Source organism: Pinus tabuliformis, chromosome 5_2, assembly GCF_031772625.1.
Source record: "Pinus tabuliformis cultivar Carrire ecotype Pingquan chromosome 5_2, CPIR1, whole genome shotgun sequence".
Lineage (NCBI taxonomy): Eukaryota > Viridiplantae > Streptophyta > Pinopsida > Pinales > Pinaceae > Pinus > Pinus tabuliformis.
The window spans coordinates 339,040,978-339,113,066 of NC_142306.1; the positions used below are offsets into that span (position 1 = coordinate 339,040,978).

A 72,089-nucleotide genomic window follows, 5' to 3' on the forward strand; every position below is an offset into this window, starting at 1 on the left:
CATCACCTAATGGATGGTAGTATCCTTGAGAGAGACTCAACATGTTCACCACAACATCTACATCTTCCTTGCTATGTATATCAAAATCTTGGCTACGAGGAATATCATTGAGAAGAGAAACATTATTTAGTCTCCAAATTCTAATTTTCCTAAATCCAATGTTGATATTTGAAAATGTAAAAATCCTTTTAAAAGATCTATTAGTAAGCTCTATTAATTCAATCCTTTTTACCTATATGCTTGGGTTCTTTTTTATCCATGATGTTCTCCTAGAAATGAAGTAACACTTAAAAGGCACAAACATGCATACATCAACAAGTTGTGACCTATGATTAGTGAGTGGGAAAAATAAACAAGTCACTTCCCATCTTTTTTTCGTTCTCCATAGTTTATTAAGCTATGCATCTACCATGGCCATAAAAAATGAACAAGTATCTCTTTTTAGGTGAGACACAACTAGGTATAGCTACAAGAAAATTACAAGTGTAATTCATGAGTAGTAAATGATATAGTTTTTTAATATAGGCTTTCTTGAACAAATAAAATCTAGGTTATCCACTCACTACTCTTAGGAGAAAAATTTGGCACATTCGTACTAAATCTCCTAGAAATTGACCACATGCCAAAATTTCTTCCATTATAAGCCAATATTCCCACAATTCCATGTATGTTCAAGAGTATACTAATGTTTCTGATACACATTAGATAGAGTGTTATAGAACTTAGTCACAATTGCAAGACATAGATTCAAAGAGGTGTCTCTATCTAGGATATTTTGTTTCTATAACATGAGATATGGATGTCTTTTCTTGAATCTCACATACCAAGATTTCACAATAAATCCATCTCTAAATAGATTCAGCATATACCAACTAATTTTAGAAACATTGGCCTTTAGTTGTATTTGACTTCAACCCATGGATTATTTAATACATCACCTTATGCTAAGAAACCACTTATGCCTCATCTTTTTTAGTGAACACTTAATAGGACCTTTCCTCTTTATATGAGTGGGGCCATTTATCTAATAATGTAGTGATATTGGTGCAATTCCGTATTTTATCATAGTTACTTTTACCGAATATCCATTCAAATCAAAATCGTCAATTTCCTAAAACATATCATCTTTTGTCCCACCTTTGATAGTACTAGTCTTATTGGTTGAAATTACATCTTGCATTGTAGTTATTGGTGTAGTAGCTCATTCATGCTTTGGATCATTATGCTCTTCAACCTTTCTATTCAAATTATCTTCAGTATTAACCTAGTTTATATTGTCATTTGATATTGTTTGTTGTAGCTAGGCACCCTTGGTCACCTTCTTTCTTTTCCTCCATGTAGGAATGATTATATTCCTTCTTCCATGAGTATAGAAACCAATATAAGAACATAAACATACAAACAATTAAAATAGTGGAAACCTAACCATAAAGACACGCAATATTAAAAAACAAGAAAAAATATATTGTAATAGAAAAAATATTGTGTTAAACAAACATATAATAAATAAAGTGTTGGTTCCTAAATTGAAATATACAAATGATAGATACAATGTTAATACTTGAACTAAATATACTCTATAAGGGAGTCATGATAATGATATGTTGAGTGATTTGGAATGTGAAACGAAAATATGGTGCATCAAGGATGATATGTGTTAATTTATAGTATTATACTTTGAATTTGATTAGTAAACAATTATTGACATAAAATACAAACTTATTTTTGAATGTGTGTTTAGGATTGATTTAATTGTTATCCAGTTTTCTATGAATTCCTCTCACTCATCCTTGTGCTTCTCAAGTGTTTAATAATCTTATGGAATTAATTTGATGAATTTATAAGATTGGTTATTAGTCATTGCATTATAGATCGCATTCATATGCATAAGTTCTGTATCACTCTTTTAGGTGAGACTAATCATAAATGTTTGAATTGATGTGCAGGAAAAGATGATGCCTGAGCTACCCTTTTGCCTCTTATTTGGAAAAATATTCTTCATATGTCATTCACTCTATTTGGTGTGATAGATCTCATATACTTATAGATTGAAAAATCTAAGATAGGTTAAATTTTTATTGTTTCTTTATGTTATAGTAGTATAGGATGCAACAAGGACATCATATTTTATATGAATGATTTATAAGGCATGTATTTTGGAGCTGGAAAAGTCATCTTCTGGACAATGGTGGATCATGGGTCTAGTCAAATTATGGGTAGTTTTTGGACTTGTTTTAGACATTTTGTAATTTATATTTAATATTTTACTTTTAGAAATAGTTAACATCTATCGGTATTTTGATGTGACCTCTTCTATGATCACTATTGGTCCCCTACACCACTATTGGTGCCTCTCCCCTAATCGGTCTGTTAGCAAATAATATTTGCTTGAATCTTTTTCTTGATGGTGAAAGGAAAATCTATGCTTAGTGGGTGGAATATGAACATGGGACACCTCGTGTTGTGCAAAGACAAAAGGAAATCATTGAATGATGAGAACATAAGTTAATGAGATAGTTAGAAAAAAAACTTGTTTAGAGAATATGCCTCATATAAATAAGAAGCTCTTGCTTGATGAATGGAGTAGTAGAATGATTTACAAAACATCGAGTGTCAAATCATGGGCTAAGTAAGAAGCCTAGAAATAACAAAGTTGTTGCTTAGAGGATGTGCTTGATGATGAACTTAAGGGGCATGTCTGGTGCATTGAGATCAAGAATTAGACAACAATAATGTGTAGATATTAATACCATGAAGAATAAGATGAGACTACATGCTCAGTATGGATGTGACAAGTTTTCACAATAGAAAATCAAGTAATTTTGTGAACACTCTAGGCATGATCGAAGACAATTTAACCAGTGACTGAGTGAGCATTGAATTTGAATGCCTACATAATGACATACTGCACGGGAATTCACCAACCATTGAGCATATGAGGAATAGAACCAATGAGTGTTGATATGATTGCCACTTAGTATGAGAAAATTATATAGTGAAGTTCAAGGATGGATTTTTTCACTGGCATTGCTTTTCACTTCCATCAAATATTGGTAAGTTGAGGGTTGACCCTTAGGTTATGTAATCATGTAGTAGGACCAAAAACATTGATCAAGAAGGATAGATGAATTCCATAAGATCATATTATTGAATTTTATTTTGATGTTCAATGGAGATATATGAAATTATAAGATTTGCATGGGTAGTTTACAAGACTTCTTTCAATAACCATGAAGGCTATATTTAGAATCCTAAAAAACATTGGAGTGAATCGTGAGTGAGTGGAGAACGCCAATGATCAAATCAAACTAGATTAAACTAACATTGATCATCTTTGATGTTGTCAAGATGATCAAATTGTAGAAGGTAGTTGGGCATCAATGCCCAAAGCTTATTATAGTGTTAATTGATCAAGCTAATGGGAACTGCTAATCAATTTTGACTATGTCAAATGTATGGTGATTCCATTGGCTAATTAAGGAGGAAATATATATATCTGGAGGGTTGGACATCATAGGAATGACACTCGAAGGAGCTAAAGATGTTTGGAGGGTTGGAAAATAAAGAAATAATACGTGTACATTATTTTTGTTGAGGTAATTGGAGAAGTGAAGCGCGCGACATTGCCTCAAAATCCAAGGTTTCATTATGTGCATGAAGCTTTGATTGTTAATATTGTTTAAAGCAATGATAAAAGCATATTAAAGGATTGAGGTTGAGAGTCAAGACCATGAAGATAATTTTTCCTACATGTCACAACAAAACCAGGGTATTCTAATTTATATATAAAAGAAAACAAATGAATTCTAGAATTGTGACGTAGCAACATTTGATCATTTCCTGCTTTGACATTGTTGATCCATCTTAATGTGACATGGTATTGTGATATACATGGTCAGGATTTTTTTTCTTTCCAAATATGATAAATTCAACCATATTTCATCTGTTAATTAATAGTAAAAATGACTATCACTTGTTTTCCTTTGAAAATATGAATTGATCCATATTGTTATTAAAGAAAAACCAACTGACCTAAAATATTTAATTGGTGGTTTACAAAGAGTATATTTCAACTCCTGCTATATGCATTTCCATCTTGAAGTGATAATCCATTTTCTTATATATAAAAAATTGAACTCTTAAACCATTAAAAATAATTTAATTTTTAGTCATAATCAACTAGCATAATTATGAGAAATGATAAAACCTTAAATTTTCTATAAGAAATATCTTTTTCAAATTCTTTATTGGAAATTTAGTGAAGAAGGAATATTAATTTTACTCCAAAATCTAAATAATATACAAGAAAGCCAACCATTAAAATTACTGTCAATAAAATTATATATACTTCTTATTAAGATTTAATTTAATAATACTCTTATCACAATCTTACATCTTATCACCTCCAAAGATCCTGAGAAAAAACACAACATATATTTTTAAAAATTAACGCGTCCCCCCCCCCACACATATATATAATATGAGTGAAAAATTCACCTCTCGTTGCCTGTTTCTCGAAAACAACAATAGCGTGCCCGCTCATAGAATTGTTTCCCAAGTTTCCCAAATTATTGCCCGGCCATCCCATCTCTACCGTAAATATAATTATGTTAGGCCAGCTAAATAAAACGAGTTTACATAATGGAATATTTTAAATATTTAATGAATATAAGAAAAGTTAAATGATTGACATGTGAATAAAATTTTCAAAATATTTAAGAATTTAAAATCAATACTTATTATAATTTTATTATTATCTTATAATAAGGTTGTATTTTAATGTCATGATAAAGTTATAAAACTAGTTATATGAATATTTGTTTAATTATTTGTTTATTAATTTTTTTAATATAATCAAACATGTTTTTGGTAAATAAATATTATTTATATATATAAAATATGGATAGTGAAGAGAATTATAACAAATTAATAATTATTCATTTAATATTGAATAATAATGATTTTTTATATAATGTTTATATTATAGTACACATGTTATGTTATTAGAGTATAGATTGATATAATGAGAGTTGTACAAATTGTATACTTGCTATTTTTACATATTTTTGTCAAATTTATATTTTTTAAATTATTTTTTGTAAATTAAAAAATAAAATCCATAAAAATTGTCTATTCAATACTTTACACCAATGAAAAAATGGAATTTTTGAATTTGATTACAAATTATTTGTGTCTATGGTACATAGTAATTAATATGTAATGTTATTTTTAAAATTATTTATATTTATTGTACATAATATTAGTAATATAATACATATTAATTAATAATAAAATACATAAAAATTCATTCTTGTTATTATTACACAATAACAAAGGAGACATTTTAACCAATCATATTTAAGATAAATAAAAATAAATTTTATTTAAAAATAATAAATTTAATTTTATAATATAAAATTTTAAAATTTTTTAGTAAAAAAAATTAATAACAGATTATTGAAAAACTGAATACATTATATCTGCCGGCCACAAATATAATCATTCTACAATAGATTTCCATTCGTCCATTTCTCTACTGAGAAAATCTTGATTATCTTAGCTGAATTATTTAATTCCATTTCTCCACTTCTCTCGGCTAACAATTATGTAATTCCAGGCGATACCATGGGTATTCATTGCTTTGCCTTTGCCCCAATCGACTCTAGTCTATTTATCATGGGACTATTTAGCAACATCATATTGGGGTTAGGTGTTGATTATATATATATATATATATATATATATATATATATATATATATATATTAATATTATAATAATAAAATATTAATTTAATTTTAAAAATAAAAATAAATGAAATGGTGGTGGTGGTGGTGGTTAACGTCTATTGAAACTAAATTGGTCTATTGGACTTATAATTTTCTTAGTATAATTTTATTAGTTTCTAACTGTCTGGTTCGTCTTTCTTGGCAAGATTAGTGCTGTAGCTTTCTTTTTTTTCTCCACGGTCTTCCAATTTTCTTTATCTTGCATCTCCTTCATCTTTTCTGGTTCTTGGGATATTGGTGTTTTAGCTTCTCAGTTTTGTTGTGTTCGTCCTCTTGAAAATATTCAGAGAAATTTGATCTAGGAGATATTTAATAATTTCATTATGTTATGCAAAATTTATCGTTTTAAATTTAAATTTATTACGATAGGTTGATGTTGATTTTATTTTGGTTATATATATATATATGTATTATAATAATAATACAATATTAGTTTAATTTTAAAAATAAAAATAAATTAAATATTAAATGATATATATTTTTATATAATAATTTCATTATGGTATGCAAAATTTATCGTTTTAAATTTAAATTTATTACGATATGTTGATGAAAAGGTTTGTTAAATATGATGTAAACGTTTATTAAATATAATGGTCTTATTTTAAGTTTTCGGATAAATTTTGAAGAGTGTTGTATTCCACTCGGCTTTAAAGAGCTCGACTTTCAATATTATCGACAAGATTGTTGCTTGTGCAAATGATAATATATAGATTCCATAAAACATCATACAGTGATAGATGACGAAAATCAAATATTTATGAGTTAATTAATATAACTAGCAATTGTACCAAAAGGTACAAAGAGAGGCCGATAGATTTATGAAGTTGGAATTGTTGAATTTTTATAAAAGGTCGGGCCATTTTCTTCGCTGCTATTGATAATATAAGAGACAGAACAGACTGGGAATGTAAGATTTTTATACTGGAAGTGAAAAAGAGAACAAAGCAGCTTGTCAAAGCAGAAATACTTAAAGAAAACCACAAGACTTTCTATTCATTCACATGTATTTAAAAACGCTGACATGACTAAAACAAAAAAGAAGAGAATTAGAAAATTTCATGTAAATGTGTTTTATTTTAAAAACAAACAACTAACCACTGTATAAATGTCATTGCAGAAGCCCATGTAAGGTAAACATATTCCTATATAACTTTTTTGAAAAAAAAAAAACAAAAATAACTTAACGTGAGTAGCATAACATCTAGCATTCCATGAACAATAGAAACCACACTCAAAATGTTACATATATGTAACGAATCAGAGCAATTCATGATTACAACTGGCTACACTTAGGGAGATATTTTTCAAAAGTACCAAGGTAAAAACAACAATACTAGAAATAGCGAAAAAAAATAGCATGTTCGATTACATACAATATTTATGTGATGCGTCAAAGAGAAAACTTTAGAAATATCCAACCACATTTCAAATCTATTTTGTTCATAAACTCTTCAATAGTACTAGCTATATTTCAAAAATAAAATCCTCAAAACAAAAATTGAATTGGACCTGAAATATCTTTCTGTCGTTAAACGCTGAATTTATGAAAGAAATAAATCATATCAACCACGGTAACGGAACGGGAAATAATACAAATCAAGAAAGTATCGAACCACTGAGCTTAAAGCCAGAAATTAAACCTCCTCACGAAACAAAAAGCATACAGAAAAATTAGTTGGGAACATTCCCATAATAGTTTTTGTTAAATAATATGAATTGCTCAAAAATCTGAATCGACTTATACAGAGATCGAGCCCCGAAAAACAGACATTCAGATGCCAAACATCAAATTCAAAACCTGTCTTATATCCACAGGAGTTAACCAGTGTCAACTATTACCAGACATCAAATTGCCGTAGCAAATACACAACCTGTAGAGTCAAGCATCGACAATTTCCTGGACAGAAGTATCTGTTAGTACGAAGTTGACAAATAAAAACGTAACTTGAAACTGCAGACTCAAACAGCCCTAACAGGGGTTTTATTCGATTTCCTCGACTTTTTCTTCTTTTTTGAAGCATCGATGCTGTTGGCCGCGACCCCACATTGCAAATCTACAGACTCTTGCAAATCTACAGACTCAATAATCTTTTCGAGTGCTGGAGTTGTAGGAGAATCATCCATTGGAACTCCATCACCGACATCTTGACCACTTAAAGATCCCGTTTCACCCTCTAAAGAGGAGCCTTTCTTCTTCTTTGTGTTCGGGGTTTTCTCTGCATCACTAGTCCTTTTCTTACTAGAAAGCCCACCTGTAATCCCTTCTTCCCCATTTATCTTTGGTCGGTCAATTTGTGCTTCTTTTTCCACACCTTCCATCTCAATGGGCAGCATTCTAGAGTAACTGTAAAGTGAACAGTCCAGAGAGCCCAAGGTCTTCAGACACATATGACGGATGTTATTCCACTTTTCCGGAAGCGCGGACACAAGACTGTCGATAACAGCAACAACATTCTCCACTATTTCCTTGCTGCTCTGAGAAACCCTAGCCACATTAGCAACACAACCAGTACTGTTAAAGGAGATATAAGCCGAACTGCAAGCTGACTCTAGTTCTCCCCTCCATTTCTGGTGGGTCAAATCCACGGGGACCATATTCCTTTGATCTGTGGGGTATTCTAACCCTGTGAACTTAGGGATCCGTACTGCTTTATTTGCCATGAACAAATCAAAAGACAGACGCAGTTTTTCCCTATCCTCGGATGTCCTACAATCAGCCATTAGCTGTTTGCGATCAAAGACCTTTGAAATGGGTAAATCCTCCTCCTTAATCTTGGTCTCGGCAGCTTGTAAAACCTCTTTTCCATTGCCGATAATCAAACAGATCTTTTGGCTTCCATCAAAACGAAACAGGGGATGAGGTACTGGGATGCTCAAGGGAATCGTTCGTGTACCATCAGATCTCCTTTTCAGCGTAACAACCAAATAAACAAACTCATTGCAACCCAGGCCTTGAGGTTTCTGATCCTTAGGCTTTAAATTAGTCACCGTCAAGAGCAGTTCTACTGCTAATTCTACTATTTCCTCGCTTACTCGAGAGGATACTTGGGATCCATTGCTTTCGTTCTCTCTATTAACCATGGCAACTGATCTCACGAAACAAAAAGCAAAGCAATACTAACTTGGCAAATGGGAAAAAAAAGTGTTAGATGAATTTCTAATGCGTTGGTGTGTTCTCTCTTGCTAACAGATGCTACACGAACAATTCCGTGAAACCTTAAAATCCCGTGAGCAATTCGATTCCACAGTGCATGATACTATATATTTTCGATTGAATCCATCATCAGACGTATTATCATTCAAGCATCTAACCAGAAAAATATTAACGAAACTCATTTAAGATCCTTCTAATTTAGAAAGAATATTAATGGAATTTTTAATACTTATGCTGCAAACATATGACTATAAAATTGTTAACGGAAATAGCTTGACGAATACAAAATTTACAATATACGGTTCAATGACTACCTTGTAAGAAAGGTATCCGCCGAGGAGTATCCGGATCCACTGCTGAGGTCAATTTTCTAAGTTTCCCATCAAAGGTGATGGTAGATGAAGCTTGGTAGATGAAGCTTAGGGCTTGCAAAAAATCTGCCAAAAGCCAGGGAAGAAAAGGAAAAAGCAGTGAAAATATCTTCGAGAGTGACAAAAGAATTGGAAAAAGCAGTAATGCATATTTTCGAGAGCGAAAAAAGAATTGGAAAAAACAGTAATGCAACTCAAAGCGTCAGGTTCAATGCACAGAAGAACTAGAGGTGAAAAAAAGGCAACTCAAATATTTGGAAAAAACAGTGAACTTCAAATCAACGGTTGAAATTGTCAAACTTGATCAAACGGTTCAGATTAAAAGTGTTGACAATTGTTGATGCATAGGAAGGCCTATCGGCCTAATTAACATAAATTTATTTGAATTTCATTAACGTTAAGTGAGATTTATAAATATAACAGAGAAGAAAAATTATTAACATCTAATTTTCTTTTCCATAAGTTTATTTGAGATTATGTGTTTACATTTATAAAAATACTATTTTAAAGACCTCACCTTTCTTTTAAGATTAAAAAATTATATTAATAGTCTTCACTATGTTATTGCCATTTAGAAAATATCAACCTTTATTGGGAACTCTTGACAGCATGAGCATTTCACGTTGTGATTGGACTAATAGAACAAGATCTCGCTAACGTTGTTCAACATGTCCTAGAATTAGTAATATATAACCAAATTAGGTGGATGGTATGAAAGGGAAAAACTAATGAGCGGCAAACCATTAAAAAGTTTTTATTGGGCATGTAGTGTAAGATTTCATGACCTTTGCGTTTTTTTTTAACCAATGGGATTTCACAATTTTTTTAAATATTTATTATTAATATATATATTTTTAATATTTATTATTTTTCGTTAAACAAGATTATATTAATAATTGAATTTATATTGTTTTAATTCATATAGTTTGAATGAGCTCAATGGTTAAGAGCATGTGTTTTCTTCTAAGAGATTATAGGTTCAAAACTAGAGGGGGTAGAGTATGTATGCCTTCATAAATTTAGTTGTCAAATCCTTACATGGAAGTGGGTCTTTTATCCTACAAACAAAGAAGTCTCATACACCAATTTGGTGTCTAACTGGGTTAGTTCAACTGGTCGAGTCCCCATTAGGGTTAGTTCAATTAGTTGAGTCCCCATTATTAAGTGCCTCTTCAATCGGAAGGTCACAAGGTCAATTCTCTTCGACGCCCTTGGGGTTAGGCCTACGCCCTTGGGGTTAGGCCCTGCTAGTCTGGCCGACGGGCTTTAAAAGATTAAGATTCCGTCGAGTCCCCATTGTTAAGTGCCTCTTCGATCAGAAGGTCACAGGGTCAATTCTCCTTGACGCCCTTGGGGTTAGGCCTTGCTAGTCTAGCCGATGGTAAAAGATTAAGATTCCCTTCAAGGTAGGTTGATCTGCCATAATATATATATATATATATATACATATACATATATATATATATATATATATATATATATATATATATATATATATATATATCCATACATATACATACATATATATTTAAATTAAATAAAAATCATTTTCATTGAATAATATAAAGATATAATGTTGACTAGAGTTAAGATGCATTTAAATGATATAATAATAAAAGCGAAAGTAGTAATGACTTAAAGTAAAAATATGAAGATAAAAGAAAATAAAAATATAAAATGAACTAAGAAAGAATAGAAAAATGTGGAAAGGGCAATGTAAAGTGGAATATATATATATATATATATATATATTAATTATAAGAATCTAAAATGGAATATATATATTGTGAGATTAAAAAAAAATTGAAATAAAAAAGAAATAATGTTAAACTCTTAGAGTTTTGTTTTAGTGAAGAGTTGAATACACAAATAAAGAGAAAAGAAACCCTTTACAAATATGATATACATGTTGTTATAGAGTATACAATTTTGTCATTATATGTCAATGAAAATGTTAAAATATTAAAATAACTTTTTAAGTAAATGAAAATAACTGGATTGAACTTTCAATTTCATAATTGGAGGATATCCATGTCACTATGAAATAGAATTTGATGTGCAAATTGAAATTGAAATTTACATAGAAATTGAAATTAACATATACACTGGAATTAATGCATTGATAGAATATTCCCAAGAAGAATAAGTGACATTTGTTTATCAAAACCAATGTGATAGAGTTGAATCCTCACCAGAGCAATTAGATTAAAAAATTTCCATTGTCTCTTGAACATAATTTGCCAATAAGATCCACTTAGTTATATAGATTAAGAACATTGTAATCGACACATAGAGAGAGTCAAAAGAAAGATGAACATTAATTGCAATCACAATCTTATCAAATCCCATGAACACCAGTTGGTCTACTAATGTCTAAAAATATCATCTATGTTTCTCTAACAATAAAAAAATAGACATATACTTGCAAGAACTAACAAGTATTTATGATTCTAAGAAAAAAATGCTAGGTAAAGTGAGTCCTAAGATGATTGGCATGCCTAACTTGTGGCTTGAGTAGTTGTGACCTAGGGGCACCTAATCTGTCAAAATCAGCTGGGGATCACATCCAGCCTGGGACACACCAGCTCTTAGCGTGATTGGATGTTTTCCCATGGAGTTTCGAACCAGTGACCTTTCCACTGCAAAATGTTGCAACAGAAAACCATGCCACTGTCTACTCTACACCTTGTGGGCATGATCCTAAGAAAATTTGATTTCAGTGTGCATATTTCATTGTTTCTAAATCAATGATTTTAAAAATTAACATGTACAATGAAATCAACACATTGATTTTAATGTACATTTCCCATCATTTCTAAATCATTGCATTTAGAAATTGACTTGTAAACTGTTGGGAATCAGGAATTACTGAGAGGGGGTGAATTAGTAATTATATTTTTTACACTTATTTAACAAATTATTCACACATGTGAAATATACAAACAACCATAAAAAATTTACATAAAAATTGTACATAGTGATTTAACGTGGAAAACCTTCCACGAGAAAATCCACCAAAGATTTTTTTTATTATGATGTAAATTCAAAGTACCGACTTTGGTTACATGAATTATTTTTGTGAGCACCCACTCACAGGAGACCCCAACCCCCTTACATCTGCAAAAATTAACTTGCTAAAGGAACCAACCTCAGATCTATACCAGCACCAACCTACTTCCATCGGTCAAATCTATACTTTCATAGGGTTTTCAAACTCATACCTTTGGTCATGTTCTTACACTATGACTATGACTGGTGTGAAATCCTCACCAAATATACACTAGTCATAGTCATAATGTTTTTAAGGATTCTTCACTTATCCTACTACTATGATGGTTCTCATGTAATGACCTTAACAACTAGCAGTCATAATCTGAATCATAATCTTAAATATTGATCACTTGTCCTATCACTATGCTGGTTCTCAACTAAAGACCTCAACTACCTCTTGGATTCTCCTAAGCCTGATACTTCCTTTGACATCAATGACTGCACAACAGTTTCTAGTTCCAACCATTTGTCGATCAATGACAACATTTTGGCCAACATAAACTGAAATCAATGTGTTAGAAATTGAAATAGGAATAGGAATCAACAATGTAATTGAAATTGACATAAAATTGATAGAAATTCAAATTGAAATATATTAGAAATTGAAATTAACATGTACACTAAAACCAATGTGTTATAAATTGACATGTACATTTATATCGATGCCTTAATTTATGTGTATTGAATTCAATATACATTTTTCATCACTTAACATAGTTATTTTATTTATATTCAATTTATTCCTCATGTAATTATACTTCTAAATAACAATATCTATATTGTCAATATAATGAGGAAACTAAATAAATTTAAAGTGACCAATATTCATCTTAAACACATGCGCACACACACACACACATATACAGAGAGAGATCATTTTTATTGTTTACAAATTGTGTCATTATAGTAAAAAATGAAGAAGATAAATTAACATTGATCATTCTCAAGTAGATTAAGAAGGATTCAATCTCTTAATCATTTCATTTTTTTATTATTCATCATCTTCATCACTAAACATTGTTACTTTTTTATTATTTTGTATTCGTAATAACATAAATTTCAAAGGATCATGTTCATCTCAAACATATACATAATAATGATCATCTTAAAAATTCACGGTGTTGCTTGTGATAGAAACCAACATAGATTCATGTTAAATCTTGACCTATATGTGTTGAGGTGGATCAAATTCCTTGAGATGCAAACCTCTCATTAGCTTTTAGACTCTTAAAAAAAACATTAAACCTCAAAGAATTTAATCCCTCTCCACACATAATAAATTCAAAGTTAAAATTAATTTCTATAAATAATAATATTTTTTTATAAATATAAAAACTAAAATATTATTGAATTAAATTAATTTTCAAATTTACACATTATCCATCTCACAAATAAATCAAACATTAAACCTATAACATTTTGTAACCTATACTTGGCGACTTAGGAGTCGGGCTATATGCTTAAAGGCCGAAGATGATAATAAAACAAAATTTCATAATTATGCAAAGGGGAGAAGGGCCAACAAAACTATTTGGAAAATTTCCACTGAGGATGGACAATTTGCCTCCTCCTTTTATCATCTAGCCCATCTTGGCAATTCACACTTCCAACATTTGTTCAAGGCCTCCAGGGTGCATCTATTGCAGAAATTGTTCGAATAGCTGGGCTTTTCCCTCCCTATGTTGACCAAGAGGACTCTAAAGATCTTATCAAACCAGTCACCATGGGGGAACTGGAGAGCACACTTAAATGGTTAGAAAAAGATAATAGCCTGGGTCTAGATGGGTGGTCTATTGAATTTTATATTCCCTTCTTTGACACCATTGGAAAGGATCTCCTCAATGTCATGGAGGAATGCAGACTTACTCGTCGAATGCATGAGGAAACCAACTCCACTTTCATTGCACTAATCCCAAAAGTGGACTCCCCCAACACTTTCAATGATTTTAGACCCATCTCCCTCTGCAACTGCCTCTACAAGATCATTTCCAAGATTATCGCCAATCATCTTAAGTCCATACTATCTAATCACATCTTGAGAAATTTTCTTTCTTGCATAATCATCAAATCCATGAAGTTGTTGGTACTGCACAGGAGGCCCTCCACTCCATTAAGATGAAGCAGATTAAAGGAGCCATCCTCAAAATCGATCTATCCAAGGCTTTTGATCGGGTCTGCTAGCTATACATAAGAATGATCCTTACTCATTTAGGCTTCCCCTTATCCTTCATTAATTGGATCATGTGTTGCATCACCATAGCATCATTCAATGTTCTCATCAATGGTTCAACCACCAACTTCTTTCATGCTGAGCGTGGACTCAGACAAGGCTGCCCTCTATCCCCTCTCCTATTTCTCCTACTAATGGAAGGACTCAATCGACTAATCTATTAAGCCAGAAGGGAGGGGTGAATACAAGGTCTTAAGATCACTGAACTATGTACTATTACCCACCTCCTATTTTTGGATGATGTGCTTATTTTTCTCGATGGTAGTATTAAGGATTCCTCTATTTTCCATGATATTTTGATGCTATTTTCAGTTGCTACAGGTATGGAATCAAATAGGATGAAATCCATAATTAGATTCTTAGCCTTCTATCCTCAAGAAATGCAGATTGCTACTCAGAAATTCCCTTTCCAAAGATTACAACTGGAAGAAGGGCTCAAATACCTTGGGTTCTGGATTAAACCTCACTATTAAAAAATAACGGATTGGACATTGCTGGTGGCCAAGGTTGAAAAGAGACTACTCAACTGGAACCATAGGTTCTTATTTGGAGCAAGGCAATTAGTCATCATCAAATCGGTCATGGACGTAACACCGGTGTATTGGATGTCTTTGGCTTGAATCCCCAAAGGTATTCTTTCACGGATTCAAAAAATTTGTTGCAGATTCCTTTAGAATGGTCATAAGGAAGGGAGACCTTTTTCTTGGGTGGGATGGGGCCACATTGCAATCCCAAAGAAGCGAGGTGGTTGGGGTTTAAAATACCTTCCATCTTTCACTCATGCACTAGAAGCTAAGATGGGATGGCTTATCCTTACCTCGCATTGCCTATGGACATAGGTGGTGCATTACAAATATATTTGGCCCTTACAGACTATGGACTGGATTCGCCTCCCATCATGGCATAAAATCGGTATATCTTTGATCTAGAGAGTTGTCATGCATTCACTGCCTACCATCGAGAATGGTCTCATATGGTGCATTCGGGATGGCCAATCAATGTGAATAAGCATGGACCCCTACATAGGTAGTGGTAATATGTATCAGCTTCCACCCGACCTTATTCATTTACTCAACAAAAATTATATTCACAGGCTCGCTAATATTGCTGATATGGAGAATTCCACCATATTCACTCAATCATGGAAATTGGTTGAGTTATTAGGCATCCCTTATTAGTGGCACCAAATATGGGTTGATTATATAAACACTCTGATCGATGTCCACATCAAGGAGGGGGATGATGAACTCATCTGATCACATGCTAGACATGGTGTATATACACCTAAAGAAGGATATCCCATCATCCATGCCACCCACACACCACATGTGCTTATAGATTGGTGGCGGACTATATGGAAGCTTAAAGCCCCTCCTCACACAAGATTGTTACTGTGGAATATCTTAAGGAACAAAACACCCATTGGGAGAAACCTGATGCAAAGGTCCTTTTATAACCCTTCCTGGTGTGTATTATGTCAACAAGTAGAGGAAACAAATGACCATCTTTTTATTCACTGCCCCACTGTGATCGATATATGGTCACATGTTCTTACTTCTCTATCCATCATTATTATATGGCTTGGCAACACCACTGTGGAGGCTTGGAATCATTGGAGGGAGGGGACCTCGAACCTGAAACTCCATTGTCTACCCCTAATCATCAGCTGGACCATTTGGTCTGAATGGGAATGGAATTATCTTCAGAGATAGAGCTGTTTGTTGGCTTGTATCCATTGCTTGCACCATCAATGCATATCACAAAATTCCAGATGAGGACTCCATTCATCTTGTTCGGGTTGTGACCCTTAAAGTTATTAATCGCAATCTACCATGGGCTTACTTTGATGTTGCTACACAAGAACAAGGATGTGGGTGGGGGGGGGGGGGGGGGGGGGGTGGTGGGTATTCTATTACACCAATCTGAAAACCATGTTTTCCGCATCCAAATGGGGTTGGGGACTGGCACAAATAACTTTGCTGAACTGATCACCCTTCGACACTTGCTCCATTTTTCTCTTGCACATGAATGCAAACATCTACAGATATTTGGGGATTCAAAAATCATAATTAACTGGTTTAACAAATCATCTGTATGTCATATGCACTCACTCATAAATATATTGGATGAAGTTATGTTATTTAAATCACAATTTCAATATAGTACTTGTCAACGTATTTACAGGGAGTGAAATTAGGTTGTCGACCAGTTATCCAAGGTGATCATGGTCCAGCCCAGGGGGATATTGATCCGGGTGGATATTGGTGGCCACTCGCCAATTCCACTTGGACCCCCACTATTGTTTCTTAAAGTTTTTTAGTTTCCTTAATTGTAGCACAGTTTACTGTGTTTAGCAGTTTTTTAGGCCCTAAAATTCCAAAGCCGTTTTGAGGCCCTAAATGACATTTTTTAGGAAATCTATTGCCAATGATTTTTTATTTAAAATCATCTTTTTTGTCATAGTCCTCAGGGAGATATTTCCAATGGGTTATCATGTGCATCAAACTGAGATAATATGACCAAGTCGTAACCTCGAGAAGTTGGCTGTCCAACTCACCCCAATGGGGGCGCATAAACTCTTGGTGTTACATCTCCTTGGGTTAGGGTTTTGGTTGTTCAGGGTTTGCTCTTATTTTTCAATAATAAAAAGGCCATTGAGCCTCATTGTAACACAATTCAGAGGCATGTGGCTGCCACATCTCTTCTCATAGATAAGCTACCATCGCTTGAGCTAGTCTTATTTCCATTCTGTTTGTAAGCATGTTTCAGTATTTGATATTCAAGAAATGAAGTGTTATTTCTACTCCATATTTGTATTTATGGTTATTCTGTAATTTGTTGCGTTCATGTTTAAATATGGATTAGTGGTATCAGAGCAGTCTGCTCTTTCTCTTTTTTTCTTTGCATGTCCCCAACGAGGTCGGGATATAGGGAGTTAGGCCTTGAACTGGCCGAACCTTTGCAAGACCAGCCTAAAAAATCCCGATGACCTCCCATGGTGGTTGAAAAGAAAGACAAGGGGGTAGGAGATCCTATCAAAATCTTGCTCGAGGAAGCCCTCAAGCAACAAAGGAACGCGGGAAGCCCTCAAGCGACAAAGGAACGCGATGATGGAAAAATTTGCCCAGATCCTTTAATGGTTGCCTAGGGGCGACGCATCCACTTTCGGCAGCTAGTCTGGAAGTGCCACACCCTTTAAGGTACAAGTTAACTTTGACATTCCCATATTTGAGGGTCAGATAGATGCAGACACTGTAGATAAATGGTTAAATATGTTAGAAGGATATTTTTCCATTCATGACTTTTCCAGCCGGGAAATGATCACCTTTACACTTCTCAAAGCAGCCCCGCACGTCAAGGACTTGTGGAAAACATACTGTGAGCAGAAGGATGAAAGTACAAACTCACTGTTTTCAACCACACCCGCTTGGAACTCGTTCCGATATGCCATCAAGGAGCAGTAATACCCTGTCAGGAGTTATGAGGATAAATACATAAGGTGGACAATGCTGCGACAGGGAAGGGACCAAGATGTGCCGGAGTTTAATAATGCTTTTCATACCCTTCGCACGAAGTTGGGTATCATGTATTCTGAGAAGGATTTGGTGCTCAAGTACCTCGGCTCCTTGCACAGGTACATCCAGGATGAGATGGAATTCCTGGACATCTCCTCGCTTAGCATGGCATACTGATATGTTGTCAAGATTGAGAAAAAGTTTAAACAGAAGAAGCGAGACTTTGGATTTGTGAATCTGAAGCAAGGGAAAGGTGCCCCCAAACTGCAGAACAAAGGACAAAGCCAAGGTGGGGCGGCCCAAGACAACCCATGAAAGCCGCAAGCAAAGAACAATGTCATTAAGCCAAAGAAGGACACATGAAAGTGGTGTGAGCTCCATAATAGCTCCACTCGCAACACAAGTGAGTGTCAGGCCAAGCAATGACTGGTGGCTGAGCTAAAGGCTTCATAATCAAATGCATGTTACGACTCTGAGTAAGAACCTAACAAGGGGAATGACAAAGAGAGGAAGATTATCAATGTGGAGCCCAATGCCACTGTTTCCACTACGAAGATCCAGAAGGAGGAACTCGAAGATCCAGAGGAGGAGGAGCGCCTATTCCACTCCCAGATGTGGGTAAAGGGTTCCCCACTATAGTTCATTATCAATAGCGGGAGCCAAAAGAACCTCATTTCAGCAGAGGTTGTTAAGCAGTTGGGCTTCCGACCATAGCGCATCCACAATTGTACACCATCGGGTGGCTTCACCAAGGATGGGATCTTCATGTGAGCCAACGGTGTCGCCTTCCATACAACATCAAGCCCTTCACGAATGAATTATTATGTGACGTTGCTCCCCTTGATGTATTATTAGGCCAACCATACTTATGGAAGCGACATGTTGTGTATGAGTCATGACCTCGTGTTGTTATTGTTACTTTGGGAAATAAGTTGTACAGGATACCGTAGGTAGCACCGCCTACTGCCATCTCTTTGGTTACTGCAAAACAATGCAGTAAGCTCATTTCCAAAATCGGGAAATTTGTTTTCTTGATGATATGCCCTCAAGGAAAGAAGAAGACGATGGCCACAACCTCTAGATAGGGCCCCTCTGCATGGAAAAAATAGATGGACAAGGTCGTGGAGGAGTATGAGGACATCTTCACCTCCCCCATAGGGGTGCCTCTGCACTGTCAGGTCAATCACTCCATCGATTTGAACCTAGGCACGTCATTACCCAATGGACCAATCTATCAGTGCTCCGTTACGGAGAATGACGAAATCAAGACGTAGATTCAGGAGCTACTGTAGAAAGGTCACATCCGTCTGAGTTCATCGCCTTGTGGGAGCCTGATCGTGTTGATACAGAAGAAGGCTGGGACTTGGAGACTCTATATTGACTATCGGGCACTGAACAAGATCATTGTATGGAATAGGTACCCAATCCCACAGATTGATGAACTTTTGGACCAACTGAAGGGGGCAAAATATTTCAGCAAGATCGAGTTGAAGTCCGGCTATCACTAGGTACCAATTGAACCCTTTGATGTGTGGAAGACTGCCTTCAGAGTGAAGGAGGGCCTTTTCAAATGGTTAGTTATGCCTTTTGGGTTGACGAATGCTCTTGCAACCTTCATGAGGCTGATGGATGACATCTTGCAGCCATTCACCAACTCATTTGTAGTGGTATACTTGGATGATATCCTGATCTTCAGTGAGAGTTGGGAAAAGCACCTCCACCACATCCGACCAGTTCTCTAAACAATGCGACAACACAAGTTGTGTGCCAATTTGGAGAAAAGCACTTTTGGCATGACCCAGATTTAGTATCTGGGATACATTATTGATGAACGAGCGGTGCATGTGAATCTAGCCAAGATCTAAGTCATTCGGGATTAGCCAGCTCCAACCACTCTGATAGAGCTCCATAGCTTTTTGGGTCTTGCCAATTTCTACCGCAGGTTCGTGTTGGGATTATCTCATATCACATGGCCCTTGACTCAAGTCACCAAGGGAGGAGCGAAAGAAAAATTCTTTTGGTATGAATCTCAATAGAAGGCATTCGCAGAGTTGAAACATTGCCTATGCTCTACACTAGTGCTCACTTTACCAGACTTGCAACAACCATTCGAGATCGAGACAGATGCCTATGACTATGCTATTGGGGCATTCCTTACTCAATAAGGGCATCTAGTGGCATATCACAGTGAGAAAATTTCAAACACATTCTGGAAGTATCCCACTTATGACAGAGAGATGTATTCCATTGTGCAGTCTTGCCGACAATGGAAGCATTGCATTTTGAGGAAGGAAACGGTCATCCACACAGACCACCGACCCCTGTAGTTCATACAGATGAAAGGGAAGTTGCATAATGATCACCATCAAAAGTGGTCCACATAACTGCAACAGTTCCATTTGAATATCAAGTATAAGAAGGGTAGCACCAATAACGTTGCAGAATGCCTCAGCCAACCACCGATCATGGCGTTAACCACCGTGCTCAACTCTTATGGGCATGAGACTTCTGATTGGTCACTTCTCTACAAAAGCGACCCAGAGTTCGACCACACATACTAGATGCTCTTGGAGGGTCAGCAAGTTCCATATTTTCACCTCCAGGATCCCTGTTATGCCACCTGGGACACCTTTGTGTTCCTTCAAGTGAGCAAGCCAAGATGATTTGGGAAGCACACTACATTCGGGCCGATGGGCATTTCAAGGTCGAGAAAACAATGGCAGTACTACAGAAGTATTTCTACTGGACGAATCTTCAATGGGATGTCGAGAAGTACATCAGATCCTGCACTGCCTGCACCATTACCATGTCGGGCCTTCCTTATACTAAGCATGATAACGATTGTGTTTTTGTGGTCGTTAATAGATTCTCGAAGATGACCATTCTGGCGGCCGTGAAGAAGAATATCACAGCAGAAGCCACTGCTAAACTCTTCTTTGAACAAGTGTGGGTACACTTTGAGATCCCACAGTCTATCATCTCAGATTGGGACAACAGGTTCCTCAGTGCATTTTTGTCCAGTCTCTGCTTGATGTTGGACACCAAGCTCACTAAGTCCACAGCTTTCCACCTCAAAATAATGGCCAGGCAGAGGTCGTCAACAGGATGATCGTACACATTTTGTGCATGTACAACTCAAAGCATCCACACACATGGGATGAGAGCCTTCCCTATGTCCAGCATAGCTATAACCAGGCTCTCCACAGCTCAACTGTAGCCCTTCTCAGGTGGGCTTGAGATTCCAACAACAATGGATGTAATTAATTTACCAACAATATGATTACAACTACTTAGATGCCACATGGAAAGATGGAAAAGGTTAGTACTCTTTTTAGAATTTTGTTATGAAATTAATATAATTAATTAACCGATAAATTGAGTTATAAAACAAGTATTATAATTTTTTTATTTTTTATAATTTATAGATTATATTTATAAAAAATCAATAAATGTAATATAAGACAAATTTCTAAATCAATATTTAAATTGGAGATTTTTATGATAATTTCAATATCTTTTTAACTTTAAGTTATTTAAATATGTATTTTTAAATATTTAGAATATAAAAATAAATCAAGTGTCACTTTTAACTTTGAATTATTCAAATATATATTTTTTAATATTTAAAATAAAAAAAAATATTTTAATAAATAAAATTTAATATATTTTTTATTTATTAAATTATAAAAATATCTCAAAAAATTTAATTTCCATACACATAATAAATTCAAAATTAAAATATTTTTTTAAAAATAATAATAATTTTTTATAAATATAAAAAATAAAATATTATTGAATTAAATTAATTTTCAAATTTACACATTATCCATCCATCACACCTAAATCAAAACAAAAAAACCTATAACATTTTGTAACTTATTAAAATTTTCTCATTTAAAATATAAATAAAAGTATGATAAAAAATATTTTCTCTGAGATATTAATTAAAATTTTATTGGATAATGATACTTTTCAATTATATGTATTATTTATCAATGTTTAAATGCCTCTCTTTTGTTTTAAAGCATTAAATGCCTCTCTTTGTTTTCCTCCCTATTGGAAGACATTTTGCACAACTGCTAGGGAATGCAAATGAACTACAATAGAAGAGAAAATAAACAAATTTCTCCTCCAACATTGGGCTGCACCAAAAATACTTCTTATCCAAAGGACTATCTTGAGCATGCATGCATAAATTACGAGTAGAGAAAAGGCATCTGCGGTGAGATTGAAGAACTAGTGTTGGCAATGGATTCCTTTCCTTGAAACCCCGTGGCTATGATTTTCGTTTCATATCCGAATTCGGATCCCAAAACGTCTTGAGTGGTTGCAGTTGTCTTTTCTTTTCCTTTGTTTTTGAATTTCTTTGGTTTCATTTTGGGATGAATATTCGAACAATGAGCTCCATCATGACCCTCTCTGGAACAATGTTTATAGATTGTTTTCTCTCCTTCTTTTTTAATGGATGTGTTTTTCTTTCCTTTGAAACCCTTTTCTTTCTTTTTACCCTTAAACAGATTTTTACTACCTTCTTCTGGGATGTTTTTCCCTCTTTCCTCAATATGAGTGGCTTGCACACACACATCATCTAGATTATTGGGAGTAAACATTAAGATAGTATGCTTAAGGTAACTGTGTAAACCCCCTATGTACTTAAGCGTTGTGTCCTGTGATTGTAAATCTACACCTAACATCAGAGACCTTTTTCTGAATTCTTAGGTGCAATCTTGCACATTTTGACCTTTAAGTTGTCTAAAGTTCTGCTAATTCATGATGTCTTTCTGCATATAAGCTAGAGGGTAGAATTGTCTTTTGCTTGTAGCAATGAAATCATTCCAAGAAATAGAGATCTTATCGTGTTTTTTAATCTCCTCTTGGGTCTTTGATTCCCACCATACTAGTGCTACACCCTCCATTCCCAAGGAAGCTACTTAAATCTTTATGTCAACCTCTTGAAAGTTTTGAATCCTACAATAGACCTCTAATTGACGAATCCAATTATCAATATTCTCTAGATTCACTTCACCATTATACATGGGAATGTCGAATTTAACATCAAGTTTTAAAAAAGGTGATTTACCAGTTCCTTTTGAAGAATGATGATGAGTATGAGTAAGGGTTGTGTTAGTGGAAGAGTGTGAAGATGCTTGTGAAGAAGATGGGGGAGAGGGTGGAGGTTTGTCTCAAAAACACATTACAACAAGCACACGATAAAGGAGTTCACCCCTCCTTGGCTACATCTCCTTAGTTCAGTGTATAATGGCTTAGGCCTCTCTATTATGCTCAAAAATGTAAATTTTTTTGTTTACAATGCTCAAATGCTTCTAAAACCTGCTCCAGTTAGTCCAAAACACCCAAAAATGGTTATCTAGCCTATTTTTGCATCTAATTTGGTGGAAAAATGAAGACGTTATGACTTCTCCTAGTTCTCCCACTATTCGTTCCACACAATGCTCCACATCCAATAGGAACCCACAATTTCACTCCAAAATTCTGCTAACCGAGCGACAATTTTGTCTCGTGGCGGGCCATAATCCATCGGCACCAATTGTCTAACCGCAAATCGCAATCAGAAAATACCGATGGGCTTAAGGATTGTGTATGTAGCAGGTGATTGTGAGATTGCGATGTGGTGGACCTGAAGGCACTATAAATTGGAACCAATAAACATCTCGCATCCGAGCACTTAGCACAAATTATAGTTCGGCAGTGAATCGGCAAGTAATCATAATGCGGGACTCTATTTTCCTGTGATGTGTGATTGTGATCTGCGATCCATCGCATCACAACTTCGGGTATGCTAGGGCTAATAGTGGCTTGTCATTTGGCACCTCCTCATTCCCTAAAGGACCTCGCCACATCATCCAATCCTGCCATGTGTCCAAGTCAAACCTGCACTTTGACTTGCTCTAACTTCTTCATACGAGCTCGAATTTGAGTGTCGTTCACACCATTAGAATCAACATGATGATCTCTTCGATCTAAAGCTAAGTTTATCAAGATTCTGACACTTTGATTTTTGAGCCTAATTTTGAGCACCTGATCAAATAACCTTGGTCAACCTACTCTTAAATTCTCAATCGAGCTCCTGCGATCTATCAAAATGGCGCACCCAGAATATATATTAAAATAAAAAGGGCTCAGTCGAGCCTTAAAGCTTGATCGATCCCTAAAGCTCGATCAAGCATTATAGCTCGATTGAGCACTATAGCTCCATTAAGCATTATAGCTCGATCAAGGGTTGGTTTTTAACCCTCGATTGAGCTACTTTTTAGTGCCCAAGGAGCTCAATCAAACACTTTAATGGCTTGATCGAACCATTTATTTTTCCACCCAAACACGCCCTCTTTCACCAAAAAGGGTAACTTAGCTCCATGATTTTTCCCTTAAGTATCATTCTTATGATATATAACCCTCTAAATATATTTAGTTCCTCCTTAATTAGCCAACGTAATCACCATAATTTTGGCATAGCCAAAATTTATTAGTAGTTCCCATCGACTCAATTAATTAATGTTATAATCAGCTTTTGGCACCAGTGCACAACTACCTTCTATAATTTGATTGTCTTGACAACACCAAATATAACTGGTGTTAATTTAATATAGTCTAATTTGATCATTGGTTCTCTCCACTCACTAATGGTTCACTCCAAAGTTTTTATGATTCTAAATATACCTTTCATGGTTATTAAAACAAGTCTCATAAACTAACTATGCAAATCTTCTAATTTCACCTACTTCCATTGAGCACCAAATGAAATCCAATAATATGATCTTTATGGAATTCATCCATCCTTCGCAATCCATGTTTGTGGTGCTACTACATGTTTATGAAACCTATGGGTCATCACTCAACTCGAATAGCTTTGATGAAATTTAAAACTAATGCCAATGAACACATCCATCTTTCAACTTCACTATACAATTTTCTCATACTAATTGGTAATCATTTCAATTCTCATTGGTCCTAATCATCACATAATCAATGCTTGGTGAAATCCCTTGCACTAGGTCATTATGAAAGGAATACAAATTCAATGTTCATTCACTTGAGGTTAAATATTTATCCAATCATGGCCTAGAGCTTTCACAACATTGCTTGATTTTCTATGGTGAAAACTTGTCATATCTGTACTAAGCATCTAGTCTCCTCTTATTTTTCATGGTATTAGTATCTACACATTATTGTTGTTTAGTTATTCATATCATTGCATCAAACATGATCCTTAAATTCATCATCAAGCACATCCTTTAAGAAACAACTTTGTTATTTTAACTATTATACTTTACCCACCCTTTGACACTTGATCTTTTGTAAATAATTATACTACTCCATTCATGAAGCAATAAACATCTTATTTCTATGAGGCATATTCTCTAAGCTATTTTCTTTTACTCACTACCTCATTAACCCATATATTCATCAATTAATGCTTTCCCCTTACGCTTTCCCCTTACCTTTGCTTGTTATCTAGTCTCACATGTTCATATTTAATTCATTCACTAAGCATAAATTTTCCTTTTACCACCAAGAAAATTATTTAAGCAAAGATTCTTTGCTAGGAGACCCAATAGGGAGAGACATCAATAGTACTGTAGGGACCAAGAGACCAAGAGTGATCATAGAAGAGGTCACATCAAACTACCAATAGATGTTAAATATTTTCAATAGTAAAATATTAAATATAATTCATTAAATTATTATAAAATGTCTAGAACAAGTTCAAAATTTGCCCATAAATTGACTAGACCCACCATCCACCATTGTCTAGAAAATGAATTTTCCAATGCCAAAATACATGCCTTACAAATATTCCATATAGAACGTTATGTCCTTTCTACATCCTAAAATATTACAACATAAAGACAATAAAAAGAACTATGCTATATTTTTGATCTAAAAATACATGAGATTTATTATATCAAATAGAGTGAATGACATATGGAGAAAAATTTGTCAAATAACAAGCTCTATCCAACTTTTTCTTGTTTGTTTAAAACTTCAATAGCATAACTTTTGCATATAGACTTCATTTTATGTGATTCACATGGTGCTAGAATTTTCTCATAAAGCTCTTTGCATGGCATTGTTTTCATAAGGTTTTGAGCATATAATTCCATGGTTCTTCGAATTTGACCCAATCTCTATGTTCATAACTTGGAGGTTAGATTGGATTCATCTTCCCAACTTAGTCTTACATTTCTAGTATATCACAATTATAGATAATATTGAGAATACTTTGGTTGGTTATATTAAAAAAAAATAAAGAACTATAACATAATTATGTATATATATATTTGATTTTATATTGAAATATAATTTTTATATTGAGTTTAACCTCAATAAAAATTTCCTAAATAAAATCATTTAAATCATTCTTAAATGGAAAAATTTTATATAAAATTAGGTTTTGGATTATGAAAATATAGAATTTTGATATCTAATTAGCGTCTTCCATGATATTTACGGGATTCTCTTCTTGATGCACATGATCATCTTTATTTTAAAAACATAGAATTTTATTTTGGGAGATCGAAGAGATATAAATATATATATTCACACAAAAATATAAAATTAGGAATCATAAGAAATTTTAAATTAAGATTTAAAATTCATGAAGGGCGCAACAGATACTGTTTCTTTATTTGCCGGTCATCTTTATTTTAAACTTGGAAAAGACGTATATAATCTATTTTAGGATTTCGGTATAAGGATAGTAATAAAGACTAATAGTAAAATATATCTATCCGCAGTATAAAATATATAAGCATTATCGGAACAAATTCTTTAAAAAATGAGTATATTCAATTAGGCAAGTGATTTTCTTTTTTAAGATTTTGAAAAGAGTTTAAACCTTACTTTTATATAAATTTAATATTCAAATTTATTATAATTTTTTAAAAATATAAAATATATTAAAATAAACAAAAGGTTAGAATATATAAAATTATATATTTTATATAAATTAGTATAATTATATAAATTAAATGGTTGATAAATGTTTATAACTATTAAAATATTATTAGAGAATACAAATGAAGATCATAAAATTCTTATAAATAATCAGTTGATTATAAATTTTTATTAAATTATTAATTTTTAATATAAAAACAGTTCAATTCTGATTAGAAATAAAATCAATTGACAAGTAAACTAAATTTATTTAAATTAATTATAGAAAAAAAACAAAACAAAACAATAATCCAATCAAGTTGAGAATTTATAAAACGAAGACAAAAATTAACATCAAAACCTGTGAAACTATTAAACCCTTAGATTTTATATATCACAAAAAAAATAAGCCATCCCAATTAATATCAGACTTGTTTAAACTTTAAACCCAACTTGATGCATTGAGTGAATATATATATATATATATATATATATATATATTGATGCAACTAATCTCAGATTTGTTTAAACCCAACTTGGTGGATTAGGTGAAATTTAAGCATCAAACTTGCTGCATTTGGTATAACACGCTTACTTTTTTTTTTTCCGAAGAAAAAACCTGTAACCTTTTATTTAAAAAATGAAAAGTTACAATTGCAGATGCTGATGCATTTCCATAGCTGCCCAGGTGGGCTCGGGTGCCTTGGCACCCTCCGCAACGTTACAGGACTAACGTGCTAAAAGAAGAGAAGAAACAAGAGAGCGAGAGAGAGAGAAAAGAGGGAGAGAGAGAGGAAGAGAGGTGAGAGCAAGAAAAAACTGAAATGCATTTGTGAGTAAGACTCACGCTTCAGGTTTTTCTTCCTTTTTTCTTTTCGACCTTGCGCCATACTCCTTGAGTGGGCTCGATCGAGGCAATAACTAACTGTGTTTCTGCTTCCTGCGTGCCTAATTCCTTATCTGAGTCTGATGTATCTGATTGGTGGAGCCGCTTTATCCCTCCCATGTTCTGTTCATCATTTGTCTTCTCTGCCTGATTTGGGTGATGCTGTACAACCTTGGTATCTGTTGTGGTTTCTTTCTGGTTCCCCGATTCCTGGTGAGCCTTGGCTTTCTCTGTGATAGTGTCTTCCTCTTCAGCTTCTGATTCTTCATCTTCTGAGACCGGAGGAGTAAAGAACCAGCCTTTCTTCTGCTTCCCTTTCTGCTTTCTTTTGCTGTTCACTTTTTTGGCTTCTGGACATGTACTTTGCAAGTGTCCTGTTTGTCTGCAGAGCCTACATCTAAAGGCAGTATTTTCATAGTCGAGTGATTGCAACCAAATTTGCTGTTTGTATATCAGCCTTATATTGTCAGGCAGCCCTTTGCTTAAATCCACTTCCACACAGATTCGTGCGAAAGTGAAGATCCTTTCATCAATCCTTTCCATATCTGTTTTGATGTATTTCCCGATGCTGTTCCCGATTCCTTCCAAGACTCGTTCGCTCCAGAAATGCAGGGGGAGGTTGTGAAGACGAACCCATACCGGCACTTTGGTGACTGTCATTTTGTTTGGATCGAAGTCTGTAAACCATGGGGTTATAAACAGCCCCGTCGTTCCCCAAAACCAAGGCCCGGCGTTGATGATTGTATCTCTGACCTCCATAGATGCAAATCTGACTATGAAAAAACCTTTGGAGCACAGGTGTATATCGCATTCCATGGTCCAGTTTTTGAAGATCCAGTGGAAAAGGTTCGATGGTGTTGGCCAAAAACTGTTGAATCCACATATTATGGCCTGCGATTCATATGACTTAACATAGTCATCCATCCCTGTGGAATCAAGATTAAGGGCTGGAGTTTGCCCTAGCTGTTCTACTATGTATGGCCGAGGTGTATATCCACCTTGATCTGGTGGAGGTCCTGACTCTCTGTTACCTTGAAGAATGTTTTTGTAAGATGGAGTTCCCTTAGGTTTGTGCTGGGGTGCTGTTTTCCCCTTTTCCCCTCCTGAACTGCTTGGCTGTCCCTGAAAAGGTGCCCCTCCTCTCAGCCTGAGATTCACGGCAATGGTTTCTCCTGGCCTGATCTCGTAGCTCCCCAGGGTTCTGTGGTCCTGGAGAGACCATCTTCCACTGACTAGGTGCTGGATCTGGCCAGGATAGCCAGTCAAAGCACTAATTTGCTGCTTTAACAGTAATACAGTGCTATTTCCACTTACCCATACTAAGAGAGATTTATTCTCAGGGGTTTTAATAAAAATCTGGAAGCTATTTTTGGTTACCTGTTTTCTGCGTTCTGGCTGAGCTCTGCCTGAACCAGTGTATATGCTGGTTGTCGGATGGTCAAGTTGTGTGCCTTTTTCCAGATCTTGCCTCTTATTGGGTCGATCTACCTTCTGTGTCGGTCTTCCGTCTGTCTTCTGCCTGGATCTGGACAGATCTGATAGAGCTACTCCAGATCTGCGATATTTGGCCCGATCTGATGGGCTATTTATCAGATCAGGGCTCCTGTTGGGGCGATCTCCCAATTGCACTGTGCATTCTGCTAACCCTCTGTTGTAATGATACCAATGTCCTCCGATCTGCCGCCTGGGTACTTGGGCAGATTGATCCGTTCTAGATCTGCAACGATTAGGGCTCAGATCGGGTAGGTTCGTCTTAGTTCGGCTGAGTTTGGACCATGCAGATTTGTAGTGGATTGGATCTGCTTCCCTCAATCCTCCATCCTTGCATGCAGAGGCCGCGAGTGGAGGGACATTGTTGGCGCGAGCAAAAAGACCAAACCCTGGCGATTTCCCATCTCCTCGGTGGATTTTGAACCAAAAGGCCGTTTTCGTGTGCAGTTTACCGATCTCATATCTCTTCGCTTCCAAATCCGCCTCTGATACATGATTTGGGCGATTTTCTGCTGTCTCGGAGCCTTCAGATATCTCCCAGACGTTGGGCCGCTTTGCCAAGCCCGTGCCGGCAGTCCGATAGTCATTAGAGCGTACGCTCTTATGGCCAGTCCAGTGGAGGATCGTGGCTTTGGCTAGCCCTGCATCGCCTCCGCCAGAGCTCGCAGAACCAGAGGTTTCGTTACCTACGTGGAAAGAACCCTCAACGGTGGCCATATCTCCTCGTAAACTTAGCACCAGTTCACTTCCTTCTGAGAGTTCCTCTTTCTCCACTACTTACTAATATGAGTATCTCAGAACATCTTATTGAAGCCTCTCCAATAACACGCTTACTTACACGCAAAACTAAACTGTTTAATATAGTGGTGGCATCGTCCATATGTCTGCACTGACGTTGCAAGCGAAATTAAACTGTTTAATATAGCCCTGGGTCCTGCCATTTTCCATACGTCTCTCCTAAATTGCCAACATGCTACTGCAAAGTCAACGAATGAATGAAAAATCCAGGCTTCACTGTGTGTAGTCTTTTACCAAGCCCTCGGAACAACAAAAACTTGGTGAGTTTAAACTTTAGTTTTGGCTGCCTTCCCAAATTAGTGATTACGACGCATTTGTTTTATAACTATAAATTATGCTTCATCGTTACAGAACCCACCCTTCAAATATTGGCATTTGTTTGTTGGAATACAGAGACATTCATGGAGTCGCAAGAGCAGAACCAAAAGCCTCGTGTCACAATATTCCCTGGGTTTGGGTCGGGCCATCACATCCCACTGCTCGAGCTTGCAAAGCGGCTGACTGTGTACCATGGCTTTTCTGTCACCTTCTTCACCGCCAAATGGATGGACGGCTCTCCTCACCACACCCTGCCACCTTCGTCAGGGGACATGATCCGCTTCATAGAGCTCCCTGATGTTCAGATCGAAGGGGATCATGCCGACATGAACATTTTTGTACGCATGCCCTTACTATGGGAGAAAGCTCAAATATTAGTGGAAGATGCTCTTACATCCTTTTTGTTTCCTGTCTGCGCTTTCATAATCGATGTTTTCGACACACCCCTGTTGGATGTCGCCTCCAAACTGGAAATACCTTCCTACATATTCTTCACTTCTGCGGCTTCTTTCCTCTGCATCATGCTCTACCTTCCAACACTTGTCCACAACATTGAAATTTCCTTCAAAGATGTGGATTTCCCCATTGAAGTGTTGGGCCTTCCGCCGATTCCCGCAATAGATTTGCCGGACACTCTTCTAGACAGATCTCATATTTCATTCAACTGGTTCATTCAACATTCGCTTCGGCTTCAGGAAGCTCGTGGAATTCTGATAAATACATGCCAAGAAATGGAACCAGAACAAGTAAAAGCTCTCAAGGAAGGAAAGGTTCTGAGCACCCTTGAAATGCACCCTTCCATTTATCCCGTTGGGCCGCTAATAGCTTCCTCTCTGTCGGAATCCGAAGAGAAGTTTGAGAAAGAGGGCTGCCTCAAATGGCTGGACCGCCAGCCCGCCTCGTCAATTCTGTTCGTTTCTTTCGGGAGTCGCGGAACCCTGTCGGCGAATCAGATTCGGGAACTAGCTTTGGGGTTAGAAGCAAGCGGGCTGCGGTTCCTTTGGGTATTGCGTAAGGAACCTCCTCCTCCAACTGAATCCACGATGACGGCCGAAGCAGACATGAGGGAGGTTCTACCTGAGGGTTTCGAGACTCGAACCCAGGACCGTGGATTTGTGGTGGATTCATGGGCGCCTCAGATTGGTGTCCTCTCTCATCCATCCACCGGCGGTTTACTTTCTCATTGCGGTTGGAATTCAACGATCAAAAGCATCTTACATGGAGTGCCGATGATCGCTTGGCCTCTCTTTGCTGAACAGAAAATGAATGCCTTCCTTCTCGTGAAGGAGATGAAGGTGGGCATTGAAGCGCAGAAGGGGGCAGATGGATTGGTGAAGAGAGAGGAAGTGGAAAGAGCGGCGAGGGAATTAATGGAAGGAGAGGGGGGAATGGTAATTAAGAAGGGGAAGGGAGAATTGATGGGGAAGGCCCGGTTTGCAATGGCGGAGGGAGGGAGTTCATACAAATCGCTGGCCAACGTGGCTTCTGTTTGGAAGGAAATGCATGCCACTAAAACACCACCTGCTACTTTGAAAATTGAAAGGTCTCGCTTGCTCCAGAATAACGGTTTTTGAGGTTTATCTGCACTGCATCGCTGCGAGTGGAAAGCTTTCATAACCTGATCATATTTGGGAGTGGAGTTACAATCCCATCCGTGTTAGGTTTAAGTTCCATTATTTTGTGAAGGGTCAACCGTATATCATCTACGTGGCAAGTTTTAAGTTTCTGTTGTTCGAGTTTGGATTTGATATATGAAGAGCATAAAATTACTTTTAACTCTAATTTTATTTGGGTTTGAGGATTCAAGTTTCATTATTTTGTTGATTAAAGATCCATGGTATATCTACGTGGGAGGTTTAAGTTTTTGAGTTTTATTTGTAATTTGACTTTGTATTTCATATGTGAGCTGCATAAATTTACTTTAACACTGATTTTATTTTATTGTTTTTTTTATCATATTTATGTTATTTTTATTTTCCAACGTGCAATTTTCGAAAACACAAGCATGCGTCTTTCTGTTGATAATCAATCTCACATTCAGCGAAGGGCGTGTAAATGCTCTATATATTTCTCCTCCATAAAACACGAGCGATAAAGTGGGACATGGAATTTTTTCTCGAACATTTGAGGCCTGGTAATACCTATATAATTAATTAGACAATTGTAAAATGAAACTCTGTATTTTTAACTTGGTGAAGTAGGATGATATCACAGCATAAATCCTATTTTCCCATTAATCCTGCCACAAGATATCACTTATGTTTTTGGAAATCTATTTTATAAACTAGGTAAGGATGGTTGTTTAATATATTTAATATTCATATGTTTGATAGCTCCGTCATATGCCCATCACTATCTGGTTAAAAAAATTATACTATGTCTTTTTTGTAATCTACTTAATATATAAACTTAGCAAAACTTAGTGGCAATTACGTCACTTTTCTGAGCGTTGTCCCTTTCACGACAAATATCAGCTTGATCATTTATATAGCACAGTTTACCATATAGTTTTAAACTCTCCATTTTCTCCCAGCAGTGGAAAAACAATAATATCAATGCTCACAAGATTATTCTCACCACTCGGTTATTTGTTTGATGGATAAGCCAAATATTCAATGCTCCACCTAGTGAGGTAGTTAGTTCAGACATGCTTTTATATCAACTGGATCAAAAATACATAATCACATTTTTTTATTAATGAAAAATAATATATTATGGTTAAAAAGTATAAACAACCACATTGTTAAACAAGAGGGGCTACGACATAGCAAGTCCCTGCCTCGGGTTGAAATTTGTTGTATGATCCTAGAATTGTACCCTCGAGGTGGAATTTTGTAGGTTGGATGCGTTGAGTTTCGATATTGCATGTGCAAAGTTTGAAATAAGTCAGCCACTAGATTTGTATCCTCAATGTGGAATTCTATAAATTGGATGTGTTGAGTTTCGGTGATGCATGCACAAAGTTTGAAATAGGTCAGCTAGAATGTCTGCTACGCTGAGAAAAGGATTAAGTCACATGATAGGACTTTATATATATTAGCATGGTACAGGTAGTGAAACGTTGTGCCGAGTCATTCATTCTATTAATCATGTGATTACTAGTCAAGTCCAATTTTTCACCTGGGTTAAACTAGTTGTATACCTGGGTTAAATTAGTTATATATGAGCCTAACATCGTTAACTATAAGTAAATAAGAAACAAGGATCATAAATAAAGCAGCGATGGTGGAGGAGACGTGGAGTTTATTGTGTGGATGCATATTCTGGCTTCTACGTGCAAGTAGAATCGGAAGGCACTATGGCGGAGATTTCTATGGATGTTGATCGCGCGGAGAACAAAACGATTTTAGATACTAGGTTTGAAAACATACCTGGCCACATCAAAGGCCGTGGTATATTTATTCTTAACAGATTTGTTTTAGAATTGTTGTTTCTGACCCACTCCTTTGTTGTAGCCCTCATTTAGAATAGAGGATATCTCGTTTCACTGAGTGAACGGACCTGCTGCAATACACCGCAGGCACATTCTGGACAACAAGTGCGTGTGTTATAACAGGTTGGGAGGTGTTGTCATTGGCATGCGAAACAAATCAATTAGGAGGGATTGTTGGAGCTGGAGCTATTCTTGCTTTCTCGTTCGTCACATAATATATGTCTTTAGTGTTTTCAGACTGCTACGAATCCCTGGATCCAGTCACTAGAAATTGTGCCATTGCATAGTTTAGTGACTCGGAAATTGAATGACCCACCACTATTTTTAAAAGGCAGCATGGCAGTTGTGCATGAACGTTATATTGTGTCATGGGAAGGAAGTCTCACAACGTTGTTGCTTACCACCACGTAGCCCAATGTGTAAAGAATCCTCTAACGCTCATTTCAAAACATATTATTGCAATCCCACATTAGAGTTTATTTTATCACTAACCATCCACGTTTCATTTACTTCAAACACGTAGCTTTTATGTTTTCAAATGTATGCTGAGTAACAGCCAGAACTGAAAGCAGAATGTAATAGCTCGACCTTAAGTTGGAATCGCTCGACTTAAAAGGAGAGGAGGAGCAGAACAAGGGACACTGGAACTGAAATCTTGGGCTCGGGAAGTCAATCAGACTGTATAAGGAACTTGTCCAGCTTGTGAAGCCAACTATAAAGAAAGTCGTCTGAGGGATTTTCCTTCTTACAGGTGGATAGTATTAATGTATTTCATTGTTTAATGAAAACCAAAGCTAAACAACAGAAACCCTAGCTTGGTTCAGAACCAAGACCAAGCATCTACAATCTGAGAAGGGCGGGGCAGTCTAATAAGGGCCGAGGCAGTGGTTGCAGGCAATTAGTAAGTTCAATAGTTCAAAATTCACATAATAGGCCAGTTTATTTATGGAGGGCAAAGGAACTTTTGCAGCTGCTGGGAGACTGTAGTGAACAACATTCGGTTCAACAGAAGCAAGCTTGGAAGGTGCGAACGAAAGCGGTTGCCCAGTTCTGGCATAACGGAATCACTTGACTTAAAAGGAGAGGAGGAGCAGAACAAGGGACACCAGAACTGAAAGCTCGGGCTCAGGAAGTCAATCAGACTGTAGAAGGAACTTGTCCAGCTTGTGAAGCCAACTATAAAGAAAGTCGTCTGAGGGATTTTTCTTCTTACAGGTGGATAGTATTCATGTATTTCATTGTTTACTGAAAACCAAAGCTAAACAACAGAAACCCTAGCTTGGTTTAGAACTAGGACCAAGCATCTGCAATCTGAGAAGGGCGGGGCGGTCTGATAAGGGCCAAGGCAGTGGTTGCATGCAATTAGTAAGTTCAATAGTTCAAAATTCACATAATAGGCCAGTTTATTTGTGGAATTCAAAGGAACTTTTGCAGCAGCTGGGAGACTGCAGTGAACAACATTCGGTTCGACAGAAGCAAGCTTGGAAGGTGCGAACGAAAGTGGCTGCCTAGTTCTGGCATAATAGGTTCGACCAGTTTGGGTTTTTTTCTTTCTTCACAAAGTCTGTTTACTTGCATAATATCACTGAGAACTATAAGTCCATTGAACCTGTCCAGTGAGATGCGACACTGCAACAAAAATAACATACAGGAATGGGAAAACCTGCTGTAAGGTAGTCGAACGTGTTGGGTGGCTCCTCCAGAAATGGTCGTTGATCGAACCAGGCGACAAAGCGGGCGGGTTGGATTGTCCTTCCCTTTGAGATCTTACGGTAGTCGAGATGCGAGGTCGTTCCGCTACCCCGCCAAGGAAGGTCGATGTGAGAGTAGCTCCGCTGATCGAATTGAGAGAAGATGCAGACGGAGGACCAGGAATGAAATGTTAACTGGTATCACATACGGGAAGGAATGAAATGTTAACTCATATCACAGACACGAGGGCAGTACATGCAGTGGCCATGTGTCGCCATGTGCTATCTGGTCTAGCCACCATCACACTGTAACCTGCCTGGGCCAATCGCCATGTACTGTAGCCAAATGCATTCAGCAACCTGCGCATGTTTATATGTTTAGCTAACTTAACATTTAATGTCATCTAATAATGATAATGTTAGTTTAGGTTTTACAATTTACAAGTTTGAAAATATAGGACTAATAAATATAACCTATTGTTTTAGGTTCGGTTTAGCTTTGGTCCTCGGGAAGAGGCCAAATAACACAATAAATTAATATGTCTCTAAAAAATTTGTTTATAAGTAATGAACCCGACGTAAAAGCAGCTAAATTAATGCTATCTCCCTTCGTTTCGATTACTATAGTCCATGCCTATGGAAGGGACTAATACTACATTGTTTATAATAATAATACATTGTTTATAATAAACAACCACATTGTTAATCATAACCACCCTGTTCTTAAATAATACAGTTTTAATAATAAGCAACCATTGTTAATAATACATTGTTCTTAATACGGCGTTGTTAAAAAGTTAATATTATGTTTTTTATTTAATATATAAGACAAGTAATGTAAGGAAGGTTATTTTACAAAATGAAGAATATACATTATAGTTAAAGCACAATTACAGATACTTCTTGATATTTGATTTTTTAGATTTTTTGGTTATGTTTTTTCAAAGAGCTTTATTCATTATCTAGATATGAATTTTGAAGAATTTTAAGAATGATAGATATAGTCATTGAAGAATTTTAAAAATTATAGATATAGTTAATAAGAATTTTGAGAACTATAATTATGGTTGATAAAGTGGTGTGATGGTTTTTTTTTTTTTAATATTATATTCATATTTATATTCAATTATAAGAATATAATAACTATAATTATTGAATTTAAGTAGCTTACATTAATGGAAACTGTTCATTATTTGAAACAATTGCATAAAATGTTACTTTTTCTAGAGGATAGTTCATTATTTTGAAATTGTTGTATATAATTTATTTTTTTTGTATATAGTGACGAAAGAACAATAAGGTAAATTTGCCATATAGATCACAATGAAAATTAAGATTTGTATGAGACCACAAACTGATGTAAGTAATGTGTGCACAAATTAAGGGATGCACTGAATGCATGTAATCAACAATGTAAGTTGAAATGTAATAAGAAAGGTAAATTGAAACTAAATGTAATTTTATTTAACTGAATGTAAGCCAAGATATAACTAAACATACACCAAAATATAATAAGTTATGTAAACAAAATGTAAGTTGAAATGTAACTATATTAAACCTTAAATCTCTCAAATATGATATGCTAAAAAGTGATAAGTAAAAACTAAATATAATGTGCCAAATTGTATTAAACCTTAAATAGTAAATGTAATATGCTAAAATGTAATAAGCACAAAATTTGATATAATGTGTCAAAATTAAAAAATAGACATTGATATTAATAATTATAATCTAACTTTTTAAATTTAGGTTTAATATTAAGTTTAGGTTTAATAATTATAATATAATATAATATAATATAATATAATATGTTTTTAAGTTTATATATAATATAATGTTTTTAGGTTTAATGTTATGTTTTATAATATATATAAATTTTTAAGTTAATAACTTTTTAAGTTTTTAATATTAGGTTTATATATAATATAATGTTTTTTCATTTATATTACAAATAAAATGTATGGAATGAATAAAAAATTAACATATTAATATTAATAATTATAATTTAACATTTAAGGTTTAGGTTTAATATTAGATTTAGGTTTAATAATAATACAAGTTCTAAGGTATAGCTCAATTGGTTGAGCTCTCATTGCTAACTATGTTGTTAATTGGGAGGTCACGGGGTCAAATTTCTTCGATGCCCTTGGGGTTAGGCCCAATCAGATAAGTCGGTGGATAAATCCCTTCAGGTGGCTGTAACGACCACTCAATGACCATGAACCACAATTGGAAAAAAAATATAATAAAATATATTTTTAAATTAATATATATATCGGCAGAGGTCGTCAAGCGGCTGGGCTTACCGACCACAGTGCATCCACAACTGTACACCATCGGGTGGCTTCACCAAGGACGGGATCTTCGCGTCAGCCAACAGTGCCGCCTTCCATACAACATCAAGCCCTTAACGAATGAAGTATTATGTGATGTTGCTCCCCTTGATGTTTTTGATGTATTATTAGGCCAACCATACTTATGGAAGTGACATATTGTGTATGAGTCAAGGCCTCGTGTTGTTATTGTTACTTTGGGAAATAAGTTGTACAGGATACCGGAGGTAGCACCGCCTACTGCCATCTCTTTGGTTACTGCAAAACAATGCAGTAAGCTCATTTCCAAAATCGGGAAATTTGTTTTCTTGATGATATGTCCTCAGGGAAAGAAGAAGACGGTGGCCACAACCTCGAGATAGGGCCCCTCCGCATGGCAAAAATAGATGGACAAGGTCGTGGAGGAGTACGAGGACATATTCACCTCCCCCATAGGGGTGCCTCTGCACTGTCAGGTCAATAACTCCATCGATTTCAACCTAGGTGCGTCACTACCCAATGGACCAATCTATCAGTGCTCCGTTATGGAGAACGACGAAATCAAGAGGCATATTCAGGAGCTACTGTAAAAAGGTCACATCCGTCTGAATTCATCGCCTTGTGGGAGCCCGATTGTGTTGATACAGAAGAAGGATAGGACTTGGAGGCTCTATATTGACTACCGAGCGCTGAACAAGATCACTGTCTGGAATAGGTACCTAATCCCACAGATTGATGAACTTCTGGACCAACTGAAGGGGGAAAAATATTTCAACAAGATCGAGTTGAAGTCCGGCTATCACCAGGTACCAATTGAACCCTATGATGTGTGGAAGACTGCTTTCAAAGTGAAGGAGGGCCTTTTCAAATGGTTAGTTATGACTTTTGGGTTGACGAATGCTCTTGCAACCTTCATGAGGCTGATGGATGACATCTTGCAGCCATTCACCAACTCATTTGTAGTGGTATACTTGGATGACATCCTGATCTTCAGCAAGAGTTGGGAAGAGCACCTCCACCACATCTGACCGGTTCTCCAAACAATGCGGCAACACAAGTTGTGTGCCAATTTGGAGAAATGAACTTTTGGCATGACCCAGATTTAGTATCTGGGATACATTATTGATGAATGAGGGGTGCATGTGGATCCAGCCAAGATATAAGTCATTCGGGATTAGCCAGCTCCAACCACTCTAATAGAGCTCCATAGCTTTTTGAGTCTTGCCAATTTCTACCGCAGGTTCGTGTTGGGATTATCTCATATCACATGGCCCTTGAGTCAAGTCACCAAGCGAGGAGCGAAAGAAAAATTGTTTTGGTATGAATCTCAATAGAAGGAATTTGCAGAGTTGAAACATTGCCTATGCTCTACACTAGTGCTCACTTTACCAAACTTGCAACAACCATTTGAGATCGAGACAGATGCCTCTGACTATGCTATTGGGGCATTCTTTACTCAATAAGGGCATCTAGTGGCATATCATAGTGATAAACTTTCAGATGCATTCCGGAAGTATCCCACTTATGACAAAGAAATGTATTCCATTGTGCAGGCTTGTCGAAAATGGAAGCATTGCATTTTGGGGAAGGAAACGGTCATCCACACAGACCACTGACCCCTGTAGTTCATACAGATGAAAGGGAAGTTGCATAATGATCACCATCAAAAGTGGTCCACATAACTGCAACAGTTCCATTTGAATATCAAGTATAAGAAGGGTAGCACCAATAATGTTGTAGAATGCCTCAGCCGACCACTGATCATGGTGTTAACCACCGTGCTCAAGTCTTGTGGGCATGAGACTTCTGATTGGTCACTTCTCTTGAGGATCCCTGTTATGCCACCTGGGACACCTTTGTGTTCCTTCAAGTGAGCGAGCCAAGATGATTTGGGAAGCACACTACATTTGGGCCGATGGGCATTTCGAGGCCGAGAAAACAATGGCAGTACTGCAGACGTATTTCTACTGGACGAATCTTCGATGGGATGTCAAGAAGTACATCAGATCCTGCACTGCCTGCACCATTACCAAACCAACCATTAAGAAGCAAGGCCTCTATACTCCACTGCCTACCCCTAGTCGACCTTGGAAATCCATCTCCATGGATTACATGTCGGGCCTTCCTTCTACTAAGCATGATAACGAATGTGTTTTTGTGGTCGTCAATAGATTCTCGAAGATGGCCATTCTGGCAGCCTTCAAGAAGAATATCACAACAAAAGCCACTGCTAAACTCTTCTTTGAACAAGTGTGGGTACACTTTGGGATCCCGCAATCTATCATCTCAAATTGGGACAACAGGTTCGTCAGTGTATTTTGGTCCAGTCTCTGGTCGACGCTGGACACCAAGCTCACTAAGTCCATAGCTTTACAACCCAAACTGATGGCCAGGCAGAGGTCATCAACAAGATGATCGTACACATTCTGTGCATGTACAACTCAAAGCATCGACACACATGGGATGAGAGCCTTCCCTATGTCCAGCATAGCTATAACCAGGCTCTCCACAGCTCGACTGACCATAACCCTTCTCAGGTGGGCTTGATATTCCAGCAACAATGGATGTAATTAATTTACCAACAATATGATTACAATTACTTAGATGCCACATGGAAAGATGGAAAAGGTTAGTACTCTTTTTAGAATTTTGTTATGAAATTAATATAATTAATTAATCGATACGTTGAATTATAAAACAAGTATTATATATATATTTTTTTAATTTATAGATTATATTTATAAAAAATCAATAAATGTTATATAGGGCAAATTTCTAAATCAATATTTAAATGGGAGATTTTTATGATAATTTCAATATCTTTTTAACTTTATGTTATTTAAATATATATTTTTAAATATTTAAAATATAAAAATAAATCAAGTGTCACTTTTAACTTTGAATTATTCAAATATATAGTTTTTAATATTTAAAATAAAAAATATTTTAATAAATAAAATTTATAATATTTTTTATTTATTAAATTATAAAAATATCTCTAAAATTTAATTTCCATACACATAATAAATTCAAAATCAAAATATTTTTTTAAAAATAATAATAATTTTTTATAAATATAAAAAATAAAATATTATTGAATTAAATTAATTTTCAAATTTACACATTATCCATCCATCACACCTAAATCAAAACAAAAAACCTATAACATTTTGTAACTTATAAAAATTTTCCCATTTAAAATATAAATAAAAGTATGATAAAAAAAATTTTCTCTGAGATATACGATACTTTTCAAATATATGTATTATTTATCAGTGATTGAATGTATATTAAAATGTATAAATCATTTTGTCAATAATAAAATTTTATGTTTTACACTTACTAACAACAATTTCATTCACATTAATACAATTAATGTAATTTCAAAAATGTATAGTTTTGAGCGATGTGTATAATGGAGGTAATTGAGTTGGTCAATAATAGGATTACAATTGTTTAGATAGATTTTTTGGAAGTTTTTTTGTTGGGTTTTTTAGTCTAATTTTTCTAATAGCAAGAATTTATGGAAATCACAAGTAATGCTTAATTTTTTTTCAGAATCCATATATATAATCAAAAAACTAATTTAAATAATACAAATCAAAATTTCACCTCAAATACATGTCTTTTTATTATGAAATAAATATAATTAATAAATAAATACATTGAATTATAAAACAAATATTATAATGTTTTTAATGTTTTTTTAATTATAAATAATATTTATAAAAAAATTCTAGAGATCAAATTTCCAAATCAATATTGAAATTGGAGATTTTTATGATAATTTCAATCTCTTTTAACTTTGATTAATATTGAAATTGGAGATTTTTATGATCATTTCAATATCTCTTTTAACTTTGAATGATTTAAATATGTATTTTTAAATATTTAGAATATAAAAATAAATTAATATTGGCAATTTTAACTTTGAATTATTCAAATATATGTTTTTAAATATTTAAAATATAAAAATAAGATAATAAGTAAATTTTTTTAATATTTTAAATTTTATTAAATTTTTATCTTGAAAACCTAGACAAAAAAAATAAAATATTAATGATGAAATTGTTTGTAAATATATGAATCAAAATATCATTATATTAGATTACTTGTTATTATCAATTGATGAAATTGTTTGTAAATATATTAATCAAAATATCATTATATTAAATGATTTTTCAAATGTGTTTATCATCAATTAATCCATTTATGTCTATTATAATACTAAGATTATTTTATGGATAATAATATTTTTTATGATATAATTTTTTATATGAATTTTCTCTTTATTAATATAATTGGTGTGCATTTTATTTTAATAAAACTTACAATTTAAATGATGTGTACATATGCAAATAGAAGTAATTGATATTGCTAAAGAGAGAATAGATCAAACTTGTTAGTATTATATTTCTAAAGTGTTGACTTTTTTTAAAGAGTCTTTTATTAATGCATACAATTTGTGTTAATTGCAAGTTGATATAGGCGCCACTAGTTCCCTGAGTGTGCTACCTATCCATTTGCTATATGTTAGGCTTTTTTCATTACTATATATAGAAACCCACATTTGCATTTTCTATATGATAGATTTAATAGATTATTTTTCATTCTCTTTTGTAGAAGGTTTGTTTAGTATTTTAAGGTTGATTTTAGTTCATAGGATATTGTTTTAAAAAATTTCATGGTATCAAAGCTTTCATTGTCCTTGTCTTTTTATGAGAGGTAGTGTGATTTAAATTAGATCTACAAGATCAGATCAGATTGAAGATAGGGTCATATTCTCTTTGGTGAAAAAGGTGTCATCTTGTATATTATGATTGGATCATAATTTTACACCATAATTCATGAAACTATGCTAGGTTTGGCTGCCACACTTGATATAGTTGATAAATTCTATATTTGTTTTCCTAGGTTGTGCATTAAAACGTTGTTTTAATTAAAAGTGGTTTTTTTTTTTTTTTTTTTTTGTAACTTTAGCTATGAAATCTCTTCCACATTGGAATATACCCCGAGGTGGTGCCTTATTTTGTGCCTTTATTTCCTAGGTCATAGAATCACTCCTTCATTACCATATTCATTCTCAACATAATTTGTTGGTACCAATGCCATTCCCTTCAACATTTCATCCGCACACTAGGAAGCCATCTATTGTGTGGAACTATTCATTATACCAGTACCATTTCTGCTTGAATTGGAAGTGGGTGTTAGAATATTAATTCTTTCATTTCTCTTTCCCTTGAGTTTTAACTAGATTTGCATGATAATTTCTTTTTCCATTCAAAATAGTACAATCATCAAGCTAGCAAAGTGGCTTCATCATATAGTTCAAAAATGGGTCTTTCTCTTTGGAGGCATGGAGGGTGATGGAATAACTCTTACTTGCGAGTTATATTTAATATCTAAATTATGAAATAAAAAAGTAATGATATATAATAAACATGGAAGATTGAGATATTGGGAGAAATTACTAAAAATAAGGATGAATATTCATTCAAATATTCATAGATAGTTATGGTGGTGGTTTGAACAAACTTCTCAAATATAATTATTTTTTATGACCACCATAATTATATATAGTGACCATTTTGTACAATACAATTTATTTAATATAATTTCCCTTTGAAGATTTGCTTAGTCTAATTCGATGGTCCCCTTGTTTCATGATTGGATATTAGAGCCAACAAATGGTATCATAACAACGATATGCATTAAGGATTTCTTAATTTTCATATGTTAAGATGCATATGAGACTAACATTTTTGTAAAGCTTTACAACTATGTGATTTGGAGATACTTAATGGACTTAATCCCATCGTCCATGATACATACTTGAGTTTGCACTGGAAACAGTCACAAAGAAATTAGGAAGGTGAGAGTTTTTCATATCCATGATGCTAATGAGCATAAGCTCTTATTTATTGGAAAATAATACATTAGAATTTCTCCATGTTCATGGTTCAAAACCCAACTTCACACTCACCGAAAAATGTTAATAGGTGACCTGGATTTGTGAGCATTGTGCAAATAATATGACTCCATTTCAAATTCGCTTTAGTTTGATATTTGTAATGGAATTGTGCGAATTCATCTCCTCTAGTTGCAGAGTCACTATTGGTATCCTCTTCCTCTTAGCTCTTCTCATGGTAATGAAGGGAATCATTAAAGATCTAGAGCGGTTGGAGGATTTCTGCATTGCAAACACCAAGTCTTATGTTTTTACAAACAAATTTCCTTATCATGGTCCCACTAAAGTTAATTCTCAACACTTCCTAACATCATTCATACACATGCCAGTGAACACATCAAGCAGTCCCATGGGAGCTAGCTTCACTAGGTTTAATCCACAAAACCTGTCGGGGCTCAACACACTCGAAATTATGTTGGTTTAGATAAACATGGCTATGGGAGGTGTAGTAGGTCCAAATATCCATCCCAGAAGTAGTGAAATATTGCAAGTGTCTAAAGAGGTATCCTATTTTATTTAGATAAAAAGAAGCATGATGTTTCCCTAATTTATTTATTTTTGACATAGTCACTTACCAAGATAAAACATAAATGGTAAAACTAATTTTAACATATATATCATTAAAATATAGAATGAAGTTTGGGATGGTTTTGATATGTAACAATTTTTTTTTTTCAAGGTCTCACTTGCCCCGGAAGAGCGATGAGTGATGGGGAGCTTTGATTTAAAGAAAGGGGTCCAAGTGATCAATAAAAGGAGATTTATAAAAGGAGTCATGTTAAGTCAAGCTTTGGATGACAATATATTGATGTAAGAATTGATCTCAAGTAAAATAAGTTCAAAACCAAGTTAAGTGAATCACATACTGATGTGTAAAAGGGTGCATGTTCTATTGTACCTAACACCCTAACAAATTATGTAAATTAATTACATGAGAATTGAAGTCTAGTTGAAAATGTGGAGTTAAAATAAAAATAAGGCCATGTCAAAGTTAAAAGTCAAATCAATGTTTAGGTCATGTCCATGGTGTATCAGTTAAATTTTTCAAGTCAAAGTCGTATTATTTTTTTATCTTGATATCACTCCATCGAAGAAACATATTTTTTGTAAGTAATTTCAGTTTTCTTGTTGGATGGAGACATTCACCTACTAGAAACAATTTATGGAGGTGCAGTGGAAGATTCGGATTAAAAAGCATATGTAGAAGGAAATTTAAATTAATTGAGTCAATGTAATGCTTGATGGGTAGCGTCTACCCTCATTGAAGAGGAAGTGGCCCTAAAAAACCACTTTCCATGAAGTAGTAAGTTATGCTAAATAACCACTTGTTATGATTGTTGTGATAGAGAAAGGTTTGTGGTCATCCAAAACCACTTGACGTAATGTATTTTTGTGGTAATTTGAAACCACCTAAGGTTTGTATGGTTAAGGATAAGTCTAAAAACCCAAGTTGATGATTATATTGATATATGGGAGTTAAGGGTATAAATATATGTTGATAAACCACGTAAGAGAAAAGGTTTCCTATTGAAATAGTGGATACAGTGGTAGAAAACCCATGCATTTAGGTGGATGGTAACTTTTTTATATGGACTTAAACAAACATGTTATTTATGTTTGTTTAGGTATAATATGAAAATTGAAGATAAATGAAGATGAAATAATAAGGCCGAAGAAGAAAAGTGTAGAGGATTGAAGATGAAGATGGGACCAATTCAAAGGACAATTGAAGATATTCAAATCACAATAATTTGTTAAGGGGTGTTATAATGGAATAGCTCCTACTTGTGAATTAAATTTAATATCTAAATTGTGAAATGAAAATGTAATGATGTAGACCAAACATAGAAGTCTATGGAAGATTGAGATATTGGGAGAAATGAGTGAAAATAGGGATGAATATTTATCGAGAGATTTATGGAAAGATTTGAGCATATATTCATGTTGGTGGTTTGAAAAAATTTATCATCCATGATGTATTTGTTATGATATCCATAATTATATATAGTGACCATCTTGTACAATACAAATATACACTAGAATGTTTGCTTGCTTCATGATTGGCCATTAGAGCCAACAGAGGGTGGCAAGATCAAATGAGGATTTAGCATTCTTTCAAACTACTTGCTTTAATTTGTTAGATCCATTGGGATTTCTCTAAATTTGCAAGGTTGTTAGATGTACTATTTTTGACAAAGGTGTAGTTACCATTTTTTTCACATATAAAAAAATATTGGTCATCGCCATGTTCAAATTGTGTGGAAAGGACATAATTTCTAAAGTTTAGTTTATATGGTCAAAAATATATTAATTGGAAAAGGATATTAATTTATAAAGATTTTGGGAAAGACCTTTTTGGAAATGATATTGATTTTTAAATTTTTCGAGGAAGACATTTTAGGAATGGATATATTAAATGTTGAAGTTTCTGGGCAAGGTTTTTGTTTGATTTTATTATACATTAAAAAATAACTTCAATTTGGTTCCTTCATTTGTTTAGTAGGTCATAGAAATTCCTAATTAGAAATAGGGAATACGGGTTTTGATCATCACCTTCATGGCACAATGTAGTTCCCCTTGGATGTGTAGAATACAAAACAAACCCCCCTAGTTAATGTTCTAGTCGACACAAGTGCCAACAATCCAAATAATGCAAAAATATCAGGTTTGACTTCCATATTTCTCTATAAAGCACAATTGAGGTTGATATCACACTTTTGATGGATTGAATTGCCTAAGTTTAGGTGTTATATCAATATGTCATTACTCCAGGAGATGGAACATGAACTTGTTTATTATATTTTAGTTTTTGTAAATAAAAATAAAGAGTAGAAGAAAGGGAACATTGTATACAACGAACTTTTAATTAAGATATGTGCATTTTCATGTTTCTATGTTCATATATTACTCTAATTTTTAGAAGATAATAGTCATGATGTGGATATGAAAATTCTAGAGGGACCCCTTGGTTTGGACATGTGCACTATTATATTTATGTGAGTTACTGTGTATACATTTCACTATTTCCACCATATAGATTTATTCTTGGTAAAGACCTTAAATTCTTCTCAACTTTCTATTATTTATCAATTGTTTATGTTTTCTTTGAGGTCTCATATGTTTGATTAGTTGTATCTTTGCTTTAACTGAAGCTTGAATCTACCTTTTAGTCACAATTCAGAGTGGTCATCAAAGTACTATTACCAATGCTATCTAATCGCTGAGTTGTGATAAACTACTATAAATTTCCTTTATACTAGTGGAATCATAGTGGATACTACTTAGAGTATTGAAGATTGATTGCACGTATTCCATATTTATTAGCTAAATAGTAACTATTGGATGTATGTTTGTTAAATCATCTTTTAATCATTAACTACATAGTGAACAAGGTATTGTTACATAAGCCATTTACCCATATAGGCAATGAAATATTGCAACTTGATTTCCTACAAGTGAAGCTATTATAGACTTAGATTAAAGGATTAGGCCTTATTTCATTTGAATTTTTATGTTGTTAAGTTATAATTCATGTTTGTAGAAAATTGATGTTTTCATGGCAATAGTCTAGTTTTAAACAAGGTATTTTGTATTTCTTTTAATTTTAAATTTCATTTTCATTTCTCACATACTTTAATATTCATACCAATAATTGGGTGACACCTTATGAAAAATGGATAAACTAATTCTTCACATAAAATGACTACACTTCACAAGCTTAATAATGCTAGTTGATAAATTAGTGTATAAACTTATGCAAATAGGATTGCTAACATCCTAGTAGTAAGAAATGGTTTTGGTGGAGCAACTAAATGATATTGATTGATTTGAATACTTATAAGGTCTTTGAAGAATCATGAATTTTGTACAATTTTATCAATCGAATTGGTAAACATCCTCCTTTGTTCAATCTCGTTGATAGGCCTATTAATATCATCCCTCCTCCCTTTGTATTTTCGAAGTTTTTTCTTACAACTTCTATTATTATATTTCATCTTCCTTCTCTTTCCTTTTTGTCTCTCTTTGAAGCCTTCCTACTTTTAATGTTATACTTCAACAATCATCATTTTCATCTTATATTTGTAATAACCTTTGCATTTTTCTCTTCCTTGACCAAGAGTGCGATGTAAACATATGAGGTGGGTTATTTTGAAATCCACTTAATTGAAGAAAATATAACATATCCTTGCTTACTCTTTCACTCTCTCCATTGTAAATCTTTGGCACTTTTCGAGTCCCTTTTTTGTACTTGGTTGAATACGAGGATCGACTAGGAGTTGTGATTCTTCTGCGAATCTTCATTGCATACACTATGTTCTTTTATGCCTCCAAAATCCACATAATACTTGACAACTTTGTTGATAACGTTTTCTAGTAATGAAGGAATATTAAGGCTTTTAGTATTGGGAATTGTATATTCATATTCATTATGGATTTTTCTAACCACTTAAGCTATGGTACTTGGATTGGCAATCTCAATTTCTTATTGATGTTTCCCATTTCTTAACAACCTTTAATCATATACAATTCAATAGTTTCATTTTGAATATATTTTGTAGAATTTGTATGTGATTTCTATGATGCAACAAATTCCATATTCTCTCAAGATACTTCATCATCAAATTAAGTAGAGCCTACATATTCACCACCATCACCTAATGTTTGTTACTCTCATTGAGAGAGGCTCAACATGTTTGCCACAACATCTACATCATCCTTGTTATGTATATCAAAAGATTGGCTAAAGGTTGTATCATTGAGAAGAGAATCATTGTTTAGTGTCAAAAATCCAATTTTCCTAAACCCATCCTTAATATTTGAAATTGTAAGAGACATTTTTAAAGATCTATTAGTAAGCTCTATTAATTCAATCCCTTTCACCTCTATCCTAAGGTTCTTTGCTAGCCATGATTTTCTCCTAAAAATGAAGTAACACTTAAAAGTTGCAAACAATTTGCATTAAAAGGTTGTTACCTATGAGTAATGTGTAGGAAAAATAAACAAGTTAATCCCCATATTGTTTTCCTTCTCCATAGTTTTTTAAGCTATGCATCTTCCATGGCCATAAAAAATGAACAAGCATCATTTTTTAGGTGAGACAAAACTAGGTATAGCTGCAACAAAATGATAATTCTAATTCATGAATAGTAAATGATATATCCTTTTAATATAGGTTTTTTCTTGAACAAATAAAAGCTAGGGATTGATACATTAACCACATTTTACATGACACAAAATAGTTTTCCACTCCCTTTTGTTAGGAAATTTTGTTGGCACATTCCTATTCCATCTCCAAGATATTAATGACATTCCACAATTGCTTCCATTGTATGCCAATCTTCCCATAATTCCATATATATTCAAGAGTACGTTAATGTTTCTAACATGAATTAGATAAAGTGTTATAGAACTTAGTCACAACTGCAAGGCATAAATTCAAAGAGTTGTCTCCATCTAATATATTTATTTTCTATGACATGAGAGTTGGACGTATTTTCTTGACCCTCACCTACCAATATTTCCCAAGAAATTAGTATTTAAGTAGATTTAGCTTATACCAAAAAAATTTAGAAACATTGGCCTATAGTTGTATTGTACTTCAACACATGGCCTATTTAATCCATCTCCTTATGCCAAGCAACCACGTTTGCCTCATCTGTTCAATGAACACTTAAGGGAATTTACTCTTTGTATGTGTGGGGCTATTTATCTAAAAATATAGTGATATTAGTGCAATTCCATATTTTTTCATAGCTAATTTTACCGAATATCCATTCAATTCGAAGTCATCAATTTCCTTCAACATATCCTCTTTTCCCCACCTTTGATAGTATTAGTCTTCTTGTTTTAACTTACATCTTGCATTATAGTTGATGGTGGAGTAACTCCTTCATCCTTTGGCTCATTATGCTCTTCAACACTTGTATTTAAATTCTCTTTAGTAGTAACCTAGTTTATCTTTACATTTGATATAGTGTGTGGTATCTAGGCACCCTTGGTCCCAACCTTATTTTCCCTCCTTGTAGGAGTGACTATATTCCCTCTTTCGAGAACTATAGAAACCAATAGAAGAAGAACATAAATGTACAAAAGATACAAATAGTGGAAACCCTACCATAGAGACACATAATATTAAAAAAAATATTATGTAATGGAAAATATATAGTGCCAAACAAACATATAATAGATAAAGTGTTGGTACCTAAATTGAAACATAGAAATAGATAAAATGTTAATACCTATACTAAAGATACTATATAAGGGAGTGTTCATAATGATTTGTCGAGTTATTCGGCATTGTGAAATCAAAATATGGTGCATCCACGGTTATAAATGTTAATTTATAGTTTTATACTTCGAATTTAATTGGTCAACAATGATTGGCATGAGCTACACACTTAATTTTGAATGTGTGTTTAGGATTGATTTTTTTATTATCTAAATTTCGGTGAATTCTCTCACTCATCCTTGTGCTTTTGAAGTATTTAATGGTCTTAGGGAATTTATTTAATGAAATTATAGGATTAGTTATTAGTCATTGCATTATATATTGCATTTATAGGCCAAGTTGTTGATCACCATTTTAGGTGAGGCTAATCATAAATGTTTGAATTGATGTGTAGGCGAAGACAATGCCTAGGATACTCTTGGGCTTGTTATTTGGGAAATTATTTTCCATATGTCATTAAAACTATTTGATATGATAGACGTCATATACTTGTAGATTGAACAATCTACAATAATTTATTTTTTTATTGTGGAATTATGTTATAATAGCATAGGATGCAGCAAGGACATGATATTTTGTATAGAATATTTGTAAGACACATGTATTTTGGAGCAAAAATAGTCATTTTATGGAGATTGGTGGGTCATGGTACTAGTCGATTTATGGGTAGTTTTTAAATTTACTTGTTTTAGACATTTTGTAATTTGTATTTGATATTTTATTTTTGAAAACAATTAACATTTGTCAGTAGTTTGATGTGACCTATTCTATGATCACTCTATGGTCCCTACACCACTATTGGTGTCCCTCTCCTAATGGGTCTTCTAGCAAAGAATCATTGCTTGAATCCTTTTCTTGGTGGTGAAAGGAAAATCCATTCTTCATTAGAGGAAATTTTAGCCTAAAACTGCCCATGAAATTTTCATGTAATTTCTATGTCATAATATGTAAACCAATAAAAATCCTTTAAATTAAAAAGAGAGGTGCATGAAAATATTTTGGAAGGAAAATAAGAAAAGCTACTTCTTTTAACTCTATTTTTGGCTTATCTCCTTATAGGTTTACAAAAATTTCAAGTGTAGACACTTTTCGGATGTGGAATTAAATTCCACATCTGAAGGATACCCATTATGCGTACTTTTGAGAAGACACATTGATAAAGATTGAAGATACATTAAAAAATGTGTTGAAACACATTGTTTTAATGTATCTTCAATCTTTGATTTTTTTTTTCTACGGCCTCTGCAACCCAACCTAGGGTTTCTGCAAATCCTGCAATGGCAGGCCTGCCAAGCACAGTACAGCCGGTAAAATCAGGCGGATTGGTGGTCAGTGTAAAGTGGCCATAAGCAAAAAGCAATATGCAACCTCCTCAGGGGGAGGGCCAGGAGCCTCCCCCCAATAAGGATAGTCGAATGCAGCCAACGGAAGAAAGGGAAAACGAAAATGAACAGAGCGGAGGTAATACGGAATGCAGTAAGCAGAAGGGCAAGGACATAGATCAGGAAGATAGAAACAGGGCAAGTTCTTCCACATGCAAGCCAGTAGCAACTCACAGACCAAGAGTGGAGTTCCCAAGTCATCGTATCAATGCCAGGATATAGTATATGAGAGACCACGCGCTGATCGACAAATTCATAGGAATATGGCCGACAGAGAAAGCGCTGAGAAGTTGGATAAGCGCTAAATGGCATCCAAAAGGGCACATCACTCTGCACCTAGGAGCAAAGGGGTTCTTCACTGCAGTTTTCAACTGCCTGGAAGATCGCAATAGGATTCTGGATGGGGGTCCTTACTTTTTCAACTCTGCAGGATTATATCTCAAAGCGTGGGTCGAAAGATTCAATCCAGACAAGGAAGATCTTAGCTACGCTCCTGTGTGGATAAGGTTATATTCGCTGCCGTGGGAATACTGGGAAGAAAAATCTCTTCAAGATATTGGGAACGCACTTGCCAAGTTTGTAAAGATTGCAAAAGAAACAAAATCATGTAGATACACGTCTTATGCTCGGATCTGTGTTTATATGGACCTCAAGCAAACACTGCCAGACACGGTAAGTTTCTTTCATGAAGATTCTGAATGGATTCAAGTTATAGACTACGAGCATGTACCATTTAGATGTAGGAAATGCCATGATATAGGGCATCTCTACAGAGACTATCCACTAAATAAGAAACCCTCTTCCCAAGATAGTTCAGATAATCAAACATCAGATGGTTTCACTAAGGTAACAAATCGAGGGAGAGGGAACAAACGAACAACAGGCAATCCCAAGGCAAATCCAGTCAACAAGCCAATACCCACAACGAGCAATAGTTTTGAAGCCCTGGCCAAGACTGATATGCAAGATCTAGAGAAGGAAACGCAGAAGAACAAGGAATCCAATAAAGAATAGCTAGGAGAAACTTCAGTGCAAACAAGAGATACGACTCATAAGCAATCAATCCTGCAACCGCAATCTAAATCTGTATCATGGCAGTCCCAAGGAATGGAAGTTGAATACACTGAACCCAATGACAAATCATCAAAAGAACGAGAGGAAACCTCTCAAGAGCCTCAAATCATGGAAGAAGATCCGGAGTCTTTAGACATAGGGGATCTGGATATTCTAGGCCTGGAACAAGCATGCAAAATAGGGAATTTTGAAAAAATACCAGATCGGCAAGTGGACAACCTAGTAGAAGTCTTAAACAGGGCACAGAAGAAATACTCTCTAGGAGTCCAGATAGGAAGTCCATGGGATGGCAAGTTCATCACCAAGGATAATAAGAAGAGAGGCAGAAAAACAACACTTGAGAGAACCATCAAGATAGGAGAGGTATTAGTGGAGTCAGGGAGGTATGCCAAACTGACCAGGTATTTTAATACTAACCCCCATCCTTCTCAATGAAGCTGATATCATGGAATATAAGAGGGCTTAATGGCCCAAGGAAAGGCAGATTATTAAAAAATATGCTTATGCAAGAAAAACCAAGCATACTCTTTCTGCAGGAGACGAAATGCAATTCAACAATTTTGGCAAAAATAGCAGCGAAAGCCTGGCCAGGAGGGCTAGTAACCGCTGTTGATGCACAGGGAGCCTCGGGAGGACTCACAATACTTTGGGATGCACGATCCATTCAAATAAACAACATACAAGCTAATAAAAGTTTCATTCAGGCAACCTTTCATCTCATAGGTACTAACACCTATGGACTTATAACTAATGTCTATTTTCCTCAGGATACTGCTCAAAAAGCTCAAATCCTGAATACATTGTCAGATCTCAACTCAGATAGGCCATACCCACTTTGGATTTCTGGAGGTGATTTCAATATGACAGCAAGCATGGAGGAAAAACAAGGGGGCAGAAGCAGAGTAAATAATGATGGTAACCTACTAAAAAACTTCATTCATACCAACTGGTTGGTGGATGTTCCCACAAGCAATGGCCTCTTTACTTGGAGCAATAAGAGAGAAGGATCGCAGCAGATTGCTTCGCGTCTTGATAGATTTCTCATCTCAGACAATGCAACTCACTTAGGAGGGGAATTTACAGCGTCCATACTACCTATCTCAGGATCAGATCACTGGCCTATCGAACTTCAATGGAACAGGCCTGGCAACAACCTCAAGCGCCCCTTCCGATTTGAAGAATTTTGGCTAACTCATCCGGACTTCGAGGAATTAGTTAGATCAACCTGGCTCAACTTCAATCCTACTGGAGGTACAAAAATGTCCAGGTTTCAACAAAAACTCAAGCATCTTAAAGGAGCAATCAAGCGATGGAATCACAATACTTTTGGCAACATTTTTAAAGCTCAAGCCACTCTCAATTTAGAAATGAAGAGGATCCAGCAAAACATTATCACTGAAGGACGCACGGAGGAATTAACCAAGCAGGAGTAAATCATAGAATCTCGAATATTAGAGAGGGCTAAACATGAGGAAACATTATGGAGGCAGAAATCGAGGATTAGATGGTTAAAAGATGGAGAAAAGAACAAAATTTTTTTCCATAAAACTACGGTGCAGCGCAGAATGAACAATTGTATTACTCACATCAAAAATGAACAGGGGGATAAAATTGAAACACATGAAGGCATTGAAGAGGAATTTCTCAGATATTTCAAGAAAGCACATCAGGAACCCAGTATAGATAGAATGCCGGCTATTAATAAGCTCCTAAAGGACATCCCAAAGATAATAACAGAGGAACATAATAGTCTCCTCCTCAAGCCCATCAATTTACAGGAAGTTGAAGAAGCTGTACAACACTTGAAGGAGGGGAAAGCGCCGGGTCCGGATGGTTTTACGTCAAACTTTTTTCATAAGTTTTGGGACCTTATAAAAGATGAGGTATGGCAAGTAGTGGAGGAATCCCGGGCACTTCGATGGATGTATCCAGGGTTAAACGCCACTTTCATTGCCTTAATTCCAAAGGTGGAAGATTCCAACACTCCAGATAAGTATAGACCGATTGCCCTGTGTAATATCATCTATAAAATCACATCAAAAGTCATAGCAACCAGACTAAAGCTGTTGCTCCCTCTTATTATTTTGCCCGAGCAATCTGGGTATGTAGAAGGCCGGCAAATAACAGACGGGATTATTCTAACTCATGAGATAATCCATTCCTTAAAGCAAACCAAAAAGCCAGGTATGCTGCTTAAGCTAGATCTATCTAAATCTTTTGATAGTATCAGCTGGGCCTATATTCAAAAAATTCTTACTGCCTTTGGTTTTGCCCCATCATGGGTCAGATGGATTTTTAATCTTTTGTCTTCACCTTTTTTCTCTGTTTTAATCAATGGTATCCCCTCGGCAACGTACCGTCCCTCCAGAGGTATAAGGCAAGGAGACCCCTTGTCTCCCTTTCTTTTTGTTATTATGGCAGAAGGACTTGGCAGAAGTATCACCTCTGCCAGGCTAGCTCAGCATCTAAAAGGCCTTTCTTTCAACAGCTCCCCCTCTTACTCCCACCAGCAATTTGTGGATGACAATATGATTTTCGGTTATCCCTTGGTGCAAGAAGCTCGCCTCCTCAAATCAATCCTGTCAAACTTCTCTAATGCTTCTAGTGCCCTTATCAATCGAGTTAAATCCCAGATTTTTTTCTTTAACACCCCTGTTCCCACCGAAAAAGCTATCGGCCGAATTCTGGGATTCACTACTGCTTCCCTGCCCTCCAAATACCTAGGTGCCCCTTTAATGGCCTCAGCTCTCAAACACTCCTCTTGGAAACAACTGCTGGAAAAACTGGAGGCTCGACTCTCCCTATGGACTCACCGAGCCCTTAATATGGCTAGCAGACTTGTTCTAATCAAGGTTGTCCTTCATTCCATGCCCTTGTATCTCTTCTCCATCCTTGCTGCCCCAAAATGGGTACTCAAAGAAATTAAGAATCTCCAGCGCAATTTTTTATGGGGAAGCTCAGGCCACAATCGAAAATGGGCTCTAGTTAAATGGGATAAAGTATGTCTTCCAAAGAAAGCAGGGGGTATTGGGCTAAGAGATCCTGAGCACAAAAATAGAGCAATGGGCACAAAAATCTGGTGGAGATGGCTAGCCCATCCTAATACCCCATGGGCTTCCCTCTGGACAACTAAATATGCAAGCAATTGTCCTATGGAAGAAAGAATACGAATGACAGAGTTAAGCACAGGATCGGTAATCTGGAATGCGGCTATACAACATAGAAGTCTCATACAAAAGCACAGTTTCTGGGAAGTCAAGAGTGGATCCATAGCTCGGTTTTGGGAAGACTCCTGGCAGCAATTACCAAAAATAAGAGATATACTCCAAAATCATCCAATATCAGAGCAGGAGATCAATCAGTTAGCCAAGGTCAGTCAATTCTGGAGCTCCTCTACAACTCAAGGACACAGGCAATGGAAAAATGCAAATCAAATTCTAATGAACAGCTCTGAACAAACTCAGCAGTCTCTCACTACAGAACTACAAAAGAGGAAAATCGCTATCTCAGAAGAATCAGACATTCTAAGATGGGTCTATGAAGAGAAAGGAATATTCACCACAAAGGAAGCGTATAAAATAATAGTCTAAGATCAGCTAAACAAAGACACATTATGGGATAAAATTTGGCACACTTCCAACTGGCTGAAAGTTTCCACCTTTCTATGGCTCCTATGCGACAATAAAATTCTAACTTGGGATAATGTTCGGAAAAGAAGCTTCTCGATCCCATCTATATGTCTCATTTGTAGTCAAGAGGAGGAAACAACCATACATCTTATGCAGACATGTCAAACTGGAAGAAAACTTTGGGAGAAGGTCGCCTTCCACTGCCAAAAAGAAGGTAGAGTGCAAGGAGATCTCAAAGCAACTATTCGTAACTGGAGTCAAAAGCCATTTCAAAGTAATCTCCTTAACACTATGTGGCAACTTATACCTGGCTTACTGATGTGGAACATCTGGAAAGAGCGAAATAGAAGAGTTTTCAAGGATCAAACTATGCCCTTAGAGCAAATTTGGACTAAATTTCATCAGAACATCATGGAGTCTCTATCGATTAGAGAATGGTACTCAGAAGACCTCCCCACATCACCACAGGAAAAAACAGTGTGGGATAATTGGAGGATCCAGATAAACCAACAGACAATCATCAAAAAGAATCCCACAATGCAGGAAAAGGAATCAAGTAAATGGACACCGCCGCCCATTAACATGTTCCAACTTAACTTCGATGGGGCCTCAAAAGGAAATCCAGGGAAAGCAGGGTATGGGGGAGTCTTCAGGGATCACAATGGCAATCCTCAATGTATCTTTATGGGCTCGAAAGGCTGGGATACCAACAATTCAGCAGAATTGGAGGGATTATGGAGAGGTCTTAAACTGGCTCACGAAAGGAGATTTTTTCCACTCATTATAGAAGGGGATTCGCAAATTATAATTCGAATGATTACAAATCTCATGCATGGATCACCCATTCACAAAGTCAGCAACAGCTGGAGAATGGCCCAAAGGCTTGAGCTGATAAATAACTGGCTTTCTAAGCATCAAGCAATCTCATTCAAACACACCAGAAGGGAAGGAAACAAGCTTGCTGACTTTCTTGCCAATCTCGGAGTGGAAGCTGAGGTAGGATACTTTGAAGGGACTATCGCCAGTATAGCCTCCGAGGACCAACTCGCTAAATTCCAGGAAATTGTTACTTGGGATAAATCTCAGAAGAGGAATACACACCCGGATGCGGGTGGCATTAACAACTATTAATGAAGAGCCGCACAATACAGGCAGCTGGCCTGGCAGATGGCAGGCGGATGGTCCTTATGATACGCGTCGTAGGATGGCAAATTGATTTAAGGGCAGGTGAAATCAATACTGAGCAGTCTCGAATGTTGGTCTTGCAGTCAGGCATTAATGTGAGCATGGTTGATCGGCAAACAGGTTGGTTTATTGGTATGGATCCGCTCAATGCGCCTGTCTCAGCTACTGGTTCTTTTTATTGTGGAGCAGAACCGCTTCAGCACCCCTGCTTGGTCTTTCGAATTTGGCTGCTAGCCTGGGTTTGTAAGCTCCCTGAAACACTCTGCGCTCCTACTGTTATCGGCTTGCTTTGCCTCAATCCCTCTCTCGGTCCATTTGCACTTCTGAGTATGCCTCGAAGCCGAGGTATCCCACGTAGAGGTAGCCATACCGGGAACAGAGGCCGCCCTTCTCGTCCTGTTCCATAGAATGTTGTCCCTATCGCCTCAGCATCCCCTTCTTCTCCGCCTCTGGATCAAGCTAGGCCTATCCCGAATAATTCATTCCAGACCTCCAGGTTTACTTTTCAAAGCCGGCTCAACAGGCCTGTTTTGACAGCAAGTATCACCATCATTCTCGCGGAGGAGGAGAGCAATCAGGTCAGCTCGGCTCCAACTACCTCCTCCCACTCTCAGGAAGACAGTGTTCTTCAAGGGGACATGACAGGGATGGTGTTCCATGCAGACAACATGCAAGAGGATGCCCCTGTCTCGGAAGCGCCTCAGCAGCCCGTGGATCCGACTCAGAGCGATATTCTGGCCTGTGGGCCATCTCAGAGTGCAGGTGGTATTTTAAATCTGGTGACCACTCCTGATGGTGGCGCAGCGGCATATGATGAAAGCGGTTTCGTTACCTGGGTAGCTTCTTCAAGCCAGGTAGACAGGGACACGCTGGACTCACCAAAGCATGCAGATAAAACCTGTCTCCTCACTGCTGGGTGGCCTGTGCAATTTTGGTTTTGTGTCGTTGATTCTGAGGTTAGGTGTTTCTGTCTGGTTCATACTCTTGCTACAGGTCGTGGCAACTGCCAATATAGGTTCTGCTTTTTGTTATAAATATGGCTATGCTAGTTGCTTTTCTGCTTTTTTGGTCAATGAAGGGCATGACGGAATCAGTCCTGGTAAACTCTTTCAGTGTGTCAGGGCCCAAATACAAAATTTTGAAGTCTGTACTGTAAATTTGGCAGAAAGCCTGAACTGTAATGTCTCTGAGTTTCTGGTTGAGGAATGGCCTCGGCCTCCTCTGAGGTCTTGACCTCATTGTATATATCTTTTTTCCTTTCTTTAATAGAATTAGTATTTACGAAGAATAGTGGGTCTTCTCAAAAGTATGGATAATGGGTATTCGTCGGATGTAGAATTTAATTCCGCATTCAAAAAGTGTCTACACTTGAAATTTGAGTAAACATATAAGGAGATAAGAAAAAATACAATTAAAAAAGTAGTTTTCTTCTTTTCCCTCCAAAATTCATAACTCGTATTCTATTATTTTAACTATTATTTTATTATTTTTCCTTAGGAGTGCACTTTTAGGTTGAAATTTCCTTTAATGAGTGAATAGAATAAGAACATGTGACTCTAGGTATCGAGCAAAGGAAAAGGGAAAGAATTTAATGATGAGCACAAAGGTTAATGAGGTAGTTAGCAAAAGAAACCTGCTTAGAGATAATGTCTCATAGAAGTAAGAAGCTTCTTACTTGATGAATGGAGTGGTGGAATGATCTACAAAATATTGGGTGTCAAATGATGGGCTAAGTAGGAAGATTTTTGAATAACAAAGTTATTACTTAGAGGATGTGCTTGATGATGAACTTAAAGGGAATACTTGTTGCATTGAGATGAAATTAGAGAACATTGATGTGCAGATGTTAATACAATGAATAATAAGAGGAGATAACATGCTCAGTATGGATGTGACAATTTTTCACCATAGAAAATCAAACAATGTTGTGAACACTCTAGGCCTTGATGAGAGAAATATTTAACCATTGAGTGAGTGAGAATTGAATTTGAATTCCTACATAATGACGTAACGTAAGGGATATCAGCAAGCATTGAGCATGTGATGATTATAATCAATGAGCGTTGAGATAATCACCACTTAGTATGAGAAAATTGTATAGTGAAGTTCAAGGATAGATGTGTTCATTGGCATTGGTTTTCACTTCCATTAAATCTAGGTGAGTTGAGTGTTGACCCTTAGGTTGTGTACTAAAGTAGTAGGTCAACAAACATTGATCGAGAAGGATAGATGAATTCCATAAAGATCATATTATAGGATTTCATTTGGTTTTGAATGGAAATGGGTGAAATTAGAATATCTACATGGTTATTTTATAAGGCTTCATACAATAACTATGAAGCCTACATTTGGAATTCTAAAAAACATTGGAGTGAACTGTGGGTGAGTGGAGAGAAAGAATGATCAAATCAAACTAGATTAAACTAACATCGATCATCTTTGATGTTGTCAAGATGATCAAATTGTAGAAGGTAGTTGGGAATTGGTGCCCAAAGCTTATTATAGTGTTAATTGATCAAGTTAATGGGAATTTTTTTTATCGATTTTGACTATGCAAAATGCATGATGATTTTTTTGGCTAATTAAGAAGGAACAAGATAATTTAAAGAGTTGGAAATCATAGGAATGATACTCATAGGAACTAAAGATGTCTAAAAGGATGGAAAATATAGAAATTATATTTATAGAATGTTTTTGTTAAGGGAATTGAAGAAGTGAAGCACGCAATATTGCCATAAAATCCAAGGTTTTTGTTCTCAAAACATTATGTGCTTCGATCCTTAAGATTGGTCAAAGTAGTGATAAAATCATCTTAAAAGATTACGGTTGAGAATGAACACCATGAAAACAAATCCTCCTACATGTCACAGCAAAACTTGGATAAGTTGATTTATATATAAGAGAAAACAAATGGAATGTAGAATTGTCATGTAGAAACATTTGATCATTTCATGCTCCAACATTAGTGATCCATATTAATGTGACATGATATTATGGTATACTTGGTTAGGATTTTTTTTTTATTTTTTTCAAAAATAGTAAATTCAATCATAATTCATTTTTTAATTTACACTGAGAATGACTATCACTGGTCATTTGGAAATATGAATTGATTCATACATCCAATCTAAAAAGTCTATCTCATAGTTTATAGAGAGATAGATTTCAACTCTTACTATATGCATAAGTGATAACATTTTTCTTATATAAAAAAAAATGAACTATTAAATAATTAAAAATATTCTTATCTTAGTCCTAATCAATAAAGAAGGTAAATCCTTAATTTTTTATAAAAAATAATTATTTCAAATTTTTTTAATAAAAAATTGAATATTAAGAAATAATGTCTTACTCTAAAATCAAAATACACTTTCAACGTAATCAATAGCACATGCCCTTCTATTCATGATTAAAATTATTCCTAATAAAATTTATAATTTTTAATAACATTTAATTCATACATAAAAATTAATACTTCTGTGATGCCAATCTAACAGCTTAGTCAAAAGCTCTTAAAAATTAATGTCATCACAGTATTACCCAATAAATAAAAAAACACAACATATATTTTCAAAAATAATCTCCCCACCCACGTTATATATATTAATCACTTACGAATCTGTTGCAAGCACAACTAAACTGTTTAATATAGTGGTGGCAAGCAAAACTAAACTGTTTAATATAGTGGTGGCATCGTCCATATGTCTGCACTGACGTTGCACACAAAATTAAACTGTTTAACATAGCCCTGGGTCCTGCCATTTTCCATACGTCTCTCCTAAATTGGAACACGCTACTGCAAAGTCAACAAATGAATGAAAAATCCACCCTAAATTGTTTGTAATCTTTTACCAAGTCCTCGGAACAACAAAAACGTGGTGGGTTTAAACTTTAGTTTCAGCTGCCTTCCCAAATTATTGATTATGACGCAAGGGCTCTCATACATTTATTTTATAACTATAAATTCTGCTTCATCTTTATAGAACCCACCCTTCAAATCTTGGCATTTGCTTGTTGGAATACAGAGACATTCATGGAGTGGCAAGAGGAGAGCCAAAAGCCTCATGTCGCAATATTCCCTGGGTTTGGGTATAGATGATTTTCGACATTTGATTTTTTAGATTTTTTGGTTATGTTTTTTTAAAGAGTTTTATTCATTATCTTGCTATGAAATTTGAAGAATTTTAAGAATTATAGGTATAGTTAATGAAGAATATTGAGAATTATAATTATGGTTGATAAGGTGGTGTTTTAGTGTCTTTTTTTTCTTTTTTCTTTATATATATATATATATATAATATTCATATTTATATTTAATTATATGAATATAATAATTATAATTATTGAATTTAGGTGGCTTACATTAATGGAAATTTTTCATTATTTGGAACAGTGGTATAAAATGTTATTTTTTCTAGAGGATGGTTTATTATTTTGAAATTGTTATATATAATTTATCTTTTGTATGTAGTGAAGGAAAAACAATAAGGTAAATATTTGGGATATAGAGCATAATGAAAATAAATCTTTTATGTCAATCATGGTCAACCATGTTTTATAGAATAAATATGGTCAATCATGGTCAACCATGGTCGAACGCCACATTATGACAAAGGTTGTCTTGATATGAAAATCAACCATGGTCCAACATCACATTGTGATAAAGATTGTCTCAATATGAAAATCAAGCATGTTTATTTTAGTGTTTATAATATGTATCTTAAGGTTTATATACCTTGGGTTTATAATATTAGTCCCTTAGGTTTAATATTATTCACTTGGGTTCATAATCCCTTAGGTTTTTAGTATTAATCCCTTGAGTTTATAATATCAATCCATTGGGTTTATAATATTAATCATGGTCAACCATGGTCAATCATAGCCAACCATGATCAAATGTCGCATTGTGACAAAGATTGTCTCAATATGGAAATCAACCATGGTCTAATGTCGTGTTCTGACAAATATTGTCTTGATATGAAATTCAATGATGGTCAACCATGGTCCAATGTCGCATTATGACAAGGATTGTCTCAATATGGAAATCAAACATGTTTATTTTAGAGTTTATAATATTTATGTTATGGTTTATATACCTTGGGTTTATAATTTATATCCCTTGGGTTTATTGATCTAAGGGTTCATATTCCTAGGTTTAATATTATTCCCTTAGGTTTATAGTCCCTTGGGTTTTCCATGGTCGAATGTCACATTGTGACAAAGATTGTCTCAATATGGAAATCAACCATGGTAAACCATGGTCCAACATCACATTCTCACAATGGTTGTCTCAATATGAAAATCAATCATGGTCAACCATGGTCCAACATCGCATTGTTAGATTGTCTCAATATGGAAATCAACCATGGTCAACCGTGTTTATTTTAAGGTTTATAATATTTATGTTAGGGTTTAAGTACCTTGGGTTTATAATTTTTATCCCTTCGATTTATAATATAAATCCCTTGGGTTTATTTATCTAAGTGTTTGTATTCCTAGGTTTTAATATTATTCCCTTAATTATAGAATTAAGGCTTTTGTGGTCCATATCAAGTTTATTGAGACATGTTTTGGGCAATAATCACATCAAAATTCATTTGTCGACGTGTTTCGAACTAGCAAGTGTGGTTCACCATCAAGACAAGATGGAGAACCAGATCGGCAACAAGTTAAATAGAGAGATTGATCATTCAACGACTAGAAAAAACAACTACTTTTGACCAAAGAAACGGATAGAATGAATTGGGCAATTGACTCGACCAAAAAATAGGGAAAATTTTATTAATTAGTTCAATAATTAATTAATTAATTAGTTTGTTAGAACAATTTATTTTACTTTATGTAACAAATATATTTACTTATAAAAATAATTAGATAATTAATTATTTAGTTAATTGTTTACCCAGTGCATTTATTTAAATGTAATTAAATATGAAATATCTTCTTTTAAATTTAAATAAAAACAAAAATAAATCATATTAATATTATTATATGAATTATTATGGGATTAATTAATTAAATCGTTTATTGAATTAATTTATGTTAATTTAAAGTTTAAAAAACTCCAAATTATGGGATAAATTAGGAATAAACCTAAATGTCTATCTTTATTTATTTATAAAAAACTTATTTATTTAGATACCAAGTTTAATAAAAACTAAGGAAAGAGTAAAATTATTTGGAACTTAAACTAGGAAATTCAACTTAATAAATAAATAATAAGATAAGTTTTATTATCTTATTATTTTAATTTAAAATTAAATAAATTAGAAGTAAATTAATATTCATAAAATATTAATAATATTAATAAAATAGTGAATAAATCAAAGTGATGAGAGCCAAACAAAAAAGGAAATTACCAAATCAATAGCAAAGGTAACAAAGGGGAAAACAAACAACCTCGAAGACGAGGGATTGAAACGAGAAAAGAAAACAATAAGAAGAGAGAAGAAGGGAAAAACGGGAGGGGGTCTAATAGGAAAGGGTTGGGATCCAACAACTGCTAATCTTCTAGCCATCATCCTTATTGAGATTGTTCGGCTTCCTTTCAATTTCTATGGCCTCCCTAAACTTACGGTGATGAAACTGAGTAATCTTAGCAATAACCTAAGCCTCCTCAATACATATATGGTGCTTAGTATTCTCCGCATGTTCTGCTAGGGTTGAAGACTAGATCCTCCCATGTTTTATGTTGGTTGCGTGCTCATGAATCCTTTGATTGATAGAGCGCCCAGTTTCACCAACATAGGGGGTACCATAAGAACATGGAATAACATAAACACCTTTCATGTCCTTGGGGTCAACAGGGACTTTTACAAACCTTAGGGAGCTACGAATGGTATTAATGGGTCTAGTACCCTAAGTTTACCATGGTCGAATGTCGCATTACGAAAAATATTCTCTCAATATGGAAATCAACCATGGTCCAACGTCGTGTTTTGACAAACATTGGCTCGATATGAAAACCAATCATGGTCAACCATGTTTAACCTTGGTCCAATGTTGCATTGTGACAAGGATAGTCTCAATATTGAAATCAACCATGGCTAACCATGTTTAACTTATGGTTTAGAATATTTATGTTAGGGTTTATATACCTTGGGTTTATAATTTTTATCCCTTCGGTTTATTATTTCCTTTGGTTTATAATATCAATCCCTTGGGTTTATTGATCTAAAGGTTCACATTCCTAGGGTTTAATATTATTCCCTTAGGTTTATAGTACTTGGGTTTTTGGTATTAATCCCAAGGGTTTGTTATTCCCTTGGGTTTATAATATTAATCATGGTCCACCATTGTCTACCATGTTTTATAAATTCAATCATGGTCAACCATGGTCCAATGTCGCATTGTGACAAATATTCTCTTGATATGGAAATCATTCATGGTTAAGCATTGATCAGGCGCTCAGTATTTAGATCAAAAATCAAAGTTCTCATAATGGCTTGAAACCTAAATGACCGCGTATGTCTCAGTGAAAGGATTTCAATGCAACTCGTTTCACTGAAAACTGAGTTTGTATGAGGAAGATAATGAGTTTTGTCTGCTTCGCCAAACAGAAGAAATTTTGCAAAAAAAATGTGTACAGTCACTGCACAGTTAGTAGTTCGTACAACTGACGTGGCAGGTGACTGGGCAGAGTCAACATCGGTCAACACTCAATTAGGTCACGCCATGTGTCAGATGGTGGTTGGTTTGTAGGTGGGTGATGTGGTGTGTTTTCATTGGTCTAGAGAGGACCAATGAGGAGGGGACAAGTGGCAAGCCCGGAGGCCGCCATGTGTCCCTCCCCAAAGGACCTCATAATCGGCGCGTAGTAAAATTTTTATGGCATGCCGGGGGGTCGAACTCGGGACCTCCACCGAACAACTACAACGCATTGCCACCACACCACAGCATTACAACTTAACCATAATGTTCACCACACATATTTAAAGTTATAACGTGTTATGGTTGGGTGTTAGGAGGGCCATCCCTCCCATGTGAACACTCCGACAGTAACAACAAATAGTTATCCAAACAACGGACAACACATACCATAACTAGCGGCAACATAATCACTCACATTCAATGTGACATATGTGAAAACTCCAACGATAACAACTAATGGTTATCAACCAACGGCTACACAAACCATGAAATCATAGTTAATTCCACCATGTGACTCCACCGCATAAATCGCCAGTGCAAACAGAAACAGTTAGCCATTAAACCATGTGATTAGTGCTAATTAACTCATATTAATGCCTAGTTAATTGCGCTTAGCATTAATTAACCCCAGTTTAGTTCAATAGAATGTTTAGCGGACCACTCCAAATTTGGCAGAAACTCCAAGTTTAGTGAAGTTAACTAGAGTTCCTTCATTTTTAGAGAAGCTTTTGAAGGAAAAAGTAGTTTTGGTCATAACTGGAGCAAAATTCGACCAAATGTAGCTCAGGAAAAGGTGTTCCTAGCTAATTTGAGCATTCTAAACACATTGAAGCAGGTTTCAGGAGCAGTAGATCTTTGTAAACTTATTTTCCATATTGAGCTAATACACAGACCCAAGCCATGGAAGTTGGACCAAGGAGATGTAGCCCAGGAGGGGTGAACTCCCTCATCAAAACACTGTGTTAATTGTTCATGTTGATGGTTTGCTTTATTTTTTATTGTTGTTGTTCAGCACTTGTTTTCTTGCTATTTTTCTCATGTATTTCACATAAAACTTGATAAAATTTCCCTGCTTCCAATCACAAACACCATAAGAGAACCATGCAGATGAAGCAATTGACAAGAATTTGTTTTTAAATATGAAGTTGAAATTAGCACAACAAAAATAACATTCATCAACAGGTCAAGTAGGTATTAAAGCAAATGTTATTTGCTTTTACTTGAGTTTGTGCAAGTAGGGTTTTAACGGTTGAAAAATTGTGATTCTTACAATGTTAAAGTTGCAGAGAGTAGAAGGGAAATTGTTGGTTGCAACTCTTGAGGTAATTCCTAGAAGAAGGAGAGCCAAAATGCCACAATCTCCACCCAAAGTTCCAATTCCAACTGCACTTGAAGCACCTCAATTTTTACCTTCAATTGAGATTAAGGAGGTCAAGTAGTACTAGAAGCTGATCTTGAATCCAAATCCATCATGTCTAGAGCAAGAGAGGCTGAAGGTATTTCAGAAGAGGAAGCATTCAAGAAATGTTTCTATGACTTTACTGACATGGCTAGAGTCCTCTATGAAAAGAGGAATACTAGAATAGATGGTGAGAGTTCTAAGCCTCCACATGGAGAGAATCTCATGAGATGAAAAATATGAAAAGAAGGATTCAAAGGGTAATAGAGGAAAGCCTCCTCCATCTCCACCATATTCATCATATTCCTCATCATCTTCATCATCCTCAACATCTCAAATAGCAACATCTTCCACTTCCACCACAAAAACTATTCATACTCATTCAAAAACCCGAAAGGAGAAAACTCCCTTACTCAAATTAGACCTTAAGTTTGAACTTCCCATATACAATGATGAGGAGAATGCAGAAAATTTAGACAATTGGATTCGACAATTGGAGGTTTATTGCAGAATTCAGAACCTTCAAAAAGATGACATAAATATCCAGTTGGCTTCATTGAGGCTAGAAGGAGTAGCATTAGTCTAGTGGGAAGAAAAGACTCAAGAAGAAATGTGAATTCATGGTAAGATATCCATTTCTTGGGTTGTATTTGTTTATGAAATAAAAAGGTAGTTGTAGCCTTTTTCCTATATGAAAAAAGCCATTATGAGTTGGCAAAATTTTAGGCAACTTAAAGGCCAAACAGTTCAAGACTATACCCAGGAGTTTAGAAAGAGGGCTTTATTGTTAGGAGTAAACTTGAATTCCCAAGATACATTCTTGAAATATATTGGGGGTTTATATTCTTATTTACAACATACTATCCTTATGTTCAATCCAAGAAATTTGGATGAGGTATGCGTGCAAGCCACACACCTTGAAGCAAGAGGAAAGAACATTCAGGAAGATGGTAGTAAGAAGAAGCCATTCGAGGGTAAGGAGAAAGAGAAGGGAGGAAAATGGAATGGAAAGAGGAATGCAAGTGTGACTAAAGAAGGGTAGAAAACTATATGCCAACATTTTTCCAAAGCTGGGCATGATGAAACCCATTGTTGGAAATTACATCCCAAACTAAGGCCTAGGAAACCAAACAATAAGGGAAAACAAAAGATGACCGCTACCACACAACATGATATTAGATCAGATTCTGGTGATGAGACCAAGATTTCAGCCATGGCTACAGAAGGAAAAGAAGTTGTTGCAAGCACTAGTTCCTCACATAGTCAAAACAACGCTCCAAATGAAGAATCAATAATAGAATTGTTCCATGTAAGGGTAATTTCAAATCATACAAATATTGATGCATTATTTGATAGTGGGTCACAAGCAAACTTAATTTCAAAAGACTTGGTCAATTTTTTTTTCGAAGTCTCACTTACCTTGAAAGAATGATGAGTGATGGGAAGCATTAATTTATGTGTACATGCATTAAATTCAAAGTACATTTTTCATCATTTAACATAGTTATTTTATTTATATTCAATTTATCCCTCATGTAATTTTTGAAATATACTTTTGAATAACATTTTCTATGTTCTCAACATGTGTGGAAACTAAGTAAATTCAAAATGATGAATATTCATCTTAAACATATATAAACATATTTTTTATTATTTACAAATTGTGTCACTGCAGTAAAAAATAAAGAATATATATTGATATTGAACATTCTCAAGTAAATTAAGAAAGATTCAGTATCTTAATCATTGCACTTTGTTATTATTCATCATCTTCATTATTATTTAAATTCATAATAAAATAATTCAAAGGATTATATTTATCTCAAACATACATAATAATAATCATCTAAAAAATTAATGTTGTTGGTTGAGAGTGAAACCAACATGTTAAATCTTGATCTATCATATGTTGAGAGAATCAAATCCCTTAATCTACAAAGCCTCCTATCAACTTTTAAAATCTAAAAATATATTTGAACTTCTAAAAATCCAATCCCTCTCTATAATAGACTCAGAATTACAATAAATGTATACTGATAACAAATATATTTTCTATAAATACAAAAATTAAAATCTTCTTGAATTAAATTATTTTTATTTTTCAAATTTACATATTATCCATGGATTATGCATAAATAAAAAAATAAAACCTAAACGTATTAAAACTTTCCTATTTAAAATATAAATTAAGATATGATAAAAAAACATATTTCTATTTTATCTATATATATATAAAATAAAATATTATTAGATAATGATAGTTTTCATATGTATTATTGATCAATCATTGCATTAACATTAAAATGTTTAGATTATTTTATCAGATAAAATTCTATGTTTACAATCACTAATAGAAATTTCTTTCACATTAATAGAATTAATGTAATTTTTAAAATTTATAGTTTTGGGTCATGTTTATAGTGGAAGTAATTTCACGTTTACATCAATGACTACACAATAGTTTCTAGTTCCAACCATTTGTGGATTAATGACAACATTTTGGCCAACATAAATTAAAATCAATGTGTTAGAAACTGAAAAAGGAATAGGAATCAACAATCCAATTGAAATTGAAATAAAATTGATAGAAATTAAAATTGAAATAAAACTTGAAATATATTGGAAATTGAAATTAACATGTACACTAAAACTAATGTGTTATAAATAGACATGTACATTTAAATCAATGCATTAATTTATGTGTATTGAATTTAATATATATATTTTCATCATTCAACGTAGTTATTTTATTTATATTCAATTTATTCCTCGTGTAATTATACTTCTAAATAACAATATCTATGTTGTCAACATAATGAGGAAACTAAATAAATTTAAAATGACAAATATTCATCTTAAACACACGCACACATAAATATAGAGAGAGATATTTTTTTATCATTTACAAATTGTGTCATTATAGTAAAAAATGAAGAAGATAAATTAACATCGATCATTCTCAAGTAGATTAAGAAGGATTCAATATCTTAATCATTTCATTTTTTTATTATTCATCATTTTCATCACTAAACACTGTTACATTTTTATTATTTGTATTCATAATAACATAAATTTCAAAGGATCGTGTTCATCTCAAACATATACATAATAATGATCATCTTAAAAATTCACGTTGTTGCTTGTGATGGAAACCAACATAGATTCATGTTAAATATTGACCTATATGTGTTAAGGTGGATCAAATACCTTGAGATGCAAACCTCTCATTAGATTTTAGACTCTTAAAAAAAAATTAAACCTCCAAGAATTTAATCCCTCTCAACACATAATAAATTCAAAGTTAAAATAATTTTCTATAAATAATAATAATTTTTTTATAACTATAAAAATTAAAATATTATTGAATTAAATTAATTTACAAATTATCCATCTCACAAATAAATCAAAAAATTAAACCTATAACATTTTGTAACCTATACTTGGCGACTTAGGAGTCGGGCTATATGGTTCAAAGCCGAAGATGACAATACAAAATTTTTTCATAATTATGTTATGTTAAATAGTTGTGCTATCTTATATATTTTATATATATGCAATTATATTATATAGCTATGTGATGTTATAGTTAAGTAATAGTTAAATATATAGTTACATGTTGTGTTATATATCTATATATATGTTATGTCAAATGTTAGTATATACTTGTGACGTGATGTTATATAGTTTTTAGTTATACATATAATTAATAACAAATAACAAAATTTTCCTTTTTAGATTTTTAACTTTAAATATAAATATTTTATTTTTAAAAGTAGAATTGTATTATATTTATTATTAAAAAAATATTTAAAATATAAATTCATTTAAATTTAAAATAATAAAATAAAGTAAAATTTCTTAGTTTATAAATAGAGGTTCATTATTAGTAACCATATTCATCATGTCAGTCTCAAGCTCTTAATTTACTTATTGATTGGTTATAGTTTCATTGTTTTCTGGTTTAGAATATTTTGGGGTATATTTTTGGTCAAATTTGCTAGAAATTTAAAATGCATTTTAAATAAACAAAAACCAAAATAATTCAAAACTTATTTCACAAAATTCCTAAAGAAAAATTTTGAACCCTAAAATAATTAGAAAAAATTTGTTTACCATTCAAAATCTGAAAATATGCATTTAATACACAAAACATTGCAAGTAAGAAACAAATTTAAAACCTAAATTATAGTTTTTTGTGGTTTGAAATTGTTTTCTAGGTTGTTTTGAAGGCTTTTTTAATGGTTTTCTTGGTTGGTTTTGTGATTTTCTAAGATTTTTCATGTTTTTTAGTGGTTTTCGTAGTTTTTGTATGTTTTTTTTTAATTAATTATTTGTTACATTTTGCAAAAAAAAAAAAAAAAGATAACAAAGACAAAGGATAAAGTACCTTTGTTTTAGCCTATGCGATGTTGGCAGGGTGGTTGGCGAGATTGATTAGAATGCTCCATTGCTCAGTTGAGCTCTAATAATGATATGATTTAGAATATTAGTTTGCAGTGCTAAGATCTTCCTCAAATTATAAACAAAATGCTTTCATTGTGCTTAAGGATTCATCAACTTTTGCAAGTGAAATGAAGAGTTTTTATGTTAATTTTATGAGCAATTAAACATAAACCAAAAACTGAATAGTAGCATAAACATGTATAGAACATCATCAAAAACACATTACAAAAAGCACATGATAAAGGATTTCACCCCTCCTAGGCTACGTCTCCTTGGCCCAGCTTCCAATGGCTTGGGCCTCTCTATTATGATCAAAAGTGTTAAAATCTATGCTTATAATGCTCAAATGCTTCCAAAACCTGCTCCAATCAGTCTAGAATACTCAAAAAAGGATATCTAGCCTCTTTTTACATCTAATTTGGTGGAAAACTAAAGAAGTTATGACTTCTCCTAGTTCTCCCACTATTCGTTCCACAAAATGCTCCACATCCAACAGGAACCCATAATTTTGCTCTAAAATCCACTAACCGAGCGAGAATTTTGCTGTGCGGTGGGCCATAATCCGTCGGCATTGAATACCTTATCGAAAATCGTAATCGGCAAGGACCGGTGGGCTTAAGGTTTGTGTACGCGACGGGCAATTGTGCGGTTGCGATGCGACGAACTCGACGACACTATAAACTGGAACCAATAAACATCTCACATCAGGGAACTTATCGCAAATCGCAGTTTGATGGTGAATCGACGGGTAATCATAGTGCGAGACTTTGTTTTCCTACGATATGTGATTGCGATCTTTGAACCATCGCATTGCGACTCCAAGTATGTTGGGGCAGATTTTTAACGCCAACCCGCTTGCAATTTTTATTTGCGACATGCATGGGCCAATGGCAGCTTGCCACTTGGCACCTCCTCATTTGCTGAAGTACCTTGCCACACCATCCAATCATGCCATGTGTCCAATTCAAACCTAAACTCTGACTTGGTCTAACTTCTTCATACGAGCTCAAATTTGAGTTTTGTTTGCAACATTGGAATCAGAATGAAGAATTCTTTGATCTGAAGCTAAGTTTATCAAGATTGTGACACTTTTATTTTTTATCCTAATTTTAAGCACCTGATCACTCCTCCCCATTGAAAGTATTTTGGACCCCAAAATATCACTTTTAATTGACCAGTAGGTGAGGGTACAGT

General features: G+C 34.7%; 1 protein-coding gene and 1 pseudogene across 1 annotated transcript; one reads left to right on the plus strand and one right to left on the minus strand.

The window, feature by feature from the left end:
* Positions 1-7,453: 7,453 nt before the first annotated feature.
* On the minus strand, positions 7,454-9,020 carry LOC149158872 (uncharacterized). Its single transcript, XM_089433396.1, has one exon. It carries the CDS (start codon positions 8,870-8,872, stop codon positions 7,751-7,753), a length of 1,122 nt encoding a protein of 373 aa, XP_089289522.1. The 5' UTR covers positions 8,873-9,020; the 3' UTR covers positions 7,454-7,750.
* A 21,563-nt stretch (positions 9,021-30,583) lies between these two features.
* LOC149158873 (UDP-glycosyltransferase 72B1 pseudogene) lies at positions 30,584-32,074 on the plus strand (annotated as a pseudogene).
* The last annotated feature ends 40,015 nt before the right edge of the window (positions 32,075-72,089 follow it).

What these genes read in the sequence shown, in the direction of transcription:
- LOC149158872 (XM_089433396.1), bottom strand. Translation starts at nt 8,872, where the DNA reads ATGGTTAATAGAGAGAACGAAAGCAATGGATCCCAAGTATCCTCTCGA.